Source organism: Solanum lycopersicum, chromosome 5, assembly GCF_036512215.1.
Source record: "Solanum lycopersicum chromosome 5, SLM_r2.1".
NCBI lineage: Eukaryota > Viridiplantae > Streptophyta > Magnoliopsida > Solanales > Solanaceae > Solanum > Solanum lycopersicum.
Window position 1 is genome coordinate 58,071,291 of NC_090804.1, and position 72,089 is coordinate 58,143,379.

The window sequence follows — 72,089 nt, forward strand, 5'->3', positions numbered from 1 at the left end:
CCTTGCAGCAAAGTGGGCAGTATGTTTACCATTCAATACTACATAATCAGAGACTGCAGTCATGCATTCCGAATCCAGTGGGTGAACATCTGAGAAAACCTTGGAAGTCTCAGATTTTTCTCCATGTAGGGCCACTCAACAGGGTCATAGGCCTTTTATGCATATCAATTTTTAACATGCATCTTGGGAGATCGATTTCTTAGCATAGCCCTTCACAAGTTCATGACTCATGATGACATCTATGATCAGACGAAATAAAAGCTGTTTGGCTATTGTTTACCATAACAGGTTGGAGTCTTCTTGTTAATATCTTTGAGATGATCTCATACAAGACAGTGCAACAACAGATTGTTCAAAATTCCCCTGCGGAGGAGGGATTTTTAACACCTTAGGGATAGGGTTATGACTGCACAATTAATAGCTTTACGCATTCTTGAAGTCTTCAATAAGTCCATCACAACATCTTCAACATCAGTGCCAATAATAGTCCAAGCTTTCTTAGAACATAATGCATTAAAATCATCCTTAACAGGTCGTTAGTGTCATTAATACTCTGCAGGCTCGTCTTATTTCCTCCTTAGAGACTGGTCTGATACGATTCTTGTGAGAGTAGGTCCATTGAGCATTACCTCAGGCAAGACTACTGGAATCTGATGAGCAGCAGTGCGTCATAGCCTTTTATAAAATTCTAACACTTCATGTTCCACCTCCTGTTCTGATTGAAGTAAGATGTCATCCTTTTCAACAAGTCTTCTAATTTGATTCTGTGCCTGCCTATTTTTCAAGCAAACATGAAAATAGGCTGTGTTAATATCCCCTAGTCTGAGCCATTGGACTCTAGACATCTATTGTGCAATACTCTATTCAATCTTAAGTCATTTCTCCAATTGTTGTTTGGCTTTTTTCTCCTCCTGTATTAACTCTGCAAATCTGGTATGGTCCCTTAGTCATTCTTGAACATCTGAAGAGCTGCTCTAGCATTGGAAACACTCTGTTATCCACCCTTTGGAGACTGGAGTTCCCTCTTTGTTAGTTATTTCAGGCCTGTTTGAACCTACTTCAATTTATGCCAAATTCCAAGCATCAAAACCCCCTTACATGGCTTTCTTTAATATTCATTAACAATGTGAAAGTTGTTCTGGTGGCCAACCTTGTAACGGTAAAAATTTAAATGATTCCATCCTCCTTCTGGAGAACTTTCAAACATCACACTCAGTGGGCAATGATCAGAGAAATGAGCTTCAAGAATAGTCCCCTCTAAGTGAGGCCACTGCTGTATCCATATTGCATTAACAAAAATTCTACCAATCTTGCTAAATGTCTGGTAATTAGACCAGGTGAAATGCCTCCCAACTGTTCTCATTTCAATCAAACCAGTATTGTGATTTAACTCTTCAAAATCTCTAACTTCATCATCCTGAACTGGATTACCATTAACTGTCCCCAGCCGCTCAAATTGTATTATATTCTCCCATGATCACCCTAGGACAATTCAGTGCATTGATTATGTCCTTTAAGTCACACCACAAACCCATTCAATTAGAGATAGTATACAGTCCATATCTTATACTGTGGTTGAAAGTAATACTTGACCGCAGTGTAGTCACCTGGCCATGTATAAATTGTGTATGTATCCTGATAGTGTTGAAATCCACCTGATGCTGATTACATAAGATCCAATTTTCTATCCCTGGTGCTTCACCATGATTAGCAACCCAGCTCCAAGACCAACAAATTTAGTAATGATTCTCGGAGCATTACATTCCTTCACTCTATTTTTAAAGCTGACTATCAGTGCAAAACTTCTTAAACTCCTTATGTTTATACTTCTTTTTTTTTTTTAAACGAAAGTGTCCAAAGGGCCAAAAAATTATATAAATCAGACCAAAAGGCCCAAGGACCTCCTTGTGTGTATAAACCTTACTCATTCCCCTAACTTTAAAATAATAAAGGAGGAAACACCCATTTCAACTAAAATGCTAGCATACGAAATTCTCTCAGCTGTTGTAGTGCTATCATCTGCATAGAGTGGTCTTCCAAGTGACAAAGTCCACTGCCAGTCTTACTCAAAGCTTCTTACGCCAATAGTTCAGTGACAAGTTGGGAAGTTTAACCCACAGGGGAATGGTTTTAAAGGCCTCTTCAATAAAGTTGAATTGAGCTGTCCATGCCTTGGCTAATTGGTCAATTGTTCAATTTCGCCTGAGAACAGAACTTCATTCCCCTCCTCGGTGATATTCAATTTGATCACAAAGTATCCTTCTGGTAAAGTACCTTAGGATTTGAGACAACTCCACTGGCTCGGAATGTATCTCTCAGTTGCTCCAACGATAGGCGCACCCAAGGGTGTGTCCTAGTGGTCAGTGAAGTGGTTAAGAACCATGAGATCTTAGATTCAGTTCCTAGCGGAGACAAAAAACACAAGGTGATTCTTCCCATCTGTCCTAGCCTTGATGGATAGAGTTACCTGGTACTTGTTTCTAGTGGGAGGCGTCAGGTATTCCGTGGAATTAGTCGAGGTGTGCGAAAGCTGGCCCTGACACCACTGTCATTAAAAAAAATTGCTTTAATGAAAGGAGTATTCCCCTCAACATACAGATGAAACCTTCTTCTACTTCTGATTCTCTGCTTCAATATCCTCCTTGAGAAGATGCACTACAATGTCCCCTTCTTCAGTCACAGGTGGTAGCCACAAACTTGTTCCCTGCTACCAGCCCAGGTTCTTCCCTCGTTGGCGTGAACCTTGGCAGTGCAAGGTTCAGTAGGCTTCTGGGTTCCTGGATTAGACATAGCTACTGTTCCATTAGTAGTTTGTGAAGTAGACATAGCATTTTTTTTTTGGGGTGGGGTGGGCTGTGTGTGTGTGTGTTTCCATTCACGTATTCACTGCAAGCCCTCCTGGCACCATAGGCGACTTTGATTTGGTGCACATGTCAGCCAATATGTTTCTTAAAGAAAATCTCTATTATTGTCTTTTATTCTCCACTTAGAAATGTGGAAAATATTTTCATTTCCTGTTACTATATGTGGAAAACTATGAAAGATAGCGTTTCCATCCTCGACTAAATTATTATCACATTCTAAGGCACTCCCATATTTTGTGGAATTAGGGTCATGAGTGAGAAGAGCAGTAAATTTGAGGATATCGTGGATGCGTACTTGGCATATCTTCAAGTAAGTTCCAAAATGAATTACAAGTTATATTGCTTTTGGTTTTTAACTTTTCAGTTATGGAGCTTTTACCCCATCAAGTGTATCAGCTGAAGTTTGTGAGTCAGATGTAAAAGAAAAAAAAACAAAGGAAAACCAAGTTTTCAAAATCTTCTTATCTTGGGTTTCTTTTAAATCTATTGATTTTGATTACAATGCTTCCTCTGAGTTCATTCATAAAAAAATTAGGCATGCTTCAGTTTCTATCACTTATAAGTTATAATAATAGGTCCTTAGGACTTTGCAACATTTTGAGCTTGCATGCGAGTCACTATTTCTTGTTTTATTTGCCTTATTGTATTCATGTACCAAGTCACACAGTCAGCTTTTGTACAAGTTATTTTATTTAATGGACCTTCTGTATTTACAAGCTCATTGCTTTTGTATTCTCTCCCATAAAAATATTTACACAACTCTACAACTAGGAATAGGTAAGATACCTGCGAATGCAATTGATGAGTGAGTGATTTGCTGAATTATCTCATGGAAACTTGGTTGATTTTCTCTTCACTACAATTTCAAATGTCTTCTTTCCATTTGGTTACAAGTCCTTGAGCTATATATTTTGTAATCTAGTGCGAGTTGTGCCTTGCATCTTGATTTGTTTGATCCAGAATGTAGTCTGCTACATTAAAAAGACTGTCCCTGGAAGAAAAATTTAAGGTTTTTTTTTTAAAAAATTGCATCCTTGAGATGTCACGAGTTTGTGAGCAAGTGTCTGTAGTGTTGGTGCTTTAGTTTGGAAGGATACCACATGAATTAGGATTCTTAAGAGAATTTAAAACAATACAATGAAAATAAATGCTAAAAAACACTGGATTGGGGATCGTAAGAGAATTAGGACAACATCCAAGTCACACTGGGAGTGAAGCAGCTGCAGATGAAATCGAGTTGACTTCTTGTTATTGTATAATATTCTACTTTTCCATTCCGAAAATGTTTCATGTCCGACATATGAGAACTTCCAAATATTTAATTTTTTTTGATGAAGTATAAGCCCTCATCTGCTATTCTTACCTGTATTTTAGGTAACAGTAGTTAATCCTGCCATGGATAGAGCATTGACACTTCTACATAAATTTGCGGTTGATGCACGAAGTGGAAGAATTTTGAAGGACAAGCTATGTTTTGGTGCTCCATGGAGACACCCTCCATCTTCTGATGATCCTACATTGTGTCGTCAATGGGCTAAAATTCAACTTATGGATTTTGTTCAGTGTCTTGTGAATGCAGAATTTGGGGTATCTTTCATCTTGTTCTAGTTTTTAAGCTAATAAGCTGGTTCTAGCTTTGACCGTCTTTATACAAGCATTGCACAACATTATGCAATGTGAAGAGCTTCATTCTCTTTCCCTATGTGCAAGTATTGTAGAGCTATTGTTACATGCTTACTCTGTTGTTTTATGTCTTCACTTAGAAATCATGTAAATGATGCCTCCTGCAATACTCTCTGGTCTGATTTATCAAAAAGTGCTAGAAGTATGAATACACAAGGACCATTATAAAACAGCAAAATATATGTGTCATGCTGTTTGTGATGGTCCACTTGTCTCATTATGTAATGCTTTATGTAAACAATGACCTTATTGTGGCATCTTATTAGGTAGAATTCTGTGTAAAAGGATAAAATGGAAAACAGAAGTTATGATGCCATGTTTTTGTGCTTTGTAATTGAGAAAGAAGACATTCCAAAACGTGTCCCCTAAATTTTGTAGATGAAATATGATTACCGTTTTAGAGCCATTAGCATCATAGATACTTGGTCTTTTTTTTCTTGGCTTGCTTTTTATTCTTTTCTCCAACTTGCAGGTGAACTACCTAGCTGATTGTAGTCTTGAAATTTTTGATGATCCATCTGCTATTGCATTATTAGAGGTACTACTCATGTCAATTACAACTTTTCTATTGAGATATCTCTGTGCTTTAATGCAGTTCTCATTTTTGTTCTGAATTTGATTTAATTCCTGCGGTTGCTATAATATTTGCTGCACTTTGCTATAATTCTATGATATGAATATAAAAGAGGCATCGTTCGGAAGAGAAGATGTGATGTCCAAAGAGGAAACAAGGATATTGGAAGAACTAACAAATGGACACTCCTCCTGTTGCACTTAAATTTTTTTGTTTACCTCTTGTTTAGGTCGGTCTACTGTATTCACAACGGGATCCATCATTCCTTCGTCCTCTTTCTCGGGGTATTCAGAGGTGCCTTGTCAGATGGTAGGATATGCATTGTCATTCACCCTTGTTTTAGAATAAGTAAGAAGCATTCACATGTGTTTACTCTTTCCATTGTGTTACAGGCTTGTTCAAGAGAGAATACAACTGCAGTCAAAGACTTCACTCCAGTATCTTTGGCAGCGAGTCATACGTGGGCGCAGCTATCGCCATCTGATGTTAGAAGTAGGATACAAGTAGTTCATCAAGGTAATAATTTCTAATAAAACTTTCAAAGGAACATTTTGGTTATGGTTCTTGTGAACATATATCTATAGAATAGTCTCATAATCCTATGATTTCACTAATATAGAAAGCTATAACTATTTTTATTCAATTCTATATCTAAATGTAGTATTCAACTTTATCTCATTTGCTTTATGCTTTTTGGTGGCTAACATACCATGTGCTATGGTCTATTAGGGCTATGGTGAATTAATTACTGTTGGTCAAGCATTTTGATGGATATATCTTTACCTAAGGTTAGACTTCGATAGTGTTTGTTTTCTGGAGTAACACTTGTGTTCTTAGCATACCTCTTTTATCTGATGTCACACTACATAAGAGCTTTTATTGCTGCATTTCAGGTAATGTGGGGTCAAGCTCATGATTTACAATGATGAAGAGGCCGATTGATCATTAAAAGAATTGTAAGTAAATCTTGAAGACAATTATTAATTACCTTATCCTGTGCAAGTAGTAGGCCTTCTTTTGAGAGTAACTTGCCATCATATATGAATACCCATCAAAGTGAAGGAAGCAAGAAGAAAGGATATTCCTGCTTTCGTCTGAAAGAACTGACTAGAATTCCTGATAAAGAAGACCGTCAGTGCTGTTCCATTCTGACATATTTGCTTTATTTCCTTGTGCTAAAGCTTCTTGGCTTCCAGAACGATAGATAGTGCCAGATAAAAAATTAAGGGTGGTAATGGTTGGGTTAATTTCGCACTGGTCCTATCCCAATCCACCTAAAGTTTTACTGGGTCAATATGCCATATGGGTTGGGTTAAGATGTGTAAAATAACAAACCAACCTGCCCAATGTAATATAAAGGTTTCCCTCCTTTTAAATAGGGAAGTTGTGAGATTAAAAAAGCAAACCCAAGCATCTGTTGTTCTCATTCTTTTGCAAGTAAATCTTTAAACTTTTTAATTCCATTCCTTCAACTTTCTTCAATACAAAAGTGTTTTGGAAAATATTATTCAGCAGTGGCTCGTGTTTTTAGTTTTCAAATAACATTATTTTTCAAGAAACTATTTACTAGGAATTCAGACCTTTCAAAACTAGATTTTTGTACGTTTGTACCATCTAGCTTTAAGTTGATTCATGTACCAAGCATATTTTATGAATGGTGTAATTGTCTTTTTGTCATTTTTGGAAGAATAGAAGATCTATGAAAAAAACTTTGATATCATTCTCTTTTCTTAATTACTACTGAGCTTTCTTTTTTATTCCTTCTCCTTTATATATAGTTAAAACAAGGAATATAAGGATTTTTTTTCTTTGGTAAATAGTATAGCTTTAATTCATAACCAACCAACATACAAGTATAGCATCAGGAGCCTAGACAAGCTACTCCTACATTCAACCAAACTGGTTTGACTTAGCTATTCTAAAGCAAACAAGAAACCTATGTAATTCATAAGGGATAGGGGGATAGTCTCTGAACCTCCTGCTGTGTGACAAGAGACCCCAACCTATCTTAGCCCAAAACACTGTTAAAGTCTCCACATAAGACCCAAGGAAGTTGCTGCTGTAATATGATCTGCATAACATCTTTCCACGGGGTCTCTATCTTCTGTATCTCATTCCTTGCATAAACACAGTTAACATATAAACTAATCTTCACCCCAGGATCTTCAACCAGACAGTGTATATATTGCTCATGCACCTCAAGGATCATACCATTGGCATCACCATTATAGTTATGTGCAGTCAACCATCCTTGAGCTAGTTTTCTTCTTATCGCAGGTGCCCTATGTTCCTTACCTTTGTTTCAAGACATCCAAAGTTATCTACTCTATGTTTATTCAGAAAGAGTTTGAGCTCCTTCTGTTTGTGGCCTTGGTTAAGGCCTCTTATGTAGGAAGGGATGGCGTATAGTTGCCAGCACTCTTCCTCTTATCATGCATCTGAGCATCCAGCACATTCTTTATATTCTGCATGAGTGAGGTTTCCTCAACATGTTGCTTCCCACTTCTTTGTCCTGGATCAGGTTCAAGTGGTGTTTGTAACACCTCAGCATCTGATCCTATGATAGCAGTGCTATCCTTAACATTAGTATGATAATGAATAGGCATCCATTTAGTTATCATCCTTCTTCTTCTACCCTCTTTCTTTCGGCCCTTACCATGGTCCTTTTCTGCCCCTACCTGTTCAGTCTCCCCTCCACCCTCACTAGGGCAGTGTTTGTACCAACACTCAGTATCCATGTGCCCCAACTTGAAACAATGATTGCAGAATTTCGGTCTCCAATCATACTCAATAGGTTGGTTCCAAGGCCCAGAGGGAGTTTCAACAACAACAGCATCTGGCAAAGTCTTTGTAATATCTACCTCAATCAGAACCCTAGCATAGGAGATCTTCTCAGCCTTGGCAGTAAATCCATCTGTATACAGTGGAACCCCAATTGCACTAGCAACTTTGCTCAATGCCTTAACAGACCAATATCCCAAAGGTAATCTGGGGAATTTAACCCAAATTGGAATTTGATGGAACATATCAGCATTGAACTCAAAATCCAATTGCCAATTTCTCAAAATCATAGGTTTGTTACCATAGAAGTAAGGCCCTGCTTGCATCACTCTCTCCTTGTCAGCAATGGTATGAAATTTAAAGACATAATACCCATCGTCATGGTAAAGCACCTGGGGTAGTTCAACAAAGCCCCACACCTTCTTGACATACTCTGTCATTTGCAGTTCATACGGATTATGCCCTATTACATAGCCTATTAAAGCTGTTTCCCACTCTTGAACTTGCAAGCAAATATCCTCCTCATCAATTTGAACTGTAAGAATACCCTCCTTAATCACAGGGGGTACAAAGTTCAAGGTCTTACCATTGCTGCGATTGCCCCTCACAGGTTCTGGAACAGCTGGGGTAGGACGCATAGATGTACCAGCATCATAGAATTGTAGTCGCCTCTTCGGAGTATCCTTCCCAGTTGCATTCTCCCAGTAAATTACATCTTCCGCTCTGCTGTCATCATTCTCCTCCATAATAGTATGAAAATTCGGAGGTAGGAAACTCCCAAAAGTGATAGGTACGAGCTGCTGAGCTTCACCTGTATCAGACATTACTATTTTGGGTGTATGTGTATGCGACGGTTGTCGGTGGCGGGCCATCGGAAAACACTCACAATTACTGCTTTGCTGTCGTGCGCCGAGAGCACTCGCTTTCATGCTACTGTGCTCCTCTCCGGAACTACCTCCTTTTAAGGAATAGAAGAATTTGACTAGATCCGTGTTAATTAATGATGAGATTGAATAGAGCAAACCCAAATTTAATACGGTCTTATCCATTGCCCTAAATATTGTTTTTCTGATTAAAAAGAAAAAGAAATTTTATTTGGTTGAGGTTTAAGATCAAAAACAGATGTAGCTTAGATCCAAAATTAGGACCTGATAGTCATTTTATATTAAAAAAGTATTTGAAAGATACTGAAGTAAATTCTTAATAATAACGGTGCCAAAACAGAGTTTTCCGTTTCTGGTTCCAGCAGGAAATTTCCTTATAACCCGTCGTCTTACAGAATTTTAAGCCGTTGGGTTAGACAGACTTTTGACTGTTGGGTTACATAGTTTTAAGTTTTTAACTCATTCTAACCTAATATTTTGATTGGTCAGTTTGAGTTCATCCCATTTTGATCTGTATGGTCTTCAGTTACTGATTGAACTCATATAAACTTGAAGGGTTGGATGGGTTACACAAAAATGTGTTAGAATGCCCTCCCTAACTGAAAAACTGAATTCTGCTTCACTGACATATTATGCACTGACCTGTTGTTTCTCTTAAGCAATTTGAGTATAATCACCCTTATAGACTAATTATTACTCGCTTTGCTACAGTGATATTATCACCAGCACTTGCTTCTTGTCATTGATTTTTCGCTTCATCTTTGGTTTATAATTACAGTTGATGTCTAGAGTACTGGGATTTCTCTCTTCTATATTAATTGAGCTAAAGTTATATGTGCAGTGCCCTGTGGGTTGGAGATGTTGCAAATTTCTTAGATGCAATATTGTTCTCATTCATCATTTGTGATCCTTTGAGCTTGTCCCATTTTCGGTTGAATGTTGTGTCTCCATCGTTGATCTGGAATGGTGAAGAATACACCTCGAAACATCCAGACTAAAGTACAAAGTCAGTTGTAGATGCCTTACTTGTTGGAACTTGTAGTCTCTCCTCAATACTTGGAAGTCGATCTTTTTTTTCTCTCTGTATTTTCTCCTCTCAATAGGTATGGAGGATTTTATTATTTCATTTTGGGTTGGTGCGGAACGAAAGGGGGAGATATGACTATGTTGAAGATCAGCCTGCAGTACTTCATTACACGCGCATCCAAGGAAAGCATTCACCATTGATTTATGAAAGGCTATATATATCAAAACTCTTAACATCCTTTCTTCAAACCTGGGACGCTCATTTTTATTTGGTGCTTCAGTAACCAATAACTACATGTATACTCTTAGGCCTTAGGGAGGACTGAGAATTTACCTTCGTACAGAAAGTTCAGTGTCTATTGTTGAGACATCTAAATTCTCTCAATCTGTAAGAGAAGCAATTGGGAAACATCATTTTGCTTCTAAAATATTTCCCCAAGTGTGCTCAGGTAGCTTCTTGATATGATTGAATAAATTCTGAGTGTTATAAAGTTTGGATTCTGCTTCATTTCTTTCTTGTTTCTTGTATATGTAAATATGGAAGAGTAGTAATAAACCTTTACAATGCAATTTGTTATTACTATTTTGCTTCACTGCAGAGTGCAGCCATTGTAGTCCTGGCTCATAGCGGGGAAGGAGCTTTAGTTGAACAGGGGCTAGGGACCCAACTTGGGGGAAGTGCACAAATACCTGGTTTTTTGAATCGTCATTTAATTTATGCCCGTTACCTACCTTTTAAAACGATTCAGACATAAATGTCTGAAATTGAAAATTCACTTATGAAGATTATGTAAAAGTTGCCTTATATGTGTTTGAACTTGTTATTCCAAAAAAGGGTTTTTGCTCTTCCAATATTCAAATCTACTTCTAATAAGCTTAAATTTGGAAAACAAGTTGCATTTATTATAAAGAAGTAATGGATAATTATCTACATGTACATGCAACATTGTTTTTAAAACAATATGTAGCTCATATATAATGTATAGATACTGTATAAACAGTGTATATCATGTATATGTATAGTATTATTATTGTATAAATAGTGTATACGATGTATGTTTGAAGAAGCTTTAATGGCTGATATCTTTGAATCCTGTCCAACTCAAAATCATATCTAAACAATTTAAAAGTTAGATATGAGTTTATCTCGATATTTTAAAATGATTTATGAATGTGATATGTTGAGTTCTAAAATTTGAGCTTTAAAACTCTTCAATGATGAATTTTCTATTAAACAAAGAGAAGAAACCAGAATACACACACTAATGGAGAAATATACAAATTAGCAAAGAATTTTGTGGAACTGAATTAAAAATTTGAAAGAAAACAGTCTAAGAGAAGATTATTTATAGTGGAAGAATTGGAGTTAATGAGGCAATTAGTTAGTTAGTGAATATACAACTCATAATCAGGTTGTTGGGATTGTTTTGATGTTAGTTAATTGCACAATGAGTAGTTAGAGTTAGCACATATAAGGTGTGTGATCACTCTGTATAAAGTCAATAGTCATATTGACTTACTTTGAGATGTATGATAGTCATCTTCTTATCCATTTCTTCTCTATACTTTGTAGTTTACTTGTCCAAAACAATGATCTAGATTTCTGAATTCTATTAAATAAATTTACTTTCACAATTTATGATGGTGTCAGAGCAACGATCTATGGTTTAGATCCTCTTCGGCAAAGCTACATCTTCACAACTAGTTCTAGGATCCATGAATTGCAGAATTAATAGTTGCTACCCTCGACCATCATCATCCACTATATATACAGTCTTTGGATACACTTGGTGTGACTGAAGCAAGGTAACATTTATATCATTGACTACATTCTAAAATGAGAGACTTATGGGATGTATGCGATGTGCTAGTAACTTTTCATTCGTGTGAACTTGTTGAAGCTAAGTCCTACACAAATCACATGTATCGATGTTCTTAATGGGAGTAAATGAGACCTTTTAATTATGTGGGGAGTGATATACTTGTTAAAACACAAGAACCAATGTCATTTGGCATACTCTATTGTAGTGCAAGAGGAAAGTTAGAGGTTTTTAGGTCTGGTCGATTCAAACAATAGGCCGGAGACCTATACTTTACACTTTGCTATCTTTGCGCGATGAATTTCTTTCATATTGGTAAAGGAACCATTCACAATGTCGGTTGGAACAAGACAAAGTTACAAAGGGAAAAAACCACTACTAGGGGCTCTATGTGAGATTTGTAGATATAAAAACCATCAAACTATCGATTGTTATAGGCTAATTGGGTATCCACCAAACTTCAAGAGGAAGCCTACACAAACATATAAGATCTAACTAAACATGTTCTTATCATACCAAGAAATTCTAATTATACAGAAACAGTAAACTTCAGGTCTTATGCCAACAATGTAGCCACTGAAAAATAAAAACATAATCACATTGCGCTTTGTTTTGATGAACTATATTAGGTCAGGAATCTATTGTACAACAAATGACTAAAGGAATACAAAGCCAACATGGCAACTAATTTTTCTCTAATAACCATACCCTATGCATATGAATAGGAGTTTAGCCATACATCATACTTGTCCCAAGCTAAGCAAAGTAGTTTAGCCTTTCTTGATAGTCACAACAACTCAGATCATTGCTTACATGTATCAGACACCCATATCATGTGATCACAATAAAAAGTATTTTGTATCAATTATTGCTGATTTTTTAGTAGGTTTACTTTCATTCAATGTAAAAAAAAAGGTACACCTCATTTTGAAAAACTTTCTCAATATAGTTAATACATAGTTTGATATCAAATTAGTACACTCTTAGATTTGATAACGGTACATAGTTCTTTAATATGAAATGTAACTACTTCATTTTCTTCTCTAAGTATTGTCCACTAAAGTTCATGTTACTATACAACATCATGAAATGTTAGAGAGAAAACATATAAAGGACACTTTCAGAGTCCCTAGGCTCCATAGTGTAGTACCTATCAGATACTGGGGGGGGGGGGGGGGGGACACAATGCCAATCTTCTAAAATGGTGATAATGAACGTTGCAATGTTAATTTTCTTCCTTACAAAATTAAGAATCAAAACGTTGCCCTGACTAAAATAATTAATAAAACGTTACCATCTTTTAACTAATGGTGATAAATAACATTGCAAAGGTGCAGTACTATACCAATAGTTCTCTCTTCACATAACATCTTTTATCCATCCGTTTTAACATTGAATTTACCATGATTTGGCCATCATCATAACAAATGGTAAAATACAACAAAGGAAAAAGGAAGATTTTTTCTTCACACTAATTAAGGTTCTCTCAACAGGTGAATCGAAGAGCTTTTCTTATTCGTCATGTGCTTTTAGCACCACCTATTCACCTTCTAGCAACTGTCAACCCTCCTAAAGGAATATCGAAAAGTGTGTGGCTGGATTGCCTGGAAGAACCTATGTTATCCTTACATGTTGATCCCTATGAAGCTCTTTTTTGCGGTTTAAATATTGCGGTAGAGATCACCTTATCACCACCACTTGGAACAAAGGCGACTCTCAAGATTGTAAAGCCAGATGCGACATCAAAGAGGAAATGTAATCCAATATTTTGAGGAACGCAGGGAAAGGAGAGATATCCTTTTGGTATGATAATTGGAGCAAACTAGGCCATCTTTACAAGATTAACCATACCAATGAAGTAAAATCTTCCAAACATCAAATTAAAGAATTAAGGTCTTGATCCAGAACAAATTGAAACTGGAATACATAAAACAAAATAATTTCCATGAACATGGATACCAATGAAAATATTGAAGACACTCTCATTCAGGGACTCAACTTGGAAGTCCATACGAAAAATAAGAGAGGACAACATAATTTGCAATAATCTTTGGACCAAATATGTTCCTTTCAACATGTCATTTCTTACTTGAAGGGCCCTTGATAACAAGATGTCAACAGATTATAAAGTATCTAGACTAGGCATCCCCCATTGACTCTTCAATGCTACTGTTGCAACAACACGAACATTATCACTGAGCTAGAACATGTCAATCATTTGCTGGACTTTGGGCATTGGGTGTGGACAACACAACATTAAGATGATGATTCTTAGTTGATCGAACCACAAGTACAAATCAGGAATGTCCCTCCTATCATTTGCTGGGAGATATACAAGTAACAAATTAGAGGGGCTCAGACCCTCAAACATCATTAATTTTATTTTGCAAGTAGCAGGGAAGCACTTCAACAAGGCTAGAATTGGTAACACATGGAAAAGCCTATGCTATACTTGTGATGCCACTATCCAACTTACCTGTAGTATCACTACAACAAAAACAACTTTTAGTGGCAATAAATATTGACATTAATAAAGAATGCTTGATTCAGGAAACCACAACTTCAACATCAATCATTGCTTCAGGAAAGCTAAAACAACCATGCTACATTAAGTCACAGAATTGATGGAATCTGGGCTTTAATATCATTTCTGATCTCCCTAAACATATAAAGGGATTTGTAAATATGAATAAATGAAACTTCCCCTCATTAAGAAAATAACCTACTAAACCTCCTAATATTATATATACAACCCTCCCTGAGCATACTTTTGTAGCCAATTTTTTTGTTTAGGACATAGATTAGTAGTCCCATTTTAATGATTATGTATAAAGTTTGCGATGCCAAACCCAAATTATATATTTTGTTTTACATCAATTATAAGTGGAGACTTTTATTTTTTTTTAAAAAGGTTCCGAGCTTGTAGTAATGTTCCCTTTTTCTTCATTTATAGGATTTATTTTTGTATACATACATACTTAAAAAATTATATTGTGTCAATTATGTATATAAAAAGTTTAGTTTATGTTTATTTTTTTATCATCGTGAATTTTGACTAATTAATATTTAAATTTTTAACGTTGAACATTAATCGAAAGAGAATCACTACACATTTAATGTGTCTATAGTATCACAAAATTGATGGATGTATAACTATTTATTGAACAAGATACATTTAGTTATATATGTCTAAAAGTAATGAAAGAAAAAAACGATGATACAAAAATAACACTTGTATACTGTTGTTCAAAGATTCCTTTACTAATTAACTTTTATGCATGTGAACACAAATGAAACACATAAATTTTAGCATCATTACTGACCTTTATGACCTCAAAAAGTGATATTCTTTTCAGTTATCTTTTTAAACTAGTTTGTGGACACATACTTTGCACTGATTTTATTTGAATTTTTATAGATATATCAAAATGACTACAATTCTATGAAATCATGTATATTGAGTAACAAAATGCAACATTTACAAATAAGTCTTCAATAATATGACCAAAAAAAACATATGAAGGGTGTATTCAATAATAACATAGATAAAATAAATAAATAAAAAGTAAAATACATAATTTTCCGAGTTCTTATCATCTCCTTCTCCCTTATCCTATCAATTCAAGAGTCTTTTTCGGTGACTTAAGCTATAGAATAAAAATGATAAAATTTATAGAGGTTTCATGAAATAAAAAAAATGAATTTATGTAGACATAACGAAGGAATACCAAAAGGTATCTTACAGTTTTAGATTAAATATTTGGATGTTATGAATATCAAAAAACAGAGTTATGAATATTAAGAGTATAAAAGTTGAATAGGTAATTATATATGAGTTACGAATGTAAATATTTAAAGCAAATAGAGAAAATAATAATAAATGTTGGTGTGACATTTTAATATTAATAAAATATATTATATGTCACATTATATATCATCTTATGTCTATTGATGGACAATACATTTAATTTGGGGAAAATACACAAGTACCCCTCAACCTCAACCTATACTCGAAATTTCAGAGACACACTTAACTATACTAAGGTCCTATCACCCCCCTGAATTTATTTTATAAGTAATTTTCTACCCCTTTTTGGCCTACGTGGCACTAACTTGAAAAAAAAAGTCATGGGCCCACAAGATAATGCCATGTAGGCCAAAACGAGGTAGAAAATTATTAATAAAATAAGTTTAGGGGGAGGGGGTAATAGAACTTTAATATAGTATAAGTGCGTCTCTGAAATTTCGGGCATAAGTTGAGGGGGTACTTGTGCATTATCCCTTTAATTTGTGTCTTCTTGCTCTCAACAATTGTGGAAAAAAGTGGTCATTAGTAGTTAGTAACTTATGTAACCACCAACTTTTCATTTCATCCATTATTGTATATTTATGTCTTGTAACTTATGTAACATTTGAGTCATTTATTTGACAAATTTACTACCCACTATCTTCCTATACATTGTGTTGGAATGTATGCGTCAACAGACTTCGATGGGACCAGGTTCTCAGCACAATTATAATAACAGACAGTAAATTAAGTGTTGAAAGTAAAGATTGACAAGCAACTTTACGGGGAAACCTCCTTACTCAAGGGAATAAAACCACAACTTGTTCTCAACAACACTCTTCAAACTGCGTTAACTTAGCTTCTCCAAGCAAAAGTAAAGCTTAATTTACAAAATGAGATTAGCCTGCTAATCTCCGCACTAAGCAATACCTCCTATCACTTAGCTGAGTCAGAGTAGATACAACACTACTCACTATACTAATCATAACCGATTAATATAAACTTTTAGAGTATGAACCTAAGTTACCCTTAACCTAGTTCTTACAATGATTCCCACAAGTTTGAAACATTTCTTTAACAAGTGAAACGAATCCTACAATATAAGAACTATTATAAGCAACAAAGTAACAACTGGTATAGAAAGCAAATGAAGCATTCTTATCAGGTCCCCGTTGTTTTGAAGATTGGAATTTCTCTCTTTGAATGAATGAGTAAATGAATTGTTTTTTGTTTGATTTATACCATAAAGAGTTACTACCCATCAAACAAACAACCTCGTCACTTCTGATTGGTGAAGTACTCTGTCGCTTCACCAACTTCCTGACGCAGACAACTTTTACAGTTTTCTAGCACTTTGACAACTGGACAAGTTTCATACTTTGCAGAGACCCGCATTTGTGAGGAGATCATCAAAACATCTAAGATCATAAGCACCTATCAATTTTCCTCTTTTTGATAATTGAAAACAACTTGCATCTCTTCACGTAAGTGTAGAAATATTCATTCATATGACCATAAACAATAAACATAAGAATTTTGTTTGCCAAATCTTGAGTTTGTGTTATGTGTTATGAGATTATATCAAAATGAACACAAAATCCTTGGGACCGCCATTGCCCGAGAGACTACCTGTTTGGAAGGACGTGCACCTACCACATCAGAAGTGACAACTTTTCTGAAAGCTATCTTGTCGTCCTTTTTATGTCGCAGTCTTGCAAGGAGCAGGTCCCCTGCAAACTTCTTTATGAGTTCTTTGAAATACTTACCAACTGACTTCCTTCTTCGAATGAATGAATTTATTTTGTTTGTCATGTTGATTAAGTCAATCATAAAGAGTTATTGACCTTTGGACAAACAACGGCATCCATTTTGATTGGTGTAGTATGTTGATGTTTCACCAACCTCTTACACGACAACTTTAGAATTGTATCCATTATAGATCTTGACGAGAGAACTCAGTCATGGTCTGGACTCCTTTATTTGTGAGGATCATCAAAACACCTAGAACATAATATTTCCCCCCTTTTTTTTCATAATACACAAATAGACCTCACGATGACTTTATCATTCTTTTCACTGTCAGCAGTCTCAATAACAAGGATCTGGTTCCTTGCTAGATCCCTAAATTTGTTAAATAATCAAAACTTAATATCAGCTCTGAACTAACATTTCCCCCCTTTTAATGATAACAAACTTTTTCACAAGTTCCCCCCAACAAGAACATTTCGGGTAGTTGGAGTTTCATCATCCTCGTAGTTTATCAAATTATCAAAGAATCAAAATAGCATTTTCCCTTTTTGATAATGATAAACGATTTATTCATAGTTCCCCCTTTCACCAGTTCCCCTATTAATAAGAAATTTTCATGTAACTGGATTGGTTCCATTTTTGCATCTCAAGTTTGTCAAATCATCAAAACTTCACGTCATCAATAAAATAGCAATTTCCCTTTTTTAGATGATGACAAACTTGTTCAACTTCTTCCCCCTATCGACATGACCATGTCTAACTGAAGTAGCATTTGATCCCCCCTATGGGCATGACTTTGTCCTTTTCAAGTAGCCGTCAAACATCATTTATCTCATACCTTAACAATTTTCCCCTTTTTGACATCATAAAAAGGTTAAAACAGTAAATCAAGTTGATAGAAATGCAGTTCAAGCAAATTCATGGTCACTTGGGCAACACTGAGCATAAGAAAAAATGCATAAAGTAATGAGACAAGTCAGTAGAAACAAGAAATTTTTAATTCAAAAATGAAAGATCATTCATAAAAGCATTGCATATATTATAATGAGTGAGAACCAAGGCAATACCTATGGAGTTTCGATAGACAAGAGGAATGAGGATGGAAATGGGAATTTAAGGAGAGAGGGGATGATTTTGGAGCAAGGGATGTAAAGAATAGAATTAATAGAGCATATTCCTTAGCATGATATTTTAGAAGTTTCTCTTAAAGTTCAACATGCTTTGCTTCCAATATTTTTTATAACCTGGTCCCTCTGATTTTTCCTCCAGAAGCTAAGCTTTCAACCAAAATATTTTACTAACATTGTTAGCAAGAATAAATGTTGTAGCTTTCAACATCTGATTGAGTTTCTCATAACAGAAAGATTGGTAAAACAAACTACTCAAGGCCTACGAAATGAATAGATCAACAACTGAGGAACCAAAAAGAAAGTTTCATTTAATTTTTTCATTTTTTCAATTTTCTTTAATCATACAACTTCCCGTTCAGAAAATTTTAGTTCTCAGAGTATCAAATTCTCCCTTCTTGGACACTATCTTTTGCACTTGTTCATTTTTCATGGAGGACTAGGTCCCTCTCACATTTAAAAACATCTTCATCAGACAATTATCCAATAATAATAAAGGGGTTTAACAGTTTGAAAAGTATTTTGAGATAGGAGAAGAGAGAATAAAATAAAATTAAAAAAACTCTTATATTTGAAAGGTAAATTAATTTTTCTGAGGAGATGGAAAGAGATATGGAATATAAAGAATGTCAAAGGGTATATTATGTGAAAGAAAGTGTCATTTTGGTATTAAAAAGATGAGACAACTGTTAGATACCTGAATGACAGACATATGGTAATTTCAAGGTTCTCATGCATAATTCAAACTGCAATGTTAAGAGTGCTCACCTTCGAGAAGGACCAGGTCCCTCTCTATAGTTCGAATGTAATTGCCTTGATTTGTCCTGACCTACCCTTTCCTTCTGCCATTTTCCATGTGTGTATACCTACAAAAGGTATAAAACTGAACTTATGAAAACATACATAACTAAATAGCAAAGCACCTGCTCCCTTTTCATAGTCATGGAAGAGTTGATTGCTTTAGGTAGGATCTATTCAAGAAGTTTTAGCATCTCCATTATCAACTTGATTATTTCAGCCAGATTTTTTAAGAGCTTAGGTTCCATAAAAGTTGAGTCCTCAAGCTGCACTTGCTACATTTGTTGCCTCAGTTAATGAAAAAGCAATTGAATCGTTCCTTTTAATTCTCCATGAGTGAAAGATCAGACATCAACTTGATGGCCAACATAATCAACATCACCATGTACTCCAAATAAAAAAGTCTCCTGAGGACCAAGTCACTTGTCTTCGTCAAATGTCTCAAGATTTTCTCAGCAACCTTCAAATGTGATTCCTTTGCACAAGAATGGAATCTCTGAACCAGGCTCATCAACATCCAACTTCAATTTAGTGCCCATGAGAATATTAATTACCTAGGAACCCACAACATGAAACCTTTTCAGCAGGTTCTTTGAACTAGTACTAGGTCCCTTTCTTTGTTTAGACATCAATTGTGCTGATCATGTTGTGCTATTTTCTTCCCTTCAGCTAAGTCATTGTGAATACATGTTCTTGACAAATTGGTCCTTAGTTAGGCCTTGGGAGAAGATTTCAACCACTTGTTCTTCCATTTTGTGAAACACCATGATGACATTACCCTCTTTTTTAACATTGTCTTGACTCAAGTATGTCAAGCCAGTTGAGCAACTCACAACTGAACTTTTCTTCACAACCAAAGGTACCTTTAGTGTTTTGCTGAATGTGTAGCTCTAAGATGAAATATCCCACCGTGCTCATTTAGTACCCACTACCCATGAGTGCGATAAACTCTTCACACAATAATTCTAAAAGATAGCTCCAAGGATGACATCATCGATATATGCTTGAATGATCAACAATTCATTTCTTTGTGATTTCGAAAATAGGGGTTTTGATAGCTTACCTCTTTTGAAGCCATTTTTGAAGAGGAATTTGGATAACCTATCAGCTTGTTGGGGAATTGAGTGTCATACCTTTTCTTTTGTAAACTGAGCTTGATCAATATTTTCATCCTCACCTTCAGAATTCACATTATCAATTTGAACTGCATCATCTTTGTTTAGCTGTCTATAGGACCGTGTTTCTCATCAGGTTCAGCATCTACATTAGTTTCCTTGAGATTGCTAGAGTCATGAAGAGGATGTTTTCAGCAAGCTCACTGTTTGGACCTCTATGAATCTGAAACAACTTTTCCATCTCACAAAAATTCTTTCTTATTTTGCAACTTACGTCTCAATTCTTCAAGACTCATCCAAAATCACATGAACATCTTTTTCAATGCACATATATTTTTGTACAATGGATAAGCCTTGATGAGGGAAGAGTATCCCACAAATACTCTTTCAACATTATTGAGATTACACTTCTCAATATTATCATTTTGTTCACTTAAAGGTTCCTTGAAATATTAAGAGCCTGCATGTTTTACCTTAAGGATGGTCTGATCTGATTCTCTTTAATACCAACATCATAACATTTGTCATCTGCAAATTTCATTTTGTGCCGACTGGGGACCAGGTCCCTTGACAAAAGTTTGTGCAGTAGAGAAACATTCACAAGAGCACGTCTCGCATGTCATACCTCAGCATTCTCACTTTGAGAATTAAAGCCAGAGAGACTATCACAACGAGCAAAAATCATATCAGCAATATGCATGTTCTTACATCTCGTTTTAACAAAATTATCTCCTGAGAGAGAAAGTTTGTGACTACACTTTGTTTCATTCATAAAAAATCAATGTAACACTTGAAAGATTGTACTTCAATCATTGAAATAATATACATCTTAAATAGAGTGTTTCATAGTTTTCACAAACATGTTTGCCCAAAAATAAATTATAAGATTTCTTGTCATCGCCAAATGAGACACCTCTATCTTGAAGTGTCTTGAGAGAGATGAAGATTTTTTTAATTTGCACAGTCATGTGCTTTAAGAATATACTTATTCATAAACCACACTGACTGATGCTACCTCCTATCACCTGCATAGAAAATTACGTGTTAGCCTTGGGAACCCATTTGAAACGGAGTTCCCAATAAGAAAGATAACGGAGTGATAAAAAAATCTTTTGTCCATTGAGGCAGACTAGCTTTTTTCAACTTGGGACCATGAGTAGGACCATGCCTCTTCTTCAATCTATTTCGCTGTTTAGAATAGTTTGACGAACTTTCTTCATATTTTTCAACATTGAATAATCTTTCTTAAGATGTCTATCTCGACCACAATTCACACACAAGATATTATCAACATTAGGAAATTTTTTGCGTCGAGCATTATAGGAGGATTCTATCTTGTTATAGCCCAGCCTTATTCTACTATTGTTGTCTTGACTGATCAGATTTGTAAGTAACTTAGGGGAATTGGTCCATTTGAGGGATTTTTCTAGTTCCTTTTTACATAGACCAGGTCCCACTCTAGCACACGGATTTTGTCCAAAGTCATCTTCATCTTCATTTAAGAAGTGTGCAACTTATTTTTAAGCTTCAGCTGCAAGTTGTTGGCTTCGTTTTGTCCTAAAATTTGTAGTAGTCTCCCCTGTTATCTTTTCTTTCAGTTCTAGATTTTCAGCTTCTATATTAACCATTTGACTTTCAATATTAGATATTTTGGCTACTAAAGAAATTTTTCCATGTTGAAAGATGTCTAGACTGTTGTTTACGAGATCCTTGTTAGTTGTCAGCTAAATTATCAAATCAAGTAATACAACAATTAGCTTTCTCGACTTACTAGTAGAAAAAGTATTCAACTTTTGCTTGAAATAAGATAGAATTAAATTTTAGTTAGCATCTTCTTCATCTGAATTTTACATGAAAGCATCATCTGTGTGTTCAAAAATCATCTTAATCACCTGAGGAATTTTCCTGTGTAGCCAGATCCTTCTTTACCGCCTGGAAGATAGCTTCTCATATGCTTATCCTGAGACGGACCTGTTCCCCCTCTTTGTCTTTACCTTCTGCAGTCTTGGCATATTTCCTTTGGTCATCCTAGTACATAAGACAATTTCCAATGGAGTGACCTGGTTGATTACACTTGTAACACTCCTCCCTTGTGCTGGTAGCCTAGTTATAACTTTCTTTCTTCTGATCAGCCTCATCAATTAGATTTGTCCTCTTGTCTTTTCCCTTCAGAATGAGACACCCTTTTTTTCTATGCAATTCATGAGCTCGAAGAATCTCAAATAGTGTATTTAAAGTCACCTCTTCAGGGCCCTTTGTCTCATTAGTAAACACAAAGTCATTTGTCTAAGATCTGGGAAGAATTTCCAGTATCTTAGAGACTTGTTTGCTCACCGGAACAGGTTCATCAAGAAACATGAGCTCATTGGTGATAGTGAATAATATTGTGTGCATTTCATGAACTGGTTCACCTTCTTTCATAGTGAAACTTTCAAACTAAGCAACAAAGAAATCTAGCTTAGATTTCCTTGTTTCCTCAGTGGCCTCTAAGGTAGTTCTCAACAGATCCCAAATTGTTTGGCTGACTAGCACGAAGAGATCAAATGTATTCTTTCATTCCCCAATGCCACACATAAGTAGCTTCTTAGCTTTGTAATTTTTCCGAACTAGTTGTTTGTGTTGACATCCAATTTTGACCAACCCTGATACAATTAAATTACAAGCTTCTTAATTTCCAAATAATTTAGAATAATATAATTCATAAATTTTGAAAAAAAAATAATATTATAAAGTTTGCGTTATTTTGAATAGTTTTAGATAATATATATTTTGCACAATTATGTATATAATTAATACATTTTATGTTTATTCACAAAATCATGTCAATTTTTTTTTAATTTTAGTAAGTATTCTATATTGTGAAGTCTAAATTATGATTTTTTTTGAATCATTAGTATACGATTACTTTAATTATTTTATTTTTGTTTAAATTAAAAAGCTTGTTAATTAATTAATATTAACTCGTCTTATTCAAATTTTAGTGAAATTCTCCAAATTACATTTAATTGGACTATTTCTTAAATTCCAAGATAACCCATTTCTCTGATTTTACAACCAAAATTTGGGCCCTTTTTCCTACATTTTCCAACAGCCCATTTCTTTTTCAATTTTATGACCAAAATTTGAGCCCTTTTTCCCACATTTTCCAACAGCCCATTTGTCTTTCAATTTTATGACCAAAATTTGGGCCCTTTTCCCCACAGTTTCCAGCAGCCCATTTCTCTTTAAATTTTATAACCAAAATTTGGGCCCTTTTTTCCACATTTTCCAGCAGCTCATTTCTCTTTCAATTTTATGACCAAAATTTGGGCCCTTTTTCCCACATTTTCCAGCAGCCCATTTCTCTTTCAATTTTATGACCAAAATCTGGGGCCCTTTCCCAAATCCCTTCCAGAACTGGCCCAACCCTTTATCACCTTCACTGCATGAACGGAAGGCAGCAGCAAGAGGACAGAGATGATTTTTATCGTCTTATCTTTTCCCTCGACAGAAGTACTGCTCAAAGCAGTAGCAACAGACGTAAATCGTCCTTGATTTTCCGATACGCTACACGTAGATGTCTAGGACGATAGGTTTGATCAAAATCGTCCGTTTCCCCTTTCCATTTTTGGAGTGTTTTCAGAGCTCTAAAAACGGCGTTTGCTCTTTTTGGTGAAAAGCTTTTGAATTTTTTTTTAAAAAAGCTTTTGAATTTGGGATTGGGGTTTTGATGTTTTGAGGAGATTATTCACTTTTTTCCCTCCACTCAGAAAACCCTATTTCCCCCATATATATACTACCTCTAGTCACTGTAGAAAATGGAGGAGGAAAAAGAGAAAAAAAAAGAGAAGAAGCTTTCCTCGGACGATTATTTTTTATTTGTAAGATCTTTCTTTAGAAAAATCTGATAAAGAGATATTGGTTAGAAATTTTCATATATAGAGGTTTCAAAGGGAAATAGTGAGGAATCATACTATTAAGCATTTCTCTAGAGAAGTAGAAGGAGAATCCGTCCATCGAAACTTGACGTTCCCGCCTCGACTGTCGTAGGCAACGTTCGTGTTCGTGGTTTCCGGTGTTGAGTTTGTTATCTCTGCTCGATCTCTTTTGTCCTGTTCGTTGTCCGAAGAAGGTACCACTCTTTTATCGATAGCATACATTTTTTTCTCCTCCATTTCTCTGTGAGATAGCACGTTGTTGCTAGAAATTTGCTGTTGTTTGTTCATCTATTTGATGTTAATTCAATGGAGATATTAGGTATTGAATATATACCCATTTGTTCGAACATTTATGTTAAATCTCATGGTATACTCTTGTTGCCTTAGTATGTATTCTTCCTTGCCTAGTGTTTGGAGAAAAATGCCAAGAAGGGACAGCGGCATGCTTGTACCTTTATGTTTATTGCCATATACATATGCTTTACTAATAACATTGATATCTTCTTTGAACATGTATGCGTTTTTTTTTGTTCTTGTTTCTCTTCAAAGCTCAATAGTCGTGTTTCGGTTAGATTTTAAATTGGTATTTTCATGGTCGTTATTCGAACTTTTGATTTTTGGATGAAGTTTTCTCATTGCGTGCTCTTTCCTTTTAGTTGTATGTGAATGGCATATCCGATTATGAACAAAGTTTTGTTTACAAGTTGGCCTCTATTCAAACTTGTGCTCCATATAACTTGAAAGAATATTATTCATTCTTACTCTTAACTGGTAGTGTCCTCTAGGTGTTCTTTGAGGCCATGTCGGAGATGGATGGAACCGTATGGCCGAAACTGATCAACTCAGATGCTGTCAAGAGATACTACCTGTGAAGCTGCGGTTCATATTTATGTTATTTACTTATAATCATTATGTTTTCTTGTATTCGTTTTGCATAAATTCTTATCCTTCATGTAATGAACTACGTTTGACCAAAATTCTCAAAAATGAGATAGGTAGGCCTATGTCGGCTTCGATCACCCCATTTATCCCCTTTAATTATTTCTTTGTATTTGAACTATGTTCGACCTGAATTCTCAAGAATGAGATACGTAGGCGGCCTATGTCGGCCTCGGTCAATTTCTTTGTAATTATTCGTACTTTGTCAACCTTTGAGGAGGGGGAACTACATTAGACCTTATTCCTGCCTCAACGGGATACGTAGGCGCCACAAGGGTTCGGTCATATCTCTCATAAGATTTTTATTCCCCTTTACAATAGAAACTGGGACAGAATTTTTGAGAGGGACTCAAAAATTCTTAAAAAGAGATTCTTCCTCAGTAAGTCAAGACAGAAGATATCTCGAGATTTGCAACTGGCACAGAATCTTTTAGAAGATCTCAAAAATTCCGCGATCTGCTCAGTTACAGTGGAAACATAAGCAAGACATTTAACAGGGACAGAAATTTTAAGGATGACCTCAAATTTCAGCACGGATTTATCTGCAAGTCCGGAGTGACTCTGAAAACTCCCCAGCAAATGATCAGATATGCCTTCAAGCATCAGACTCAAAGAAGTTTACTAAGCCTGATATGACATGACTTGGCAGAGACTTTTTTTTAGATACTATTTCTCAAAAATTTATTTCTCTTAAATTTTCCCTTTTATGTTTCATTTATTTTGGCATAAAATACTTTGTCTTATCTATCAAGAATCGGGAGATCAGAAAATCAACCGGAGATAGCAAGACAAGGAGCAAATAACTAAAGAAATCAACACAGATTAGTTCACTTTTAAAACTAACAATTTTTTCGTGGACGCAGCTTTATAGTTTTGCTCTGAAATCAGCAAATTCTTTCGATGGATGAATATGGAAAGGTCCAAAGAGGAGAAAACTATCCCAAATCAATAGTTTTCCTAGAAGCAAGAGACATTTTATATCTCTTATGTTTGAGACTTGGGAATATGAATTATTTATTTCAATCAATTTACAATGACATGAAATTTATAAAGGACATCATTTGAATCATAATGTCGGATATGATAGTATGCATTACCCGGAAGGGGTCAGCTAGTTTATTATCGATCTAGACGATGTATTACCTGGAAGACGTTTTACCGTTATCATCGTTGGAGGCGATATGATTATTTATCCATCGCGAGTCAATACTCATGCATCGCGAAAAATCATGCACTGCGAGTCAATACACATGCATTGCGGGTCAATATGCATGCATCACAGAAAATCATGCCTCACGAGTTAATACACATGCATCACGAAAAATCATATTTTGCGAGTTAATACGCATGCATCGCAGAAAATCAAGCATTGCGAGTCAATACTCATGCATCGCAGAAGATCGTGCATCGCGAGTCAACACTCTTGCATTGCGGAAGACCATGCATCGCGAGAAGATTTCATGCCTCGCAGTAAACTATGCATCGCGAGAAGGTTTCATACTTTGCAAAGAATTAGGCGTCGCGAGAAGGTGTCATACCTCACAGAAATTATGCGTCGCGAGAAGATTTCATACCTCACAGAAACTATGCATCGTGAGAAGATTTCATACCTGACAGAAATTATGCATCGCGAGAAGATTTCATACCTCGCAAATTTACGCATCACGGGAATATATTCATGTCCGTAAGAAATCATGCACTACCGGAGAAGGAATCATGCATCCAAAGAGAAATATTAATCCGTTGGCATCAACTGCGGTCTTTTATTTTAATTAAAGTAAACAACACGAAGAGTACATCGACAACAAGAGAAGCGTCAGCACTGCATCATCTTCCATTTATGTTTACATTAGCATGAAGAGCACATTGACATCAAAAGAAATATCAGCATCGCATCAGCATTTATTTATTTTGACATAAAGTAAAGATTACATTGGAGATTACGTTGCAAACACCAGAAATAAGCTTTATTTGCTTTGTGTCAGACCGATCGAGTTGACGTTAGATGTCGAGGAGAACAATTGAGTGTCTACATGGTAAAAGGCACTGTCTCCCATCCTAATTACATTTTCTTAAGTTGACATGTTTTATCTCAGTCTTTGTCGAGAGCATCCGAAAGGATGAATTCTCCAAAAACCACAGGTGCGGACGACGTGAAAAAGGACGCAGCATAACGTGAAACTTTTTCTTAGCAGCGAACTGGGACACATTCCAAAGAGGAGTGTCAAACTCTTAGGACGCGACCAGAGTTCGACTTCCACAACAATCAAACCACACCCCTATTAGGCATGTGGGTTTTTCTTCGGTTTTGTCATTTTTGATCTCGCATCCGGAAATTTTAGTATCTACCGGAAGTGTGTTTCCAATCTGAGTGACAATATGCCAAAGTCTTTGGAAATTACGTCCGTGTAAATTCTTAATAATGAGTGTGGAACACGCCATATTCATAGCTAAGAGGTTACAAGCTTCTTTTTCATACTCGACCTATTTGTCACTTTTAGGAACCAAAGGTTATCTAGATTAATAGATTTCCTTCTCAACTGATTGAGTCAAACTACAAGCAGCCTAATTCCTTCTGTTTAGGATATGTAGGCTAGCTCAATGTTGAAAACTCAGCTGTATTTCAATATTCTCTCTTAAAAATTCTCAAGCATTTCGGTACATCCATAATTCGGTATCGAGTTGAGTTTTGATTTCTTTCAAAATCGTGCGTTAAATCAAGTGTATCGAACTACAAGCGGCCTGAATTCTCATGTAGCCTGAGATATGTAGGAAACCCACTTTAGATATTCGGCCATACTTCCTAAAGTCCGCACTGAAATCCTTTCCTATAGATGATTATGTGGTCGATCAAAATTGGCTTTGTCAATTTCATTTTCCTCGAATTTATTACATCAATCCAAGTAAAACGACGAACAGTTGTTGACACCCAATTTTGACCCACCCTGATACAAATAAATTACAAGCTTCTTAATTTCCAAACAAAATAGAATAATTAAATTCATAAATTTTGAAGAAAAAATATAATATAAAGTTTGTGTTATTTGAATAGTTTTAGATATTATATATTTTGCACAATTATGTATATAAATATTACATTTTATATTTATTAAAAAAATCATCTAAAAAAGATTTTGATTTTAGTAAGTATTCAATTAAAATTAGTTAAGTTTAAATTATGTTTTTTTTGAATCACTAGTATACGATTACTTTAATTATTTTATTTTTGTTAAAATTTAAAAGCTTGTTAATTAATTGATATTAACTCGTCTTATTCAAATTTTAGTGAAATTCTCCAAATTAGATTTAATTGGACTATTTCTTAAATTCCAAGACATAGCCCATTTCTCTTTAAATTTTACGATCAAAATTTGGGCCCTTTTTCCTAGGGGTGGGCATTCGGTATTTTGGTTCGGTTCGGTTCGAGTTTTTTTTCGGTTTTTGATTTTTGTAAATTGCGTACCGAATACCGAGCCGAAATATTTCGGTTCCGTTTGGTTTTTGTTAATTTGGTTCGGTTTTTATTAATTCGGTTCGGTTTTCTATTTTCGTTTTTTAATGGACCTGTTTAGTGCGCTTTTTAAAATTTTAAACTTTACAATTTTTTCAATTTTTTGTTTGATTTTTCAACTTAATGGGCTAAAAAGTAAAAATAGACAATAAATCAAAGAAGTGCATTGCTAATTTACTACCAAATTTCAATATATCAATTATCAATGATTCAAATCTTCAATATGTCATTAGGCATTAACACCGCAAATTTTAAATTCACAATATCACTAAAACACACAATTTGAAATTCACAATGACACTAAAACAAAAGTTGCATTGTAGATTTGTAGTTAATGTCTTCACAAATACAACATAATAACAATCTAACAAGTAACAATAAAGTCTTTCATGAACTCATAATAAACAATAATAAGCAACAAACAATGTATTTTGAACTTCTTGTCTTCTTCCATGAGATTACTTTCAACAATAACAAACAACAATAATGAGTTTCTTGACTTTCTTCCATGAGATCGCTTTCAACTTTCAAGTGTCACGTGCCAACAAAATTATTTCTTCATTGTCTTGACCCTTGGACCTTTTAAGATAAAATCAAATATTAGAAACTTAGAATACTACTTTTAAGATTAAAAAATGATATGATTAAATAAATGATGTATTAAACTCACCGCTTGCAAGTCAATCATAGATCAACAATGGAAGAGTTTCTTCCACTTTTTGCCATCTCTATAATTAATAAAAAGAAACATGTCATACAAGATACAACACAATAAGTATTTTATTTTTTCCATAAATAAATAAAAAATAAAAAGTCTTACCAAGTTCAATTTTTTCAAGAAACTCCAAACTTTCTTCAACACAAATAGGCTTGGTTTCTTGTCTAAGCCAATGTTGGACACAAATAAGACATTGCACACATTTGGGAGTCAATGAACTTCTAAAGGGATCTAGAATTCGATCACCGGTGCTAAATGCACATTCCGATGCCACACTCGACATAGGAATAGCCAATACATCTCGAGCCAACTGTGAAAGTACTGGAAATCTAGGAGAATTAACTTTCCACCAACTCAAAATATCAAAATCTTCAGATTCAGGTTCTTGGGCTTCAAGAAGATATTTATCCAATTCAGATTTAACACCTAAACTTCCAGAATCATTCTTTTGTTTCTTCATGTGCAACTTAGTTCTCAAAGAATTTTTGGACATATTTTGAGAAATACCACTACCAGAAGAATCAGATGAGTCAGATCAAGATGGTTGACTTTTGGAACCTTTTCCTACTTACTTACATATATCGCAAACAAATCCCTCAAGTAAGCCTCTACTTTCGTATTCACTACATTTCCCGTTTCTTCCCCAAGTAATTCTTCAAGAGCAAAACTAACATAGACAAATTTATTGCGAAGATCTAAAATAGAAGCAATAAAAATCATTTAGTTCATTTTTTCAGGAGTCCCCCAATATTTCTTGAATTTTTCTTTCATTCCCGAAGCCATTTTACTCAAATCAAGGTCATCACTTGCTACACATAATTTCAAATAAGCATTAAGTTCACATATATCTTCAAAATGAACATTACAAGTAACATACCATGAACCTGAAACTTTCAAAGTGAGTTCATAAAATTTTTCAAGAAACTTTGTGACATTCCTCACATTAGCCCAATCTTCATATTGAATTGACCCTGCGATACTTCCATCTTCACAAAAATCAGTAGCAAGAAAAGAATTAAAATTATCATCATAAAGATCAAACCTCTCAAAAGCCTTCTCAAACTTTTCTGTTGTGTCTAACATCAAATAGGTGGAATTCCACCTAGTAGGCACATCTAAAGACAACATCTTATCACATTCTATCTTTTGCATTTCAACACATTTCAAGAAATTTCTTGCTCTTGAAGAAGATGATCTAACATATTTCACCATTTGTCTCACCTTTTTGATAGAAGGACCAATTTCTTTCAAACCATCTTGCACAATTAGATTAAGTATGTGAGCCATACATCTCACATGGAGATGCTTACCTTCCATCAAATTAGTTCCGCACATATCTAATTTTTTGGACAACTCTAAAACTGCCACATCATTTGAAGAGGCATTATCAACCGTAACAGTAAAAACGTTATCAAACTTCCAATCAAGTAAACAATTACTAATAGACTCAGCCAAATGCTCACCTTTATGACTAGTGATAGGACAAAAATTCAATATTCTTTTATGAAGCACCCAATCCCTATCAATAACGTGAGCAGTCAAACACATATAATTGATTCTTTGCACTGAAGTCCATGTGTCTGTTGTGAGACAAATTCTTGGTTGTATTTCTCTTAAAGATTGTTTCAAATTTATTCTTAATTCACCATAAACTTCATAACAATCCCTTTTTATGGTTCTACGAGAGGAATATGAAACAAAGGCTGGACTTTACTCATAAACTTCTTAAAGCCTTGTTTTTAAACAAAACTAAAAGGTAGTTCATCCCAAATAATCATCTCAACTAAAGCTCTCCTACATACCTCTTGCTCAAATTTCCAAGTCTCTAAATTGTTATTTTGAATATTTAATAATTTTTGAATACCGGGTGCAATAGTCGGAGGTTTATACACTTTACACCGATAAGTCAAATGTTGTTTTAGTCCACTTGTTCCATTTCTTGCTGTATTGGACGCATAATATTGTTTACAATGTAAGCACTTTGCTTTAACTAATACATCATTTTCAAAAACCTTTTCAAAGTGTTGCCAAACAAGAGATCTAGGATCCATTTCTTTTCTTTTTTTTGTTATTTCTGTACCAATCGACAAATCATTGCTATTACTAGGTGTATTATTCGTAGAATCAGCCATACTTATTCGACTTTGATCAGTTACACCCATATTTAATTTTATTTGTTCAGCCATCTATATATATATAAAAAAATCACAATAAATTTCCAATAACTAGTAATAAAGACAAAATAAAAAAAATGAAAAAAATTAAAAAAAATTAAAAAACTAAAATTACGATTACATACCTGCACCTAGCTGCTGCCTGCTGGTGTCGCCGGCGGCTGGCTGCTGCTGTCGCGGGTGGCTGACTGCTGCTGACCTGCTGTCGCAGGCGGCTGGTTGCTGCTGACCTGATGTCGCGGGCGTCTGGCTGCTGCTGTCGCGGCTGCTGCTGGTGGACGGCGGCGCTGCTACTGGTGGACGGTGGACGACGGCTGGAGTAGAAGAGGAAGAGGAGAAAAGAAGCTGCTGAGTGCTGAAGAGGAGAGGATGAGGAGTGAGGAAGAGTCAAAATGATAGGGTATTAGGGATTTAGGGTTTCTTATTTTTTTAAAAAAATTATTTAATATTAATAATTATTAAATATAATATACTTTATAAATTTTAAAATATAATATTTTGGTTTAAACCGAAATACCAAATTCCAAAGTAATATGTACCGAAAACCGAACCGAAATACCAAAAATACAAAAAAATAAACCAAATACCGAACAGAAAACCAAAATACCGAAATCGAAATTCTAAAAAATTTTGGTTCGATCTGTTTCGGTTTTCCGGTGTTTATGCCCACCCCTACTTTTTCCTACATTTTCAAGCAGCCCATTTCTCTTTCAATTTTATGACCAAAATTTGGGCCCTTTTCCCCACATTTTCCATCAGCCCATTTGTCTTTCAATTTTATGACCAAAATTTGGGCCCTATTCCCCACATTTTCCAGCAGCCCGTTTCTCTTTCAATTTTATAAACAAAATTTGGGCCCTTTTTCCCGCATTTTCCAGCAGCCCATTTCTCTTTCAATTTTATGACCAAAATTTGGGCCCTTTTCCCCACATTTTCCAGCAGCCCATTTCTCTTTCAATTTAATGACCAAAATCTGGGCCCCTTTCCCAAATCCGTTCCAGAACCAGCCCAACCCTTTATCACCTTCACAGCATGAACGGAAGGCAGCAGCAAGAGGACAAATACAATTTTTATCGTCTTCTCTCTTCCCTCGACAGCATTATTGCTCTAAGCAGTGGAAATAGATGTAAATTGTCCTTGATTGTGTTGATACACGACACGTAGACGTCTAGGACGATAGGATTGATCAAAATCGTCCGTTTCCCCTTTCCATTTTCGGAGCGTTTTAAGAGCTCCAAAAAAGGTGTTTGCTCTTTTTGGTAAAAAGTTTTTGAATTATTTTTTTAAAAGCTTTTGAATTTGGGATTGGGGTATTGGTGTTTTGAGGAGATTATTCACCTTTTTCCCTCCACTCCGGAAACCCTATTTCCCCCCATATATATACTACCTCTAGTCACTGTAGAAAAGGAAGGAGGAAAAAGAGAAAAAAAAAGAGAAGAAGCTTTCCTCGGAGGAATTTTTTTTGAAGATCTTTCTTTAGAAAAACTGATAAAGATATATTGGTTAGAAATTTTCATATACAGAGGTTTTAAAGGGAAATAGTGAGGAATCATACTATTAAGCATTTCTCTACAGAAGTAGAAGGAGATCCGTCCATCGAAGTTTGACGTTCCCGCCCGGACTGTCTGAGGCAACGTTCATGTTCGTGTTTTCCGGTGTTGAGTTCGATCTCTCTGCTCGATCTCTTTCGTCTCGTTCGCTGTCCGAAGAAGGTACCACTCTTTTCTCGATAGCATACTTTTTTTTTCTGCTCTGTTTCTCTGTGAGATAACACGTTGTTCCTAGAAATTTGCTGCTGTTCGTTCATCTATTTGATTTTAATTTAATGGAGATATTAGGTCTTGAATATATACCCATTTGTTCGAACATTTATGTTAAATCTCATGGTATACTCTTGTTGCCTTAGTATGTATTCTTCCTTGCCTGAAGTTTGGAGAGAAATGCCAAGAAATGCCTTAGTATGTATTCTTCCTTTCCTGAAGTTTGGAGAGAAATGCCAAGAAATAAATAACAAGAAGGGACAGTGACATGCTTGTACCTTTATGTTTATTGCCATATACATATGCTTACCTAATAACATTGATATCTTCTTTGAACATGTATGCGTTTTTTTGTTCTTGTTTATCTTCAAAGCTCAATAGTCGTGTTTCGGTTAGCTTTCAAGTTGCTATTTTTTGGGTCTTTATCCGAACTTTTGATTTTCGGGTGAAGTTTTCTCATTGCGTGCTCTTTCCTTTTAGTTGTATGTGAATGACATATCCGATTTTGAACAAAGTTTTGTTTACTAGTTGGCCTCTATTCAAACTTGTGCTCCATATAACATGAAAGAATATTGATCATTCTTACTCTTAACTGGTAGTGTCCTCTAGGTGTTGTTTGAGTCCATGTGTTGTGTTTCTTTTAGTATTAAAGCAGTAGCTTAAACACTCGTTATTCTATCATTGGCATAGCTTAGATTTTAGTATTTTGGAGCTTAAATGGTGGTATTTTCTAGTTTAATCGAACTGTTTGCCATATAATAGTCTTTGAGTTTCCTCGTTTTTTTAAAAAGAAGAGTGTCATTATCTCATTATGTTTGGGAGCTAATTCGTTATCGCTTTTTGTTTGGACGCAAGTGACAACATTCAAGTCCTTCGGACTCCAGTCTTGCATCGAGACGGTTTTTTTAGCCTCATCTCATCCAAATGAAAATGGAAAGAAATTTTGAGGGGTGTGAATTGACTCGCAGATGTTTGAATAGTCTACAGGGGTTGCATAATTGCTGATATACATTTTGTATACACTGGTATACAACCAAAAATGATTTACAGGTCGAAAAAAATAACAGAATACAGGAGGATAAATTACAGGTTGCAGGCTGATGTCTCAAGAAAATTCTGAAATACGGATTAAAACATAATCTGTATACAGTGGTATATGCAAAATGTATACACAATTTCTTTAAAGAAAAAAATAGGGCTAAAGCCCAAGGGACAATTTAGCAGGCCCAACCGGTTAACAAACGGACAAGACCATTTTTGGGCCATTTTAGATTTAGGACAGGTGGTTAATACTTGGGCCTCAAATTTGATACACTCTTTCTTTCTTACTCATATTATATTATTATGACTAACTTTATTTATCATATAATTTTAATTTAATTAAATTCACGAGGTTTCCATTTGTATTGTATTCCATATATATATATATATATATATATATATATATATATATCTATATATATTTATTTTTAAAGTCACTTAGCTTTTTTCTATTTTTAGTCGTATTAACCCCCTTTATGTCACTTCCCTTACAAATGATTTCACCATTTTCCCAACATAAAAAAAAGAAAGAATTTAATTCAATTAAAAAAATAGATAATAAATGAAGTCTCCTTACTTGGTATATAAAAAGAAGAAATGGCGACTCTGTGGGGATTAATTAAGTTCTAACCATGAGATTTGACTGTTTGACTAATTATTTTTAGTTGTTAAAATGATGTTTGTGCTGAATATGTTTAAATTTTCATAAATTGTTATTGCATTTCATGGCATCTTCCGATATATATATAGTATATTAAAGAAAGGTTTGCGGAACTGAAGCCGGACATTTTTATACTCACCCTCTTTTGAAATTAGCGACAATTTATTGGTCGTTATGAGTCCAACGATTGTCGCGAGTTTCAGCTGAAATTGTCCGTTTGGGTTCCCGGTCTTTTCAAAAGTTACTCCTAGTCAACTAGCGTAGAGCTGAGCCAAATCCCGGATTTAGGAGCATTTGAATTAAGATGACCCAACACCCAAGGCGTGTTGGGCCCATTAGAAGCCCACCTTGTGTCTACTTGGCCCAAATTGCCAAAAAGAGACAATCATGTTTACGTGTTAATTGAAGGATGTATATGCATTTTAAACACAATTTATTGTCTACGGGGCGGGGGGTTGACTATTTTTTTTATTTTTTTGAAGGATGAATTCGACATACAAGCCTTTGAAAACAAGAATGGTTACTATCCCCGATCCTTTCCTCAAACTATGGTGGAGGTTCATGAACAACGATGATTAAATGACTGTTCAGAAACACATAGGTTACCTTCTGTCGCTGCTAGAGATGAATGCGTGGCCTGACCTGATTGGGACGATTGTGAAATTCTGGGATAGTGAGAACATGGTCATTCAGTTTGGGGAAGTGGAGTTGACGCCAACTATAGAAGAAGTTCTTATCAGCTCTGAAAGTATCGCCATGTGCAACAAAAGGAAACAACATCCAGATACAGATATTCTAAATCCCATAATATGGATTTCGCTGAAATTAAAGAAAAATTGTCGTTGGTTAAAGCTGACTGGAAACTGTATTATCGGTTCAAACATACCCTTCAGGAAACTGTATTATCGGTTCAGGCGTGCAAGAAGACGAGTTCATTTCAAAAGAAAAATGGAAAGAGATGCGTCCCCTCGCATTTGCAATATGTTTGCTCGGAGCGATGGTTTTCCCTCAAGGGACAAAATATACTATCCATTCTAGTGTATTTATGGTCGCTCATGCCATTTTATATGAAGTGGATTACAAAACATCAACCAAGTACTACACTTTGGCGCCTATGATTTTGACTGACATCTATAGGGCTTTAGACAAGTGTCAGAGCGGAGAACGTTTTTTCAAGGATGTAATATGATACTACAGTGGTGGATGATGCGACATTTGATCAGGACTCATAACCCAAAAGAACCAGATCCCCTAAGGTTGTCAAACGAGCTACATGATCATGATTGGTGGCTGTATCACAATCGTTGCAATAAGATAGGGGAGAGTGTTTTTGGTATCCAAGGCTCCGAGGGCTGAGAGAAGAAGACGTACAATGGTCAATAGATAGTTTGGTGGTAACTAAGAATATGGTGGTTCGAACAGAAAAGGTCCCTTATTTGGTATTTGCTGGGTTAAGAGGGACTAGACCATATGCTCCCCATCGAGTTTTGAGACAACTAGGAGGGAAACAAGAACTTCCCCAGATCGCAGATATGAGGAAATTTGCAACTGACCACGAGAATGGACGAGTCACATTTGTTGAAGACATGCGTAGAATGTGGAGATCTCGAAGAGTGTTCGGTGAACCTGTACCAAGCAGGTTTCATCCAGAATGTTTGAGGGAGTACAAAGAATGGTTGATAAAGAGTTTCGCTAGAACTATTGAGCCTGACCCGAATGTTCCTCACATTATTGCCGATGTTGGAGCCAAACATCAAGTCCGACTTCTCCGCCTTCAAGAGAAGTTTGATACGAATGAATTAGAGCATCAATGTCGTCACTCAGAAGACGCCAAAGTCATAGATCGATTGAAACAAGAACTATGAAGATCCAGACAGTGCATGGCAGAGTTAGATGATAGCATGGAGCAACAGATTCAGTCGATAGAAGGGTTCAAACATCAAGAAGGAGCTCAATTGTCAAGAGATCATCTCTGGGCGAACAAATATGCTATGTGGGAAGAGGTCAACATCGCCAAGAGGACCAGACTTGGTGAAGGATTAGAGGAGGCTTGAATTTTATTTACCACCCATTGCGTGAGACTGCATTATTTGTACTTTGTTTTGTAATTTATTTCAGAACTATTTCTCTGTTTTATGTTTATCTGACATTTTGGATGCTATTAATAACTTATTTTGGGGATAATAAATCGGGTTTAAAAAGCATATACATCCTTCAATTAGTTAGGTCCACCCTTGGAATAAAAGGGTCACAAGCATGTTTAGGACGCGATATGTGTGTTTAACTGCTTATGTGTTGCGTTGCTTTGAATGAGGATACCGTAAATCCACTCTGTCAAAAATTTCCAAAATAATATACAGAAGCCACCATTACAAAATGTCCGACCCAAATTTTCGAGTCTCAAGTTTCTCACTCAAAAGACACCTCCTATACCACAAATCTTAAAACACTATTCTACCGTTCTCACGAAAGGCAAAATTATTGCTATTGACAAGGGTAAGAACATCCAGATGAAACTCACTGAAGAAGAACAACAGAGAAACATTGAACGAATCACTCAGGAAATTCAAGAAGCCAAGGAAGAAGGGCTCAGAGTCGACATGGCCACCGTCATTTACAAAGTCGCAGCTGTAATGTTGGATGAGGATCATGCATCACATATGAAAAGAAATAAAGATGTTGAGATGGAGACAGAGGGCTTGAGAGAGAAGTTGTACATGCTTTGGTTGAAAGTGCAAAAAAGAGAAGCGAGAGAGGCGAGGATAGATTCAGAGACCAATGCACTGTTAGCAAAAAGCATGTCACTTGACAAGGAGCTGACAGTGGAAATGGGAGAATTCGCCTCCATGAGGGAAAGTATGGTTGCACTGAGGAAGAAGAACAAAGCCTTCCATAGCAACACGATTGATAAACTTCAGAAAATGGGCAAAAAATACCCCGTCTATGAGCAAGGAGCCAATAGTGGTCCCGACAACGCTCACCCTGGAGTGAATGAGGAAGACGACAACGAGGAATTCGTCTACAAGCCTCTATTCTTAAGTCGTCTGAAAGGAGGATGCTAATGCTGCAACAAGAATGGAAATAGATAACGTGTCATAATCATTTCATCTTTTAAAAGCTCTGTTGTTGCCTTTCAATTTCCTTGTAATCGTAAGGAACAAATGAATGAAAATATTTTCTTTTGTACTCGAACTATGTTGGGCCTGAATTCTCCTTGTGAGATATGTAGGCAACCTTCCTAGGCCCGGCCCCTATCTTTAAAAATTTTCATTCCCCCCTCCATGTTACGAGAAGATACGAAGTCTGGATCAATAGAAGTCAAAGAGAGGCTGCAAGAAGATCGTAGCTCAACATGATTTAGCCTTCTTTATACAATGTCAAAACTAAAAAAAGCGGATTCCTGCTTGTTTCCGTCCTCACTCGTGGGTTGAAGATATCCTCAAACAAAGTAACTTGTGCGTTTACCTGCTCTCTGTGTGATATTATGCATTTTGTGCATTTTGTACTCTGAATCTGCACTGACAAATCTGCCTTTGAGTTGTTTTCCTTCTCAGGTACTCTGACACTGATCTGTGTCGATCAAAAGCTGGCAACCATCCCTATTCACCAGATCAAAAAGGTCCCACAGATTCCTTCCCTAGACAAATCTCAGACATAGGAAAGGCAGTTATAGGGGATAATAATGAAGAAGTGAGTCTTACTGATATTGTGGTGGCTCAACCCACCGTAGCAGAACAGAATGAGTTGATTATGAAGTTGATGCAGTAGATTGCTGAGATGAGGGTGGAAATGCAGCGGAGGCAGGATTTGCCTCCACCTAGATTCGCCGCTAACGCTACTGATGAGAGGCCACAAATCTATTTTCCTTCCTTGAATATGGATCCAACTCAGATTCAGCCATCTACACCTATTCAGAATCCATCAGTTATAAATCTGACTACCCAAAATCCCCAATATGCTTTTGCTTCCTACCAAACTCTATCTCCTCTTCAAAACAACCACCCTCAAATGCCACCCCATCCTCAAAATACCCACCATCAAACCGCTTCACCGCCACAAAATCAAAACCAAAACTAAAACAAAAATTCTTTCAATCCCCAAACACCCCATCACCATTTAAATAAAAACACCAATCCTCAGGCCTACCCACAGAATCACCAAACCGCCCAAAACGCTCAAAGTCCCTTTGTAGCTCCACCCCTACCAAAGATAGCCACTTTCCAAGTTCCCGTCCCTGCCGAGCATGATGTGCACGGTTCTGAGCTGGACCATTACGAGGAACAAGAAAAGGAATGGAGGGCAAAGGAAGATGCAAGGGTCGATATAAAAGAGGAGATAAAGAAGGCCATGAAGGAGCTATAATGCATCCCCGACATCGTTGGACTTAGTTATGAGGACTTGTTTATCCACCCAATTTGGACCTTCCAGAAGGGTTCAAGATTTTAAAGTTTGACAACTTCGGAGGAGTGGGCAACCCTATGGATCATTTGAGAGCCTACTGTGACCAACTCATGGGAGTTTGAAGGGACGAATCTTTATTGATGCAACTCTTCAGTTAGAGCCTGTGTGGAGAAGCTCTCGAATGGTTTACCTCGCATGAAACAAGACAATGGCCCAGCTGGAATGCATTGGCCAAAGATATCATCAATCATTTTGCTTACAATGAAGAAATTGTTCCCGATCGATACTCCTTGGAGAAGATGAAGCAAAAGTCAACCGAAAGCTATAGGAGATTCGCCTATAAGTGGAGAAAAGAAGCGGTAAGGTTGAGGCCACCCATGACTGAGAAAGAAATTATTGAAGTGTTTGTGCGCGTGCAAGAGCCGGAATATTATGATAGAATCATGTTGCTAGTTGGAGCAAAGTTTGCCGAGATAGTCAAGATTGGTGAGACTATCGAAGATGGTTTAAAATCAAGAAAGATAGCCCATGTAGCCGCATCACGTGGATCTTCAGGGTTGTTAAGATAGAAAAGAGAAGAAGTTGCTGCTATTTCATTTGGGGGAAAGAAAACCCCTGAAGCTCATCATATTCCCAAGCTCGTTCCCGACCATCCTCAAAGTCCGACCAATCTTGTTATACGCCATCTAGTCATCCCAACATTCAGAATGCTACCTCCATTTATCCAAACGTCCAACCTCCCGTATACCAAAGTCCACCCCTCAATTACAAAATTCCATCTCCCATTTACCCAAATCATCCTCCACCCTACCAAATCCCATCTCCTTACCAGGGTGTTTCTCCCACCTATGCTAACGTACAATCGAGCTACCAAGCACCCCCTCCTGTTTATCAAGTCCAAGATCCACTATACCAAAATTCTCGTTCAAATTACCAAGCTCCATCGCCAAATTACCAAACGAATCCATATCCCAGAAGCTAAACTCCCCGTTCAAATACCAGAAATTATCAACAGGTGCCTCCTCCTCAACAAGGTAGTTATGAGCCTCCCCGACCCATATTTGATAAGAGACCTTCAAGGAACTTTACTGCCCTCGCTGAAAGCTGGACAAAAATGTATGAGAGACTGGTTGTGGCTGGATACATCCACCCTATGGGGCCTAAACCCGTGGATGTCTATTCAAAGTTCTACAAACCCGATCAGAGATGTGCTTATCATTCCAACAGCGTTGGGCATGATACTGAAGATTGTATCAACCTTAAGCACAAATTTTAGGATATGATTGATCAAGAGGTAGTCTCTCTCTCACCGGCGGCAAAAAATGTCAACACCAATACGTTGCCGAGTCATGGAGGCAACAATGTCAATATGATCGAGACAGACGAAGACTGGTGTGGAACAAAGATGATTACTCCCATTGTTTACGATGATTTGGAAAGGGCTGTCGCTTCTTTAAGCGTCAAATAGAAGAGAGATTTTGTTATTTTTACACCTGTAAAGGTTGTCGCCTTGGTGCCGTCAGAAACTCTCGTCAAGCCTAAGTTTGTTATTGAAACTACTTCTGCTCATAGCATGACCAGGTCTGGAAGGTGTTACACTCCTGACAAGCTTGCTCTCGGAGGACAGAAGAAGGATCAAGCTAAGAGGCCGATAAGTGAAGGAGAAGCGGAGGAATTTTGGTGGAGAATGCAACCAAAAGATTATTCCATCGTCAAGCATTTGGAGAAGACTCAAGCTTAGATCTCCATATGGGCCCTGCTGATGAGCTCTCAATCCCACAGGCATGCCTTAACGAAATCTCTCGATGATACGTACGTACCTGCGGGCACAAGAAGCGATAATATGGCCACCATGATTCATCAGGTTATGCGAGGGAACCGAATTAGCTTTTGTGACGATGAGCTGCCTGTGAAGGAAGATCACATAACAAGGTGCTGCATATCACTATGATATGCCATGAAAAAATTGTCAACCGCGTCTTAGCAGATGATAGATCTGGTCTGAATATCTGCTCTTTGTCAACGTTGAGGTAGCTAAGGTTTGACCTTGGGAAACTGGAGCAAAACCAAGTCAACGTGAGAGCCTTTGATGGGGTTCAGAGAGACATGTTGGGAGCAGTGAATTTGACCATTCAAATGAGCCCAGCAGAATTCAGCGCGCAATTTCAAGTATTAGATATCGACACCAGGTACAACCTTCTTCTGGGAAAGTCGTTCAACCGTATGGCCAGCCGTCCCATCTACTCTCCATCAGATGATGAAGCTCGTGTGGAAGAACGAAGAGCTGGTTATTCATAGCGAGAGGAGTCACCTTGGCAGACAGGTGCCGATCATTGATGAGATGCCGCGAGGTACAGACTTTTACACACTGGAGCTGGTGAATGCCAGCGGCAAAGACTTGGACCCACAGACTTTAATGCATGCCGTGTACAAGATGATAGCCACTGTGATGCTGCAGAACGGTTTTGAGCCAGGGTTCAAATTGGGAAGAGATTCCCAAGGAATTATTAAGCCTGTTCCGGTTGTCGTTAAGGGATCCAGATATGGTTTGGGGTACATTCCCACATATGATGACATAAAGGTGAAGAAGAAAAATGATCAAGCCTTGACTAAGCCGATCCCACATCTATATCAATCCTTTCTAATCCGGAAGTATGCCGAGCATGAATACCTTAGGGAAGGAATCTGTTACCTCTTCGAGGAGATCAATGTTGTTGTCCAGGAAGAGGTCGAGCTAGTTGGTATCCGCGATGCTGAGCCAGGGGAGGTGCTGCAGAAATGGACCTCCACGCCGATCCTGATGCCCCGAACTTTTTGGTAGAAAAGCGTCATTTCATGCACATTAAAATCGGTGGTAGTCCAGAAGAGGCCCGAGACCCACAATTTTGCATTTTCTTAACCTTTCAAATTTTTGAATTTTCCATTGTGATGTTCAAAAAAGGCAACATGGCCCCATGCCATGGAAAAAGTTTGCATTGTTTTTAAATGAAAGCCTCTTTGTTTCTAACTTTATCTATTTAGTCGTTTCTTATACCTTACTTTCCTAATTTTATCTGTTTATGATTTCAGTAACATAAGTTACAGACCTGCCAATGTCTTGTTATGTCACGAGCTAAATGAACAAAATGAGGCAGGTGACGACGAGGTTGACGATTATGAAGAAGAAAGCGAGGAACCAGATTATGTTGCCGAGGAATTTTGGCAGTTCCAGAATCAACATAAAATAAATTTAGAGGAAACGAAAATGGTGAATTTGGGAGATTGGGAATGTGTATAGAGGTTAAGATCAGCACCCACCTAAATGAAGCTTAGAAAGAGGGCCTAGTTCATTTGCTTGCTGAATATAGTGATGTGCTTGTTTGGGATGTCGGTGACATGCAAGGGTTGAGTACCGATGTCGTATCTCATAAGCTGCTGATTAACCCGGGGTTCGATCCGGTGAAGCAAAAAACTCGAAAATTCAAGCGTGAACTAAGTTTGAAGATTAAGGAAGAGATCACCAAGAAAATAGAGTCTCGATTGGTGAAAGTGACACAATATCCAACTTGGTTAACCAATGTTGTTCCGGTCACCAAGAAAAATGGGAAAATCAGCATTTGTGTTGACTATAGAGACCTCAATAAAGCTAGCCCAAAGGATAATTTTCCGCTACCGAATATTCACATTTTGATTGACAACTGCGCAAGGCATGAAATGCAGTCATTTGTGGATTGTTATGCAGGTTATCATCTGATTATAATGGATGAGGAAGACACAGAAAAAATGACTTTCATTACACCTTGGGGTGTATATAATTACAGAGTGATGCCGTTCAGCCTCAAAAATGCTGGTGCCACCTACATGAGAGCTATGACGACCATATTCCATGACATGATTCACAAGGAGATTGAAGTATATGTGGATGACGTCATAATCAAATCCCGTGAGAGTTCGAATCACTTGACACATCTAAGAAAATTCTTTGATCGTTTGTGTCGTTATAACTTGAAGCTATATCCCGCCAAATGGATTTTAAAGTTCCAGCTGAGAAGTTGTTGGGATTTATAGTCAGCAGAAGGGGTATTGAGCTCGACCCTTCTAAGATTAAAGCAATTCAAGAGTTACCTCGCTGAAGACGAGAAAAGAGGTGATGAGTTTCTTAGGGAGGTTAAACTACATCAGTCGATTCATAGCTCAATCAACCGTGGTGTGTGAGCCTATTTTAAAGCTGTTGAAGAAAGACGCCCCGATAAAGTGGATTGAAGAGTGTCAGACTACTTTTGATGCTATCAAGAACTATTTGTCCAATCCACCGGTATTGGTTCCTCCGTGAGAAGGGAGTCCTTTGTTGTTGTACTTGTATGTCTCAGATAGTGCATTCGAGTGCATACTTGGTCAACAAGACAAGACAGGAAAGAAGGAAAGGGATATCTATTATATAAGCAAGAAGTTTACTCCATACGAGTCTCATTACACTTTGTTGGGGAGAATGTGTTGTGCATTGACGTGGATAGCCCAGAAGTTGAGACATTATTTGTCCTCGTATACTACATACCTCATTTCCAGAATGGATCCACCGAAGTATATCTTCCAGAAAGCGATGCCGATCGGAAAGTTAGCTAAATGGAAAATGTTATTGAGTGAATTTGACATTGAGTATATGACTCAAAAAGCGATAAAGGAACAGGATTTGGCTGATCATCTTGCAGAAAATCCCGTTGATGAAGAGTATGAACCATCTAAGACTTATTTTCATGATGAAGAAGTGTCGTTTGTGGGTGAGGATATTTCTCAAGCATATCCAGGTTGGAGATATTCTTTGATGGGAGCGGCAAATCATCAAGGTAAAGGTATTCAGAGCATTCTTAGTGTCAGAATCTGGTCAACACTATCCCATGGAGGCTAAGCTCTGATTTAATTGCACAAACAACATGGCTGAATACGAAGCTTGTATTCTTGGTTTGAAAATGGCCATCGACATGAATGTCTATGAGTTGTTAGTTATTGGAGACTCAAATCTTTTTATTCATCAAGTTCAAGAAGAATGGGCTGTGAAGAAACCTAAGATTATACATTACGTACAATACGTGTAGAAGTTGTGCAAAAGGTTTTGTAATATCAGTTCAGACATACTCCCAGAATACAGAATGAATTGGCCGATGCTCTCACCACCATCGCTTTGATGATCAAGCATCCAGATACAGATTATATTAATCCTTTGGATATGGAGTTGAAAGAACATCCAATCCATTGTTCCTATGTTGAAGCAGAACCAGATGATTTGCCTTGGTATTTTGATACAAAGAAGTATTTGGAGTCTGTAACTTATCCTGAATATGCTACAACCAATCAAAAGAAGTCTATACACCGTGTGGCACTCAATTTCTTTCTAAGTGGAGAAGTACTTTATAGGAGGATTGCAGATTTGGGTCTTCTAAGATGTGTTGATGCTATTGAAGCTGTGAAGCTTATTGAACATATACATGCTGGAGTTTTTGGTACGCATATGAACAGGTTCACTTTGGAAAGAAAGATCCTATGAGCCAGGTATTTCTGGATGATTATGGAGAATGATTGTTCCAAATTTGTGAAAAAGTGCCACAAATGTCAAGTGCACAGTGATTTGATCAGAGTGACACCTCACGAACTTAATGCTATGAGTTCACCTCGGCCATTTGTATCCTGGGGAATGGATGTCATCGGTCCGATAGAGACAACCGCTTCTAATGGAGACACATTCATTTTGGTCGCCATTGATTAATTCACTAAGTGGGTCGAAACAGCCACTTACAAGTCGATAACCAAGAAAGTGGTTGCTGATTTTATTCGCACAATCTGATATGTACATTTGGGGTGCCAGAATCCATCATTACTGATAATGGTGCAAATCTCAACAGTCACTTGATGAGAGAGATATGTGAGCAACTTAAGATTACTCATCGAAATTCAACTGCTTATCGTCCCCAAATGAACGGAGCTGTAGAGGCCTCCAATAAGAATATCAAAAAGATTTTGAGGAAAATGATTAACAAGCATCGAAGTTGGCATGACATGTTACCATATGCTTTATTGGGATACCGCACGGCTGTCAGAACATCGACTGGTGCTACGCCTTACTTACTAGTTTATGGAACAAAGGCAGTCATACCTGCTGAAGTTGAGATATCATCATTGAGAATCATCCAGGAAGCTGAGTTGAGTAATGCCGAATGGGTGAGCAAGCGGGTTGATCAATTAATTTTGATTGATGATAAGAGAATGATTGTGGTCTGTCATGGTCAGTTGTATAGGCAGAGAATGGTTCATGCCTTTCACAAGAGAGTAAGAGCCAGAGTTTTCGAAGTTGGTCAATTGTTCCTTAAGCACATTTTTCATCATCATGACGAATACAAAGAAAAATATGCACCAAACTGGCAAGGTCCTTACATGGTTCGTAAAGTATTATCTAGAGGATCTTTGGTCCTGTCGAAGATGGATGGAACCGTATGGCCGAAATCGATCAACTCAAATGCCGTCAAGAGATACTACGTGTGAAGCTACGGTTTATATTTCTGTTATTTACTTATAATCATTATGTTTTCTTGTATTCGTTTTGCTTAAATTCTTATTCCTCATGTAATGAACTACGTCTGACCCGAATTCTCAAAAATGAGATATGTCGGCGGTCTATGTCGGCTTCGGTCACCCCATTTATCCCCTTTAATTATTTCTTTGTATTTGAAATACGTTCGGCTAGAATTCTCAAGAATGAGATACGTAGGCGGCCTATGTCAGTCTCGGTCAGTTTCTTTGTAATTATTCTTACTTTGTCAACCTTTGAGGTGGGGAAACTACGTTTGACCTGATTCTGCCTCAACGGGACACGTAGGCGCCATAAGGGTTCGGTCATATCTCTCATAAGATTTCTATTCCTCTTTACAATAGAAATTGGGATAGAATTTTTGAGAGGGACTCAAAAATTCTCAAAAAGAAATTCTTCCTCACCAAGTCAAGACAGAAGATATCTCGAGATTTGCAACTGGGACAAATTTTTTGAGAAGATCTCAAAAATTCAGCGATCGGCTCAGTTACAGTGGAAAGATAAGCAAGACATTTAACTGGGACAGAAATTTTAAGGATGACCTCAAAATTTCAGCATGGATTTATCTGCAAGTCCGGAGCTACTCTGAAAACTCCCCAGCAAATGAGCAAATATTCCTTCAAGCATCAGACTCAAAGAAGTTTGTTAAGCCTGATATGACATGACTTGGCAGAGACTTTTTTTTAGATACTATTTCTCGAAAATTTATTTCTCTTAAATTTTTCCTTTTATGTTTCATTTGTTTTGGCATAAAATACTTGGTCTTATCTATCAAGAGTCGGGAGATCAGGAAATCAACCTGAGATAGCAAAACAGGGAGCAAATAACTAAAGAAATCAACACAGATCAGTTCGATTTTAAAACTAACAATTTTTTTTGGACGCAGGTTTATAGTTTTGCTCTGAAATTAGAAAATTCTTTCGATGGATGAATATGGAAAGGTCCAAAGAGGAGAAAACTATCCCAAAATCAATAGTTTTCCTAGAAGCAAGAGACATTTTATATCTCTTATGTTTGAGACTTGGGATTTATGAATTATTTATTTCAATCAATTTCTAATGACATGAAATTTATAAAGGACATCATTTGCATCATAATGTCAGATATGATAGTATGCATTACCCGGAGGGGATCAACTAGTTTATTATCGATCTAGCCGATATATTACCTGGAAGAAGTTTTACCCTTATAATCGTTGGAGGCGATATGATTATTTATCCATCGCGAGTCAATACTCATGCATCACGGAAAATCATGCATTGCGAGTCAATACACATGCATCGCGAGTCAATACGCATGCATCGCGAGTTAATAGGCATGCATCGCGGAAAATCATGCATCGCGAGCCAGTACTCATGCATCGCAAAAGATTGTGCATCGCGAGTCAACACTCATGCATTGCGGAAGACCATGTACTACGAGAAGATTTCATGCCCTGCAGTAAACTATGAATCGCGAGAAGGTTTCATACCTCACAAAGAATTAGGCGTCGCGAGAAGGTGTCATACCTCGCAGAAATTATGCGTCGCGAGAAGATTTCATACCTCACAGAAATTATGCCTCGTGAGAAGATTTCGTACCTCACAGAAATTATGCATCGCAAGAAGATTTCATACCTCGCAAATTTACGCATCACGGGAATATATTAATGTCCCGTAAGAAATTATGCACTACCGGAGAAGGAATCGTGCATCCAAAGAGAAATATTAATCCATTGGCATCAACTGCGTTCTTTTATTTTAATTAAAGTAAACAAAACGAAGAGTACATCGACATCAAGAGAAGCGTCAGGACTGCATCATCTTCCATTTATGTTGACATCAGCATGAAGATCACATTGACATCAAAAGAAATATCAGTATCGCATCAGCATTTATTTATTTTGACATCAAGTAAAGAGTACATTGGAGATTATGTTGCAAACACCAGACATAAGCTTTATTTGCTTTATGTCAGATCGATCGAGTTGATGTCAGATGTCGAGAGAACAATTGAGTGTTGACATGGTAAAAGGCACTGTCTCCCATTCTAATTACATTTTTTAAGCTGACGAGTTTTATCTCGGTCTTTTTCAAGAGCATCCGAAAGGATGAATTCTCCAAAAACCACAGGTGCGGACGACGTGAAAAAGGACACAACACAATGTGGAACTTTTTCTTAGCAGCGAACTGGGACACATTCCAAAGAGGAATGTCAAACTCTTAGGACGCTACCAGAGTTCAACTTCCACCACAATCAAACCACACCCTTATTAGGCATGTGGGTTTTTCTTCGGTTTTTGTCATTTTCGATCTCGCATCCGGAAATTTTAGTATCTGCCGGAAGTGTGTTTCCAATATGAGTGACAATATGCCAAAGGCTCTGGAAATTATGTCCGTGTAAATTCTTAATTATGAGTGTGGAACACGCCACATTCATGGCTAAGAGGTTACAAGCTTCTTTTTCATTCTCGACCTATTTGTCATTTTTCGGAACCAAAGGTTATCTAGTATAATAGATTTCCTTCTCAACCAATTGAGTCAAACTACAAGCAGCCTGATTCCTTCTGTTTAGGATATGTAGGCGAGCTCAATGTTGAAAACTCAGTTATATTTCAATGTTCTCTCTTAAATCCAATTCTCAAGGATTTTGGTACCTTCATAATTCGATATCGAGGTGGCTTTTGATTTCTTTAAAAATCGTGCGTTAAATCAAGTGTATCGAACTACAAGTGGCTTTATTTCTCATATAGCCTAAGATATGTAGGAAACCCACTTTTGATATTCGGCCATACTTCCTAAAGTACATACCAAAATCCTTTCCTATAGATGAATATGTGGTCGGTCAAAATTGTCTTTGTCAATTTCATTTTCCTCCAATTTCTTACATCAATCCAAGTAAAACGAGGGACAGTTGTTGACACCCAATTTTGACCCACCCTGATACAATTAAATTACGAGCTTCTTAATTTCCAAACAATTTAGAATAATTAAATTCATAAATTTTGAAAAAAATATATAATATAAAGTTTGCGTTATTTTGAATAGTTTTAGATAATATATATATTTCAAAATTATGTATATAATAATTACATTTTATGTTTATTCAAAAAATCATTTCAAAAAGATTTTAATTTTAGTAAGTATTTTATTAAAATTAGTTAAGATTAATTTATGATTTTTTTGAATCACTAGTATACGATTACTTTAATTATTCTATTTTTGTTAAAATTACTTGTTAATTAATTGATATTAACTCGTCTTATTCAAATCTTAGTGAAATTCTCCAAATTACATTTAATTGGACTATTTCTTAAATTCCATGACATAGCTCATTCCTCTTTCAATTTTATAACCAAAATTTGGGCCCTTTTTCCCACATTTTCCAGCAGCCCATTTCTCTTTCAATTTTATGACCAAAATTTGGGCCCCTTTTCCCACATTTTCCAGCAGCCCATTTCTCTTTCAATTTTATGACTAAAATTTGGGCCCTTTTTCCAACATTTTCCAGCAGCCCATTTCTTTTTCAATTTTATGACCAAAATTTGGGCCCTTTTTCTCACATTTTCCAGTAGCCCATTTCTGTTTCAATTTTATGAACCAAATCTGGGCCCCTTTCCCAAATCCCTTCCTGAGTTGGCCCAACCCTTTATCACCTTCACAGCATGAACGGAAGGCAGCAACAAGAGGACAGAGACGATTTTCATCGTCTTCTCTTTTCCTTCAACAACAATACTGCTATAAGCAGTAGCAACAGACGTAAATCGTCCTTGATTGTGCCGATACGCGACACGTAGACGTAAAGGATGATAGGTTTGATCAAAATCGTCTGTTTCCCCTTTCTATTTTCGGAGCGTTTTCAGAGCTCCAAAAAAGGTATTTGCTCTTTTTGGTAAAAAGCTTTTGAAATATTTTTTTTAAAGCTTTTGAATTTGGGATTGGGGTGTAACGACCTGTTTAGTCGTTTTGAGTAGCAGACTTCAATTCTGGAAAAACTGGCAGAAGCGACAGACCCCACGACGGACCGTCATGGGCACGACGGACCGTCGCAGGGTCTCGTTTCAAAACACTTAGAAAATCTGAAATTGGGTACTGAAAATCGTCTCTCTGAACTTCGTAACGGAATGGCAGGACGGACCGTCACAGGCGTGACGGACCGTCGCAAGCGTGACGGACCGTCACAGATTATTCAATGGAAATTGAGTCTCTGACCCTTGCGACGACCTGCAGGGCGGACCGTCACAGGCACGACGGACCGTCGCAGGTTGCGCAATCCCAGTCTGGGTAGGATTTCTTGATACGTTTTAAGGGACGTTTTTGACTATTCTTGCCTTAATTATAAAGTTAGTGGGTTAATGTTAATAAGTCTAATTACTTGGGGGTTAAAAGAGGTAACCTTAAGTTAATTAGTGGGGCATTATTGCCATCTTTTATTCTTAATTATATACTAATTAGGGTAAAAGAAAGAGGGTTGGAATAAGAAAAATAAGAAAGGACAAAGAGAGACAGAAAAAGAAAGAGAACGAGTAGAGAGAGAGAGAAACGAAGGGGATAGCAATGATTTTGAGAAGATAGCTTGTTGATCGCAATTCTTCGGTGGAGGTAGGTTATGGTTTTCATGCTTTCATAGTAAACTCTTAATAGAGAATGATATGTATTGGTAGTATTGTAAACCCTGCTATGTGCTTAATTGTATGCATGCATGAACGTGATTATATAATTGTTATTATATTAAGCATGATGAAGTTATTGAATCCCAAATCTTGATAAAAACCTAATCTCTTTTTAATGATGATGCCTTGGTAAGGGAGAAGGCTTGGTGAACTAAAGTAATGAGATTGGTGATGCCTTGGTAAGGGAGAAGGCTTGATGAATTGATGGAAGGAGATTAGGGGATCGGGTGTCACGAACCGACACGTAGAATTAGGGGATCGGGTGTCACGAACCGACACGTAGAATTAGGGGATCGGGTGTCACGAACTGACACGTAGAATTAGGGGATCGGGTGTCACGAACCGACACGTAGAATTAGGGGATCGGGTGTCACGAACCGACACGTAGAATTAGGGGATCGGGTGTCACGAACCGACACGTAGTATTAGGGGATCGGGTGTCATGAACCGACACGTAGATTTAGGGGATCGGGTGTCACGAACCGACACATAGATTTAGGGGATCGGGTGTCACGAACCGACACATAGATTTAGGGGATCGGAGTGTCACGTACCGACACAAGAGGATTAATGAATATTGAGGGAGCGGAGTGTCACGTACCGACACAAGAGAAATAAAGATAATGAATCTTGAAAGATGTTAATATACTCAATCTAATGAACATGATTCCCAAATGAGTATGGTATCGAGGCTTGAGTCCTCGTGTGTGAACTTGACGGTAATTGTTAATGATATAGTATTTTTTGTTGCTACATGTTGAGTATCATAGTTGACTTTATGATATTACTTGGTATATATTGATTTCTATTTTGAGTTGGCCGATGATATCTACTCAGTACCCGTGTTTTGTACTGACCCCTACTTTTATGTTCTCTTCTTGTTTATTTGTGGAGTACAGCAAACGTGCCATCGTCTTCAACTCAACAGTAATTCAAGCCAGTCTTACTACATCGGAAATTCAGGGTGAGCTAATGCTTCTAGCTTGGACTGGATCTTCTTCTTCAAGTCTTGATGCCTTGAACTTCCGGCATGGACTAGCTTCTTATGTATTTTTAGCTTTTAGAATACTCTTAGTTTAGTCGTTTGATCGTAGATGTTCTTGTGATGATGACTTCCAGATTTTGGGGAATAATAGATGTTGAATTTTAGAAGGTAATGAATTGGTCTTTATTTAATAAGTTTAAGTCTTCCGCATTACTTTCTGTTGATATTATATTGAAATGTTAAGGTTAGATTGGTTGGTTCGCTCACATAGGAGGGTAAGTGTGGGTGCCAGTCGCAACCCGGTTTGGGTCGTGACAAACTTGGTATCAGAGCATTAGGTTCGTTGGTCTCATCACACAAGAACGAGTCTAGTAGAGTCTTGAGGAACGGTAGGGGGACGCTTTTACTTTTCTTTGAGAGGCTATAGGACTTTAGGAAAATTCCATTCTTTCTTTCTTTCGTGCTATTACTTGGATCCAAATTGGTATCTAGGTGATACAAATTGGTATCTGACCATCTTCACTCTATTTCGCAGATGGTTAGAACTAGAGCAACGACTACGCCAACACCAACACCAGCACCGGCGGGACAGGGTGCGTCTGAGCCAGCCACTGGGGCTGTAGCTCGAGGAAGAGCAGCGGCAAGAGGCCATGGTAGAGGTCGTGGGAGGACGTCCTCTAGGGGAATAGGACGAGCACCTAGCCCATCTGATACTAGGGCAGTGACTCCTCCACCGACTGAGGAAGTAGTAAGAGAGGGTGAGGAAGGGGAGAATGAACAAGTGCAAAATGAGGAATTGCCACCCCAACCTACCCCAGAGATGATCAATCAGGTTCTCGCTTATCTTAGTGGGTTGTCTGATCAGGGTCAGGCACCTCCAGTGTTTTCTTCACCAACACCTCCGGTTTCAGAGGTACAACATGCAGCCTCTATGGCTCCTCGTATGGATGCCTCATTGGACATAGGCACGTTTCCACGTCTGACTACTGGGCCATAATGACAAGTGATCAGCATGAACTTTTCAGTAAGTTCTTGAAATTGAAACCTCCAGTCTTCAAGGGTGCTGAATCTGAGGATGCTTACGATTTTCTGGTTGACTGTCATGAGCTACTACACAAGATGGGTATAGTAGAACGGTTTGGTGTTGAGTTCGTGAGTTATCAGTTTCAAGGGAATGCCAAAATGTGGTGGCGGTCACATATTGAGTGTCAACCAACGGAGGCACCACCTATGACTTAGGCCTCATTCTCTAGCTTGTTTATGGTGAAGTATATCCCCCGGACTTTGAGGGATAGGAAAAGGGATGAGTTCTTGAGCCTAGAGCAAGGTAGGATGTCGGTCAATGCATATGAGGCTAAGTTTCATGCATTATCCCAGTATGCCACCCAACTATGTTTCAGTCCACAAGAGCGGATTCGCCGTTTTGTGAAGGGGTTGAGGTCAGAGTTGCGGATTTCAGCCTTACAGATAGCGGCTACTACAAAATCCTTCCAAGAGGTGGTAGATTTCGTGGTAGAGGTGGAAGGAGTGAAGCCAGATGAATTCACCATGGCATCGACATCAAAGAGGTTTCGAAAGGGAGGTGAGTTTAATGGTTCTTACTCTAGAGGACAAGGTTCCGGAGGTTACTCAGGTCGACCCATTCAGTCTTCACTACAGACTGTAGTTGGGGGTCCACCTCAGACTGGTCAACACTTCTCTGAGAGACCTATGCTTGACTCCAGAGAGTGTTATGGATGTGGGGAGACTGGACATATTAGGAGGAATTGTCCGAAACAGAGTTACAGACCTCCAAATGTTAGAGGTAGAGGTGGTCATGGCAGAGGCCGTTATTCTGGAGGACGTGGTGGTCGAGGTAATGGTGGTCACCAGAACGGCCGAGGCGATGGGCAACCTAGAGCCACTACATCACAACATGGTAGGGGCAACAGACAGAGGGGTGAGAGGGCCCATTGCTACGCTTTCCCTGGGCGGCCTGAAGCGGAGGCATCTGATGCTGTCATCACAGGTAATCTTCTGGTTTGTGATTGCATGGCTTCTGTATTGTTTGATCCTGGATCCACATTTTCTTATGTATCTTCCTCATTTGCTAATGGTCTAAATTTACATTATGAATTACTTGATATGCCTATTCGTGTTTCTACTCCGGTGGGTGAGTCTGTGGTAGTTGAAAAGGTATATAGGTCTTGTTTGGTGAAATTTGTGGGGAGCAACACTTATGTAGATTTGGTTATCTTAGAAATGGATGATTTTGATGTAATTCTGGGTATGACTTGGCTTTCTCCGCAATTTGCGATCTTGGATTGTAATGCTAAAATGGTGACGTTAGCCAAACCTGGAACAGATCCGTTAGTTTGGGAGGGTTACTATACTTCCAATCCGGTGCGTATCATCTCCTTTCTTCGTGCTAAGAAAATGGTTAGTAAAGGGTGTTTAGCTTTCTTGGCACATCTCAAGGACGACACTACCCAAGTACCTTCGATTGAGTCGGTTTTGGTGGTCCGTAAGTTTCTAGATGTGTTCCCTGCAGATCTTCCTGGTATGCCACCAGATAGGGATATTGATTTCTGTATTGACCTTGAACCGGGTACTCGCCCCATTTCTATACCCCCTTACAGAATGGCTCCCGCGGAGTTAAGAGAGTTAAAAGCCCAACTTCAAGAGTTGTTAAACAAAGGCTTTATTAGACCAAGTGCATCTCCTTGGGGTGCTCTGGTTTTGTTTGTAAAGAAGAAGGATGGGAGTTTTCGAATGTGTATAGACAACAGACAACTAAACAAGGTAACCATAAAGAACAAGTATCCTCTTCCCCGCATTGATGACTTGTTCGATCAGTTACAAGGTGCTTGTGTCTTCTCTAAGATTGACTTGAGATCCGGTTATCATCAATTGAAAATACGGGCAACGGATGTGCCAAAGACTGCTTTTCTAACGAGGTATGGGCATTACGAATTTGTAGTGATGTCTTTTGGTCTAACGAATGCCCCTGCTGCGTTCATGAGTTTGATGAATGGGATTTTTAAGCCATATTTGGACCTCTTCATGATCGTATTTATTGATGATATATTGGTATACTCAAAGAGCAAGAAGGAACATGAAGAGCATTTGAGAATGGTATTGGAAATGTTGAGGGAGAAAAATCTTTATGCCAAGTTCTCTAAGTGTGAGTTTTGGATAGATGCAGTGTCCTTCTTGGGGCACGTGGTTTCTAAGGATGGAGTGATGGTGGATCCTTCTAAGATTGAGACAGTGAAGAATTGGGTAAGACCTACTAATGTGTCAGAAATAAGGAGCTTTGTTGGGTTAGCTAGCTACTACCGCCGATTTGTCAAGGGATTCTCTTCTATTGCTTCCCAATTGACGAACTTGACTAAGCAGAATGTTCCATTTGTATGGTCGGACGAATGTGAGGAAAACTTTCAGAAGCTCAAGACCTTGTTGACTACCGCACCTATCCTTACCTTGCCAGTAGAGGGTAAGAACTTCATTGTTTATTGTGATGCATCCTATTCAGGTTTGGGTGCAGTACTAATGCAAGAGAAGAGTGTGATTGCTTATGCTTCAAGGCAACTAAAGGTGCATGAACGTAACTATCCGACCCACAATTTGGAATTGGCTGCGGTGGTATTTGCATTAAAGCAATGGAGACACTATTCGTATGGGGTTAAGTGTGAGATCTATACGGATCATCGTAGCCTACAATATGTCTTTACTCAGAAAGATTTGAACTTGAGACAGAGGAGATGGATGGAACTACTGAAGGACTAAGACATCACTATTTTGTATCATCCGGGGAAGGCGAATGTTGTAGCGGATGCTTTAAGTAGAAAGGTGGGAAGAATGGGAAGTCTAGCTCACTTGCAAGCTTCTAGACGCCCGTTGGCTAGAGAGGTTCAGACTCTAGCTAATGACTTGATGAGATTAGAAGTAAATGAGAAGGGAGGATTGTTGGCTAGTGTGGAGGCAAGATCTTCCTTTCTTGACAAGATTAAGGAAAAACAGTTTGATGATGAGAAACTAAGAAGAATCCAAGATAAGGTAGTGCGAGGAGAGGCTAAGGAAGCACAAATCGATGAGGAAGGTGTTTTGAGAATCAAGGAAAGGGTATGTGTGCCCCGTGTTGATGATTTGATCAACACTATTCTGACAGAAGCTCATAGTTCAAGGTATTCTATACATCCGGGTGCAACCAAGATGTATCGTGACCTAAAACAACACTTTTGGTGGAGTAGAATGAAGCGTGATATTGTTGACTTTATTGCCAAGTGTCCAAACTGTCAACAAGTAAAGTATGAACACCAAAGGCCCGGAGGAACACTTCAGAGAATGCCCATTCCGGAATGGAAGTGGGAGAGAATTGCAATGGACTTTGTGGTTGGTCTTCCAAGGACAATGGGTAAGTATGACTCCATTTGGGTGATTGTTGATAGGTTAACTAAATCTGCTCATTTCATTCCGGTAAAGGTGACTTACAATGCAGAGAAGTTAGCCAAGATCTATATCTCAGAAATTGTTCGATTGCATGGGGTTCCACTATCCATCATATCAGATAGAGGTACGCAGTTTACTTCTAAGTTTTGGAAAACATTGCATGCGGAATTGGGTACTAGGTTGGACCTTAGTACTGCGTTCCATCCTCAGACCGATGGTCAGTCTGAAAGGACGATTCAAATGTTGGAGGATATGCTTCGTGCATGTGTGATAGAGTTTGGTGGCCATTGGGATAGCTTCCTACCCTTAGCGGAGTTTTCATACAATAATAGCTATCACTCAAGTATTGATATGGCCCCATTTGAAGCATTGTATGGGAGGAGATGTAGGTCTCCCATTGGTTGGTTTGATGCATTCGAGGTTAGACCTTGGGGTACTGACCTTTTGAGGGATTCGATAGAGAAAGTGAAGTCTATTCAAGAAAAGCTTTTAGCGGCGCAAAGTAGACAAAAAGAATATGCAGATCGAAAGGTTAGAGACTTAGAGTTCATGGAAGGTGAACAAGTCTTGTTGAAGGTTTCGCCAATGAAAGGGGTGATGCGATTTGGTATGCGAGGTAAACTTAGCCCAAGGTATATTGGTCCATTTGAAGTACTTAAGCGAGTAGGGGAGGTGGCTTATGAGTTAGCCTTGCCTCCAGGGCTGTCCGGAGTGCATCCGGTATTCCATGGGATTCAGTTTTGCTTGATGAGAACTTGTCTTATGAGGAGGAGCCTGTTGCTATTTTAGATAGAGAAGTTCGCAAGTTGAGGTCAAGAGAGATTGCATCCATCAAGGTTCAATGGAAGAATCGACCGGTTGAAGAAGCCACTTGGGAGAAGGAGGCAGATATGCAAGAAAGATACCCACATCTGTTTACAGATTCAGGTACTCCTTTTCGCTCTTGTTTTCCCTTTTTGTGATCGTTCGGGGACGAACGATGGGTAAATTGGTATCTTTTGTAACGACCTGTTTAGTCGTTTTGAGTAGCAGACTTCAATTCTGGAAAAACTGGCAGAAGCGACAGACCCCACGACGGACCGTCATGGGCACGACGGACCGTCATGGGCACGACGGACCGTCGCAGGGTCTCGTTTCAAAACACTTAGAAAATCTGAAGTTGGGTACTGAAAATCGACTCTCTGAACTTCGTAACGGAATGGAAGGACGGACCGTCACAGGCGTGACGGACCGTCACAGGCGTGACGGACCGTCACAGATTATTCAGTGGAAATTGATTCTCTGACCCTTGCGACGACCTGCAGGACGGACCGTCGTAGGCACGACGGGCCGTCGCAGGTTGCGCAATCCCAGTCTGGGTCGGATTTTTTGATACGTTTTAAGGGACATTTTTGACTATTCTTGCCTTAATTATAAAGTTAGTGGGTTAATGTTAATAAGTCTAATTACTTAGGGGTTAAAAGAGGTAACCTTAAGTTAATTAGTGGGGCATTATTGCCATCTTTTATTCTTAATTATATACTAATTAGGGTAAAAGAAAGAGGGTTGGAATAAGAAAAATAAGAAAGGACAAAGAGAGACAGAAAAAGAAAGAGAACGAGTAGAGAGAGAGAGAAACGAAGGGGATAGCAAGGATTTTGAGAAGATAGCTTGTTGATCGCAATTCTTCGGTGGAGGTAGGTTATGGTTTTCATGCTTTCATAGTAAACTCTTAATAGAGAATGATATGTATTGGTAGTATTGTAAACCCTGCTATGTGCTTAATTGTATGCATGCATGAACGTGATTACATAATTGTGATTATATTAAGCATGATGAAGTTATTGAATCCCAAATCTTGATAAAAACCTAATCTCTTTTTAATGATGATGCCTTGGTAAGGGAGAAGGCTTGGTGAACTAAAGTAATGAGATTGGTGATGCCTTGGTAAGGGAGAAGGCTTGATGAATTGATGGAAGGAGATTAGGGGATCGGGTGTCACGAACCGACACGTAGAATTAGGGGATCGGGTGTCACGAACCGACACGTAGTATTAGGGGATCGGGTGTCACGAACCGACACGTAGTATTAGGGGATCGGGTGTCACGAACCGACACATAGATTTAGGGGATCGGGTGTCACGAACCGACACATAGATTTAGGGGATCGGGTGTCACGAACCGACACATAGATTTAGGGGATCGGAGTGTCACGTACCGACACAAGAGGATTAATGAATATTGAGGGAGCGGAGTGTCACGTACCGACACAAGAGAAATAAAGATAATGAATCTTGAAAGATGTTAATATACTCAATCTAATGAACATAATTCCCAAATGAGTATGGTATCGAGGCTTGAGTCCTCATGTGTGAACTTGACGGTAATTGTTAATGATATAGTATTTGTTGTTGCTACATGTTGAGTATCATAGTTGACTTTATGATATTACTTGGTATATATTGATTTCTATTTTGAGTTGGCCGATGATATCTACTCAGTACCCGTGTTTTGTACTGACCCCTACTTTTATGTTCTCTTCTTGTTTATTTGTGGAGTGCAGCAAACGTGCCATCGTCTTCAACTCAACAGTAATTCAAGCCAGTCTTACTACATCGGAAATTCAGGGTGAGCTAATGCTTCTAGCTTGGACTAGATCTTCTTCTTCAAGTCTTGATGCCTTGAACTTCCGGCATGGACTAGCTTCTTATGTATTTTTAGCTTTTAGAATACTCTTAGTTTAGTCGTTTGATCGTAGATGTTCTTGTGATGATGACTTCCAGATTTTGGGGAATAATAGATGTTGAATTTTAGAAGTTAATGAATTGGTCTTTATTCAATGAGTTTAAGTCTTCCGCATTACTTTCTGTTGATATTATATTGAAATGTTAAGGTTAGATTGGTTGGTTTGCTCACATAGGAGGGTAAGTGTGGGTGCCAGTCGCAACCCGGTTTGGGTCGTGACATGGAGTTTTTGTGTTTTGAGGAGATTATTCACCTTTTCCCCTCCACTCTGGAAACCCTATTTCCCCCATATATATACTACCTCTAGTCACTGTAGAAAAGGGAGGAGGAAAAAGAGAAGAAGCTTTCCTCGGAGGATTTTTTTTGGAAGATCTTTCTTTAGAAAAATCTGATAAAGAGATATTGGTTAGAAATTTTCATATACAGAGGTTTCAAAGGGAAATAGTGAGGAATCATAATATTAATCATTTCTCTAGAGAAGTAGAAGGAGAATCCGTCTATCAAAGTTCGACGTTCCTGCGCGGACTGTTGGAGGCAATGTTCATGTTCGTGTTTTTTGGTGTTGAGTTCGATATCTCTGCTTGATCTCTTTCATCCCATTCGTTGTCCGAAGAAGGTACCACTCTTCTCTCTATAGCATAATTTTTTTCTGCTCCCTTTTCCTGTGAGATAGCACGTTGTTGCTAGAAATTTGTTGTTGTTTGTTCATCTATTTAATGTTAATTCAATGGAGATATTAGGTCTTGAATATATACCCATTTGTTCGAACACTTATGTTAAATCTCATGGTATACTTTTGTTGCCTTAGTATGTATTCTTCCTTGCCTGAAGTTTGGAGAGAAATGCCAAGAAATAAATAACAAGAAGGGACAGTGGCATGCTTGTACCTTTATGTTTATTTCCATATACAGATGCTTACCTAATAACGTTAATATCTTCTTTAAACATGTATTCGTTTTTTTTGTTCATGTTTCTCTTCAAATCTCAATAATCGTGTTTCGATTATCTTTAAAGTTGGTATTTTCATGGTCGTTATTTGAACTTTTGATTTTCGGATGATGTTTTCTCATTGCGTGCTCTTTCCTTTTAGTTGTATGTGAATGGCATATCCGATTTTGAACAAAGTTTTGTTTACAAGTTGGCCTCTATTCAAACTTGTGCTCCATATAACATGAAAGAATATTGATCATTCTTACTCTTAACTGGTAGTGTCCTCTAGGTGTTCTTGGAGGCCATGTGTTGTTGTGTTTATTTTAGTATTAAAGCAGTAGCTTAAACACTCCTAATTCTATCATTGGCATAGCTTAGATTTTAGTATTTTGGAGCTTATATGGCGGCATTTTCTTGTTTAATTGAATTGTTTGCTAGATAATAGTTTTTGAGTTGCCTCATTTTTTGTTTTTTTGTTTTTAAAAAAGAGTGGCTTTATCTTATTATGTTTGGGCGCTAATTCGTTGTGTCTTTTTTTTTTGGCCGCATGTGACAACATTCGAGTCCTTCGGACTCCACCCTTGCATTGAGACATTTTTTTTAGCTTCATCTCATTCAAATGAGAATGGAAAGAAATTCTGAGGGGTGTGAATTGACTGGAAGATGTTTGAATAGTCTACAGGGGCTGTATACATGCTTATTAACATTCTGTATACACTGGTATACAACCATAAATGATTTACAGGTCGAAAAAAACAGAATACAAGAGGATAAATTACAGGTCGCAGGGTGATGTCTCAAGAAAATTCTGAAATACGAATTAGAACACAATCTGTATACAGTGGTACACGTAAAACATATACACAATTTCTTTAAAGAAAAAAATGGGGCTAAAGCCCAAGTGACAATTCAGCAGGCCCAACTGGTTCCCAAATAGACAAGACCATTTTTGGGCCATTTTAGATTTAGGACAGATGGTTAATACTTAGGCCAAAGGCCCAAATTTGGTACGCTCTTCCTTTCTTACTCATATTATATTATTATGACTAACTTTATTTATCATATAATTTTTAATTTAATTAAATTCCCGAGGTTGTCATATCTCTTGTATTCCAAATATATATATATATATATATATATATATATATATATGTATATGTATATGTATATGTATATGTATATGTATGTACTAGAAGTCACTTAGCTTTATTCTATTTTTAGTCGTATTAACCCCCTTTATGTCACTTCCCTTACAAATGATTTCGTTATTTCCCTAACAGAATAAAAGGAAAGAATTTAATTCAATTAAAAAAGAAGATAATAATGAAGTCTCCTTACTTGGTAAAAATAAAAATTATTAAATAGAATGTCATTTTTAGTCAGGTCACCGCTCAACCGCGAGTTAGTGGACATTACGAGGAATGTATATTTGAACTTCGAACCCTTTTCAACTGATTTTTATCTGTTTTAAATCTTTTGAAAATAATTTTAAATTTTTTCTATATTTTACTAAAAAAATCAAGTGGCGACTCTGTAATTTAGAAAATCGATTTCTCTTAAATCATAAGATTAATTGATTTTTTGAAATTTAGTCATTTTTTACTATTATATCTATATATTATATATTTTTAAGTAAAACAGTTTATCGGAGTCATTATATTATTTTTTAGTTTCGGAAATGACTCTTGTTATTGTTAGGATCGAATTCACGCACACACACTAGATGAATGAAGAACACAAGAACTTTCAAGAGAAAGAGATGAGAAATATAGAGAGATAGGGAGAAAACTCAATATTTCGTGGTAAAACCCCGTGAGTAAACTTCCACGGCGGTGAGGTATATTTATATGAATAAATCAGAGTATTTTTGGTTACAGAGAATAAATAGGAAAACCTAAAATAGAGAATAAATAGGAAAACCTAAAATAGATTATAAATAGGAAAACCTAAAATTAATCAGGCTCCACTACCTAACAATTCTACCACTTGGAGACTGACTCTGTCATCCAAAAAATACATTCTCAAAATAAAATCTCTTCATCATCAACATCTTTACCGCACCGCAACATCTGTAGCAACAACTACAGAAGACCAACCGAGGTTTTACATAACCTCAGTTTCCCAACATCAACACATTTCGTCAACATGTCTACCGGGTTCTTTGCACCCTCTATCTTCTCCAAGCACATATCACCATCCTCCACTGCCGTGCGAGTGAAATGATATCGCCTTCTGATGTGCTTTGTCTTCGAATAATAGACTGGATTTTTCACCAATTGTATGGCACTCTGGCTATCTGACTAAAGAATCTTCTCGCTCTGCTTCTTGCCCAATTCCTCAAAATAATCTGCCAGCCATATCATCTCTTTCCCAGCTTCAGCTATTGCCACATACTCAACTTCAGTAGATGAAAGAGAAACACACTTCTGAAGCCCAGACAACCAACTCACTACTGTTCCACCTGTGGTGTAAATGTACCCGGATGTACTCTTGCTCGAGTCAACATCCCCACCAAGATCAGCATCCACAAAACCCTGTAGAGTCACCTTGCCTTTGCCAAAACAAAGTGAAGTACTGGATGTACCTCTCAGATATCTCAGAATCCACTTCACAGCTTCCCAATGCTCTTTCCCAGGGTTCGCCATGTACCTGCTAACTACTCCCACTGCATGTGCTATATCAGGTCTAGTGCAGACCATAGCATACATCAAACTACTAACTGCTGAAGCATATGGAACAAGTGCCATGTGATCACGCTCCTTGGCAGTCTTTGGTGACTGCTCCTTTGACAATTTAAAGTGATTTGCCAATGGAGTAGTCCTGGGTTTAGCATCATTAACCCTGAATCTGCTCAGCACCTTCTCAATGTACAACTCCTGAGATAGATTTAATGTGCCAGCAGATCTATCCCGAGAAATCTTCATCCCCAAAATCTGTTTTGCTGGACCCAAATCTTTCATCTCAAATGCTGCAGACAACCTTGTCTTCAGATTGTTAATCTCCCTCATACTAGATCCTGCAATCAACATATCATCCACATACAAGAATAGAAAGACATATGAATCAGTGTATTTCTTGAAGTAACAACAAGGATCCTTTTTAGCTTTGCAGAATCCACTCTTGGTCATGAAGGAGTCAAACTTCTTGTACCACTGCCTTGGTGCTTGCTTTAGTCCATACAAGCTCCTGGTGAGCTTGCACACCACGTGTTCCTTGCTTGGAACCACAAATCCTTCCGGCTGCTGCATATAGATCTCTTTGTCCAGATCTCCATGTAAAAATGCTATTTTTACATCCATTTGCTCTAGATGCAAATTTTCCGATGCAACAGTACTCAACAGAATTCGAATAGAGGTTAACTTCACAATAGGAGAAAATATTTTAGCATAATCAATACCTTTCCTTTGTGAATATCCTTTAACCAGTAAACGAGCCTTGAACCTTCTTTTGCCATCTGGTTCAGTCTTGATTCTGAACACCCATTTGTTCAGCAAAGCTCTCTTCCCTGCAGGTAACTCAGTCAACACCCATGTGTCATTCTTCTCAAGTTACCTCATCTCATCATCCATGGCTTGCTCCCACTTGATCGAATCCTCCACCTGTAGGGCCTCATCAAATGACTCTGGTTCCCTCTCATCAGTCAGCAATAGATAGTGTAATGAAGGTGAATACCTATCTGGTGCCTTGATGGATCAGGATGATCTCCTTAACACCTGCTCAGGTGTAACTTGCTCCGCTTCAGATTCTTCAGTAGGAGTTGGTTGAGTATCTGCTTCGACATCTCTGGGGTTACTCTTCTCCAACTCAACCTCAACTCCCACTTGCTTTGTAATCTCTAGAACCTTCTGCTCTCTGTCCTTGTACAGGACAAGCTCATCAAATGTCACGTCACAATGTCTCAGGATCATTTTGTGCTTGTCATCCTAAAACCTGTAACCAAACAAATCAGAACCATATCCTATGAAGAAACACTTCACAGCCTTGGCGTCAAGCTTGTCTCTCTTTTCCGGATCAACATGAACATAAGTAGTGCAACCAAAAGTCCTCAAGTGTGAGTACTTGAGTTCTTTTCCTGTCCACACCTCTTCTGGAATCTTAAACCTTAAAAGAACTGATGGTCCCCTGTTGATCAAGTATGCAGTTGTGCTCATAACATCCGCCCAAAGTGTTTTGGGCAGCCTACTGTGTATCCTCATACTCCTTGCACGCTCATTCAATGTTCTGTTCATCCTCTCAGCAATTCCAGGCTGCCTTGCCTAACCAGGAACTGTTCTCATCAATCTGATTCTCTCAGCTGCACAGAATGCCTTGAACTCTGATTTGTCATACTCTCCTCCATTGTCAGACCTTAGGCATTTAACTTTCAAATTTGTTTGATTCTCAACTTCAGCTTTCCCCTTCGTGAAAGTTGCAAACACATCTGACTTATGCTTCAAGAAGTAAGCCCATACCTTCCTGCTGAAATCATCAATGAAGGTAACATAGAATCTGGATCCTCCAAGTGATGATACTGGAGATGGTCCCTAAACATCTGTATGGACCATTTCCAACCGCACTTTCTTTGGATCTCCAGGAGTCAATATGAAGCTTACTCTTTTCTGTTTGCCCATAACACAGCTCTCGCAAAGACCCATAACAACAGACCCTCTAATGCTCCTTTTGCAACCAACATCTTCATTCCTTTAGTACTCATGTGTCCAAGTCTATTGTGCCAAAGACATGAACTGGAAGCACCTTCAGCAACAGCGGCCATGTTTATACACCCTGCAGTGGTGTACAAGGTTCCAGATTTGGTGCCACGAGCTACTACCATAGAACCTTTCACGATTTTTAACGAACCTTTCCCAAACTCTACTGCATATCCCGTGCTATCCAACTGACCAACAGAGATCAGATTTTTCTTGATCCCAGGAATATATCTGACATCCTTCAATATGCATTGGTTTCCCGAGGTGGTCTTTATGCAAACATCCCCCTTTCCTTCAATCTCTAAGGCTTTATTGTCAGCAAGATATACTATTCCAAAATTTCCAGATTGGAAGTTTTGGAACAACTCCTTGCTTGGAGACGAATGGAAAGATGCACCAGAATACAAAATCAATGATTCAACCGGGCTGTTCACACTAAGGATTAGAGCATCCCCAATGTCCTCTGCTGAATTTACAGAATCATTAAATTTCTGATTCTATTTCTTCTTTGGCTTTGTACAGTTCGTCCGAAAGTGCCCTTTTTCTCCACAGTTCCAAAAAGTCACGTTTGATCTGTTAAGTGATTTTCCTTGATTCTTTGATTATGATCGACCATGTTGATTTTGGCCTTTCATCTTACTTCTCCCCCTTTGATCAACGCTGAGAGCACTGCCCGATGAATCTCTCACTTCTCGTTTGCGAATACTTTCGCTGAGAGCAACATCACAGATTTCATCAAACTTCAGTTTCTCAGATCCACGAGAACTGCTAATCGGAGCAACAACAGTATCCCAAGACTCGGGCAGAGATGACATCAAAATCAACACCTTAATTTCATCTTCGAAATTAATATCCACAGAATTGATTTGACTCACAATCATATTGAACTCGTTTATATGATCAGAAACGGATCCAGTTTCAGACATCTGTAAATTGAACAATCTACGCATCAAATATACCTTATTCATAGCCGATGGTTTTTCATACATTTTTGACAGTGCCTTCAACAGACCGGACGTAGTCTTCTCCTTCACGATGTTGTACGCCACGTTTCTTGACAAAGTCAACCGGATTAACCCTTGAGCCTGGCGATCCTTGAGTTTCCACTTCTCCTCCGTCATGGATTCCGGCTTCACCCCGGTCAAAGGTTCGTGAAGATCTTTCTGGTACAGATAATCTTCGATCTGCATCTTCCAGAAACTGAAATCGGATCCATCAAACTTCTCGATTCCAAGCTTCAAACTTGTGATCGTGTTGAATCTCCATAGCTCTGATACCAGTTGTTAGGATCGAATTCACGCACACACACTAGATGAATGAAGAACACAAGAACTTTCAAGAAAAAGAGATGAGAAATCTAGAGAGAGGGAGAAAACTCAATATTTCGTGGTAAAACCCCGTGAGTAAACTTCCACGGCGGTGAGGTATATTTATATTAATAAATCAGAGTATTTTTGGTTACAGAGAATAAATAGGAAAACCTAAAATAGAGAATAAATAGGAAAACCTAAAACTAATTAGGCTCCACTACCTAACAGTTATATCTCCAACCTTAACCTCTATGGTTGGTACATTAGGACCTTAACATTTCACGTCCCACACTTCAATTTCCTCAACCATGAGGAATGACTTCTTTGCACGCTTACTAGTGTCGCCATTCTTTGCAGGAATCTCTCTCTTGGTGTTAACTAGATAGAGAATCCAAGCTTTAATACCACTTGTTAGAATGTATGCATAAACAGACTTCAACGGGACCAGGTCCTCGACATAGTTATAGTAACAAACAGTAAAATGAGTGATGAAAGTAAAGATTGACAAGAAACTTTACGTGAAAACCTCCTTTTTCAAGAGACTACAACCACGACCTGTTCTCAACAAGACTTTTCAAATTGCGATTACTAATCTTCTCCAAGAAAAAGTAAAGGCCAATTTACAAAATGAGATTAGCTTTCTAGTCTCCATACTAAGCAATATCTCTTATCACTTAGCTGAGCAAAAACAAATACAAAACTACCCGCTATACTAATCCTAACCGATTAATATAGACTTTTAAAGTAAGAACCTAAGTTACCCTTAACCTAGTTCTTACAATGATTCACACACGTTTGAAACGTTTCTTTCACAAGCGAAATTAATCTTACAATATAAGAACTATTACAAGCAACAAAGTAACAACTGATATGGAATGAAAATGAAGCACTTTTATCAGATCCCTGTCGTTTTGAAGCTTGAAATTTCACTCTTTGAATGAATGAGTAAATAAATTGTTGTGCTTGATTTAGACATGAAGAGTTATTACCCATCAAATAAACAAACCTGTCACTTCTGATTGGGGAAGTACTCTCCTACTTCACCAACTTCCTCGTGCAGACAACTTTTACAACTGTCCAACACTTTGACAACTGGACGAGTTTCATACTCTACTCTAGACCAGGTCCCTACACTTGTGAGGAGATAATCAAAATATCTAAGAGCATAAGTACATATTAATTTTCCTTATTTTGATAATGAAAAAAAACGTGCATAACTCATGTGAGTGTACAATCATTCATTCATGTTGCCATAAACAATAAGCATAAGAATTTTGTTTGTAAAATCTTGAGTTTCTGTTATGTGTTTAGATATTATATCAAAATGAACACAAACTTTTTGGGACCGCCCATTGTCTAAAAGTCTGCGTTTCTGGAAGCACATGCACCTACCACTTTAGAGGTGACAACTTTTATGATAGTTATCTTGTCGTCCTTCTCATATCGCAATTTTGCAGGGACCAAGTCCCTTGCAAACTTCTTTATGAGTTATTTGAAAGACTTTTCGGCTAACTTTCTTCTTTGAAAGAATAAATTTATTTGTGTTTGTCATGTTGATTAAGTCAACCATAAAAATTTATTAACCGTTGGACAAACAATTGCATCCATTCTGATTGGTGCAGTACAATGATGCCTCACTGACCTTTGACACGATAACTTTATAGTTGTGCACCATTATAGACCTGGACGTGAGAGTCAGAGACTAAGTCCATTTAATTGTGAGGATTATCAAAACACCTAGAATATAACACATTGCAAGGAAGAATTAATCACCTATAAATAGTGTGGTCTTCCTTGTGTTGTGTAGAAGTAGAAACCACAAGAGACGAACACGAAAATATAGAGTGAAAAAGATGAGTAGTATTATGTTGAGTTTATATTGAGAATAGTATAGCAGTGAAAGAGAGAGTTGAGACAAAGAATAATACTCTAATTCTTCAACTATATTCACTATATACAAAAGAGAGTATTATATGTTGAAGGAATATGTTCTTTTTGTGGAGCTTTGGACTCTTCAACTAATCCTGAGTTGCTTGAGTTGTACATGTTGTTGGGTTCTTGTAATCAGGAGAGGACAAATCAAGAGTACTACTTCTGAATCAGTGTAGATTATGCCGCAGTTGACTTGAATGTCGTTTAAGAGAACGAGATATTTGTGCCTCAGCCTAAAGATTGTTTGTACATTTTATTTCAACAGTAATTTATTGTATTTGTGGTATATCACACCAAAAATTTAAGGATATCCATGTTTTTTTTATAGTTTGAAAAAAGTGCGGATATTAAGATAGGGATCTCAACATGATTTCGCTCAAAGTCTTTCTCTTAAAAAGATGAAAGAGAAGAGAAGTCTAGTAAAGTATTTTTCTACTTGCTCAATTCTAGTGGAGAAAAGGTAAAGAAAAAAATCATTTACCTAATATATCATAAAAATGTGATACTACCTTTCTTGGAAAAAATGATATTAAATTCTTAAAATAGTGTGGGCTCATGAAATGAGAAAAAATGTCATTGTAAAAAAAATAATTTTTGCATATTTGAGAAAATCACATGTTGTTGTTTGGCAATAATGAGATGATTTTTGACTCTAACTTGAGAGTTATAAATAAGTTTTAAAAAATATCTTAAGTAGCCATTTAACATGAAATATTTTGGGTGAGAAAAATTTTATTCTTGAAATTAAAAATACCATAAAGCATGTGATGGAACTTTTCTGGTCAAGTCACATATTATTACAAAGTTTGTGATTTAAAATATTATTAATTGTGTGGGTCATGCAACTCTTTTTGATTCAATTGTGTGAGAAAGTTGTGACAAATAAAAAAAAGGAAGTTTGCTAGTCTAATAAACATAGGAGCTATATGACTAACAACTTGACTTGATGTTGTGTTTGCTAAAAAAGTACTTTGAAGGTACAAGAAAACTAGATGACAAAAATTTAGTGTTATGTGGTGGGATGAGAAAAATAAATTATTTTTTGCTAACTCTATTATGAAAATTGAAGTTAAAAAAACTTCAACTAGTGAAAAAGTGAATTGAAACACTTTATTTTGGGAAAAATAATTTTCTAATTTTGATTAATTGTGATAGCACCACTATAATGGTTGACTATAAAATCTTGCTGCCCAAGTCTACCTCCCAAAAGCGAGCGATTTCTTACTTCCTCTACCCGGGGGATCCCTTATCCCCGTTGAGTACTCCTGTCTTCCCCCCTTCTCGATTGGAACAATCGTTCATTATAATGATAAATTCAGACTTGGGAGAAGAAAATACAATATTGTGAGATCATATTGATCATTGGTATATCATCAATATTAATTGTGTTAAAATTATTTGTGATAATCTTGCAGATTCATGAACTAAGGCCTTTGCAAGAATAAAAAGTCTGAAGCACATCGAGGGGGATGAATTTGAAGATAAAAGAATTCTAAGTCATATATGAGGAAATTCAACCTGGGACTAGAGATACTATAACCAGTTTAATTGGGAAGAACGAACCATATGATGATTTGTTGTGAAATGCAGTATTAAAAATTTAATTCAATCCCTATGATGTGAGTGCCTTTATCCTATAATGATTTGTGGAGGTTGAGTCTTAACTCTTACTTAAATTTTGTATCTCGTATGAGTGGGGTGTCAAATTATGGGAGCCCCCTTGATAAATTTCACCTATGTGAGCTTTCTATGAGAATGTGTTTGTTCTAAAAAATACTTATGAAACTGACATAGATTATTGTGTGTAAGCAATGATACTTTATTTCCCTCAATCACTCATAATAGTCTCAGATCATTACTGACTCTGGAGTAAAGATTATTGTTTTAATAAGTGAAGGCTCAATGCAAAGCACATATTCATTATGCATAATAATCTACCTTCAACTGAGTTGTGATGAACTCATTAAAATGAGTGGAGGATTGTTGGTGTGATAAATTAATATTAATAAAAATATATTATATGTCACATTATATATCATGTTATGTCTATTGATGGATATTACATTTGTACCTCTTTACTCTCTTCAACTGTGGAAGAAAGTGGTTATTAATTTTTTTGCAACTTATGTAACCACCAACTCTTCATTTCATCCATTATTCTATATTTATATCTTGTATCTTATGTAATATTTGAGTCATTCATCTGGCAAATTTACTACCCACTATCTTTCTATCCATTGTAAAGAAGAATTCATCACCTATAATTAATGTGGTATTTCTTGTGTTGGGTAAGAGCAGAAACAATAAGAGACGTACAAGAAAATATAGAGTGAAAAATATGAGTAGTACTGTATTGAGTTTATATTGAGATTTAGTGTAGTAGTGAAAGAGAGAGTTGAGGTGAAGAATAATACTCTGAGTTTTCAACTATATTCACTATATACAAAAGAGTATATGTTGAAGGAATGTGTTCTTTTTGTAGAGTTTTGGACTCTTCAACTAATCCGGAGTGCTTGAGTTGTATATGTTGTTGGGTTGTTGTATCTATGAGGGGACAAATCAAGAGTACTACTGCTAAATCGGTGTAGATTATGCTGCAGTGGGCTTGAATCTCCTTAAAGAGAGCGAAATATATGTTCCTCAACCTAAAAATTTATTTGTACATTTTATGCATTTTATTTGAATTGTAATTTATTGTTTTTGTGGTATATCACACTAAAAATTTAAGTAGATCCATGTTTTTGTTACAGTTTGAAAAAAGTACACATCAAGATAGGGATCTCAATATAATTCCGCTCAAAGTTGTTCTCTTAAAGAGATGGAAGAGAGGAGGAGTCTAGTAAATTATTTTTCTACTTGCTCAATTCTAGTGGAGAAAAGATAAAGAAAAAAATGTTTTACCTAATATTTTATAAAAAAATGTGATACTACCTTTCACGGAAAAAATGATATTTAAATTCTTAAAATAGTGGAGGCTCATGAAATGAGAAAAAATGTCATTTAGATAAATCTCATAGTATATTAGTATGATTTACATAAATCTCATAGTATAAAATCTAAATTATATTTTATCCCTACCCTTTTCTATTTTACAAAAATTCCTTAAAATATTAGTCATCTGAATACATAATTGATTGTCAGGATACATTAATTATGATACATTATATATATGGTTATTTCCCTTAAAAAGGGGAAACAAAATAGAAATAAAATTAAAACTCCATAATTTATGTTATTCAGTTCCTTTTTACTCTGCCGATCAGAGAAACGTACATCCAAAAATAACAAATCAATTCAAAATTTAAAATTCAAAATCCATGTTTAGCTTTGTCTCTATTTCAACCAAGTAACTCTCGGGTAAGATTCAAACTTTTTTGTTGAAAATTTGATAAGATACATAATAAATATTTTGATTTTTGACTGACCCTCTCGAAGGAAGAAAAAATCGAAACAACAGCTTTTGAGTTCTTTGAATTCTACACAGATCTCACTATCGACAATCAGGTATTAGGTATAATAGGGGGGAAATTATGTTGAAGGTAGGTGAAGACGAGGTCTTGAGAAGAGACCCATGAAGTACTTCCTGAAGATGGCTATTGTTGATGTCTCAGGATTGTTGAATTTTCAAGTTGTTTCATGTTACAGTTATTAGCATAGTTCAATCAACATTATATCCATCTTTAGCTGAGGTACAAAAGAATTTGAGGCCTAAATTTGTAATTCATAATTCTAGCTCTGGGAATACTTATTTTATAAGATACCAATGATATATCTATTTTGGAGATGGTGATCAATTTGTTACTTATTTGTTTCTTCTCTATTTCTTGTTCGTTGTGCAATTGTATGAAGTCTAGTTAGGTAATTAGCAACATGAAGATTAGATGACTTCTATATTATTTGTACAGAAATGGATTATTTATTCTTTTTCAACTTTCTTGATATCTTTATTTTTGTATTGGTGGTTGCTTTCATTGTGTGGTGGGATACCTCATATATGAAAGTAATTGAAAGTTGTTATTTTATAATTAATTTGTACAAAAATACTTATGTTTATTTGTCATAACTTCAACTTTTGAGTTAAAGATTTGATAACAATAAGTATGCAACACATATTCATGTGATTTAATCAGTATGTTACATTCATGAATTTGTATATTGGATAAGTCATGATACATTATTGATTACAACTTGATACATTTAAACTTTGACGTATATGTTATGAGTTTGAAGATGTAAGTTACTGTACTGTTTATATAATGTATCAGATACATGTGAATTTTTTTTATTTTTGAATTTATATATGCTTATATAAATCATGATACATTACTGATTTCAACTTGATTCAATTCTAGCTTGATGTATATGTAATTGATTATTATAGATGCGAGTCAGTATGTTATTATTATAACGTATGAGATATATGTAAATTTTTATTTGATCTAGTAGAAAATGTATCTGATACAATAAGATTGCTTAAAAGTAGTATGTATAATGAAACAAAATGTATCACAATAAATAAGAATTAATTTGTCAATAAGATACATGAATGT

General features: G+C 37.1%; 2 protein-coding genes and 1 long non-coding RNA gene across 5 annotated transcripts in view; 2 read left to right on the forward strand and 1 right to left on the reverse strand.

The window, feature by feature from the left end:
- LOC101251886 (uncharacterized) overlaps positions 1 to 10,617 on the forward strand; it is a 17,521-nt gene extending 6,904 nt beyond the window's left edge. The window contains exons 7-14 of one of the 3 annotated variants that reach the window (XM_004240110.5): positions 3,111 to 3,174; positions 4,239 to 4,451; positions 5,020 to 5,085; positions 5,351 to 5,430; positions 5,514 to 5,637; positions 5,851 to 5,909; positions 6,015 to 6,077; positions 9,628 to 10,320. In XM_004240110.5, coding sequence (XP_004240158.2) covers positions 3,111 to 3,174; positions 4,239 to 4,451; positions 5,020 to 5,085; positions 5,351 to 5,430; positions 5,514 to 5,628 — 538 coding nt within the window. In that variant the 3' untranslated portion in view covers positions 5,629 to 5,637; positions 5,851 to 5,909; positions 6,015 to 6,077; positions 9,628 to 10,320. Of the gene's footprint in view, positions 1 to 3,110; positions 3,175 to 4,238; positions 4,452 to 5,019; positions 5,086 to 5,350; positions 5,431 to 5,513; positions 5,638 to 5,850; positions 5,910 to 6,014; positions 6,078 to 9,615; positions 10,321 to 10,411 lie in introns of those variants that run through there. The other 2 variants (XM_010323262.4, XM_069298090.1) reach the window with 2 other exon arrangements.
- An 18,253-nt stretch (positions 10,618 to 28,870) lies between these two features.
- LOC138348435 (uncharacterized) lies at positions 28,871 to 29,304 on the reverse strand. Its single transcript, XR_011221042.1, has 2 exons — positions 29,246 to 29,304; positions 28,871 to 29,154 (listed from the first exon to the last, which is right to left on the reverse strand). It is a non-coding gene; the product is annotated as an uncharacterized lncRNA (long non-coding RNA).
- A 14,572-nt stretch (positions 29,305 to 43,876) lies between these two features.
- Positions 43,877 to 45,843, forward strand: LOC104647713 (uncharacterized). Its single transcript, XM_069298517.1, has 3 exons — positions 43,877 to 44,179; positions 44,432 to 44,807; positions 45,170 to 45,843. Exons 1-3 carry the CDS (start codon positions 43,877 to 43,879, stop codon positions 45,841 to 45,843), a joined length of 1,353 nt encoding a protein of 450 aa, XP_069154618.1.
- Positions 45,844 to 72,089: the final 26,246 nt, after the last annotated feature.

Bases quoted from the DNA above. Each gene is read 5' to 3' on its own strand.
- LOC104647713 (XM_069298517.1), top strand. From the start codon at position 43,877: ATGGATCCACCGAAGTATATCTTCCAGAAAGCGATGCCGATCGGAAAG. The intron at 44,180-44,431 runs GTCAGAATCTGG...TTGTAATATCAG, and splicing joins GTATTCAGAGCATTCTTAGT to TTCAGACATACTCCCAGAAT. The intron at 44,808-45,169 runs GTACGCATATGA...TTGGGGTGCCAG, and splicing joins TATACATGCTGGAGTTTTTG to AATCCATCATTACTGATAAT.